Genomic DNA, 72089 nt, shown 5'->3' with positions numbered 1-72089 from the left:
CTGTTCATTCCCCATATGGCACACCTGTTTTTGACAGGATAAATGAAGTGTCGCAGGCTGAGAAAACAAGATAAAAGCCATCGTTTGTGTAGGAGAAACAAACAAAAACACTGCAGACAAGTTTCAACTTCCTCAAGGTAGGCCTACTCAATCTATACGACTTCGTTATATCTACAGTTTGCATCGTCACCTGTGTGAGAAATGTATTTTGGTTATGGTATGGTTATATTGGTTATATTATTTGATGTTATCCCTCTGTCCGTCAGTTATTCATTTTACACATGGCCTGGTATACAGTAGGTGATAAAATTTCACAACCTTTGCAGAGTGCTGAAAAACCCAGTGACTTTAAATTTAGATTAGATGAAACTTTATTAACCCCTCGGGTGGGTTCCTGCGGGAAATTCAGTTTCCAGCAGCACAGCAGCGACACAAGTTGCATGTTATAGATACAATTAAAAGGGGATGAGAGTAAGGCTAAGCATAAATATACCATATATGCACATATAAAAATACAGAATATATAATATGGATAAACATGAACACATAGATTGCACATTTGAGTGAGTATATTGTGCAGTGATTATTGCATAGTCAAATATAAGAAAAAAAGCACTACAGCTCAGTTGTTCCCACCCTCCTTTGTCCCCCTCGCTCTCCCCTCCAACGAGGAGTTAAGTAATTTAAACCCAAAGGAAGTCCAGAGCTCTTCAGAATGGTGGCCTTAAATTATTATTGGTTTGACTGGAGCAATGATTTCATTTTGGCTTTTTTTTCTCAGCACTGCAGTTAGCGTTAGCAAAAAGCAAACAAACAAAAAAACAAAGAACCCTCCCAAAAATCTTTTAGGTGCAATCTTCCACAGTTGACTAGACATTTACAGGAACGTCAGGAAATAAAACACTAATGCAACAAAACACTCAATGTAAGGAATTTACTCTTGGTAACACTGACATCTGGGCTCAAATTTTAAATAAATCTTTTAAAAACATATCATAAATTATAAACATTATATTTGTGTAACAGAAATGATCCCAAATATAACATTAGGCTTAATCCTACAAGTGTTCAGTAAGTTTGAGGTCAGGGCTGCAGGCAGGCATCCCATCCTGTCCACTACTAAATTCTGCAGGTAATCATTTATAAACGCCTCGGTCTTTATTTATACATCAGTGGGTGTTTGTTCCTTACATTGGAATGTGGATGTGTATATGTGTGCGTGTGTGTGTGTGTGCGTGTGTGTCAGAGTGTGACCCCATAAACGACTTCCCTTAACGTGCTGGTCTGGAAAATCCAACAGTTCATCTATATGTAAAAAAGGCACTTAGACTAAAACTGACATAGCTGACTGACATTGTTTATCCTACCGCAATACAATAAAAGAAGGTACAACCTTTCCCATGCTCCTATACGTGGGGGTGAATGCCAGAACACCCTGGAATGTACACAACGTTGTTACAGACCTCCTAGGATGAGACATTCTTTCAATATGCCACCAACTATATACTTCTAAACACAAATGATTACATGCAGTATTCTACCATATGCAAACTTATATCATTAAAAGATTACAGGGAGTGCAGAATTATTAGGCAAGTTGTATTTTTGAGGAATAATTTTATTATTGAACAACAACCATGTTCTCAATGAACCCAAAAAACTCATTAATATCAAAGCTGAATGTTTTTGGAAGTAGTTTTTAGTTTGTTTTTAGTTTTAGCTATTTTAGGGGGATGTCTGTGTGTGCAGGTGACTATTACTGTGCATAATTATTAGGCAACTTAACAAAAAACAAATATATACCCATTTCAATTATTTATTTTTACCAGTGAAACCAATATAACATCTCCACATTCACAAATATACATTTCTGACATTCAAAAACAAAACAAAAACAAATCAGCGACCAATATAGCCACCTTTCTTTGCAAGGACACTCAAAAGCCTGCCATCCATGGATTCTGTCAGTGTTTTGATCTGTTCACCATCAACATTGCGTGCAGCAGCAACCACAGCCTCCCAGACACTGTTCAGGTGTACTGTTTTCCCTCCTTGTAAATCTCACATTTGATGATGGACCACAGGTTCTCAATGGGGTTCAGATCAGGTGAACAAGGAGGCCATGTCATTAGTTTTTCTTCTTTTATACCCTTTCTTGCCAGCCACGCTGTGGAGTACTTGGATGCGTGTGATGGAGCATTGTCCTGCATGAAAATCATGTTTTTCTTGAAGGATGCAGACTTCTTCCTGTACCACTGCTTGAAGAAGGTGTCTTCCAGAAACTGGCAGTAGGACTGGGAGTTGAGCTTGACTCCATCCTCAACCCGAAAAGGCCCCACAAGCTCATCTTTGCTGATACCAGCCCAAACCAGTACTCCACCTCCACCTTGCTGGCGTCTGAGTCGGACTGGAGCTCTCTGCCCTTTACCAATCCAGCCACGGGCCCATCCATCTGGCCCATCAAGACTCACTCTCATTTCATCAGTCCATAAAACCTTAGAAAAATCAGTCTTGAGATATTTCTTGGCCCAGTCTTGACGTTTCAGCTTGTGTGTCTTGTTCAGTGGTGGTCGTCTTTCAGCCTTTCTTACCTTGGCCATGTCTCTGAGTATTGCACACCTTGTGCTTTTGGGCACTCCAGTGATGTTGCAGCTCTGAAATATGGGCAAACTGGTGGCAAGTGGCATCTTGGCAGCTGCACGCTTGACTTTTCTCAGTTCATGGGCAGTTATTTTGCGCCTTGGTTTTTCCACACGCTTCTTGCGACCCTGTTGACTATTTTGAATGAAACGCTTGATTGTTCGATGATCACGCTTCAGAAGCTTTGCAATTTTGAGACTGCTGCATCCCTCTGCAAGATATCTCACTATTTTTGACTTTTCTGAGCCTGTCAAGTCCTTCTTTTGACCCATTTTGCCAAAGGAAAGGACGTTGCCTAATAATTATGCACACCTGATATAGGGTGTTGATGTCATTAGACCACACCCCTTCTCATTACAGAGATGCACATCACCTAATATGCTTAATTGGTAGTAGGCTTTCGAGCCTATACAGCTTGGAGTAAGACAACATGCATGAAGAGGATGATGTGGACAAAATACTCATTTGCCTAATAATTCTGCACTCCCTGTATACTGACTACTAAGAACAATTTTCCATTGACAGTTGCAAATCTAGCAAACACAAATTTCCTTACTTTTTGTGCGAAACCAACAGATGTAAATAGTATGTAGTTTAATTATTACTACAATTTTAATCAAATTAAATCCAACCAATGACATCATAATTATTATTATTATTATTATTATTATTATTATTATCCTATCCTCTGTTTTTCTTACTTTCTTCCACAGGTCATGCTCTTCAACTCTTCCTCCTGCGCCACAGTTTTCCCCACCCCAACATCCCACGACTCTTTCAATTCCTCCAACTCCACCGTGTCTTTCTACGCATTATGCAGGGAATCAGTACCAAGCATTGTCATCTACACCATGTACACCTTTACAAACATCCTTGTCCTCTGTCCACTCTACATCTGCATCCTCTACATAGGTTTCCAACATTGGAGGTGTCAGCACTCTGCATCTGCAGGAAGGTCGATGAGCCTCTCTGACTTTTTCACCTACAACATGATGATCTTGGAGATGTTTGGTGTGTTTGGATCAGTCCTCTATTGTTTGAGCAAACCTACAAGTAATGACTTACTAATGATGTTGGGCATATATTTATTTTGCATAGTTTTTCCTGGACAGACATTTTTCCATGTCCTGACCTGTGTGGAGCACTATCTGGCCGTTGTTCACCCCATTGCCTACATGCATGTGCGAGAAGTATCGAGGGTCAGGATTAAAAACATCTGCACCTTGTGTGTTTGGCTGATATGTGGCGGTTGGGTGGGAATAGTAAAGCTGTACTACCCCAGTTTTCCCATGGTCCCGTTTCTTTCATTGGGCATCTGTCTGTTAGTTATTATTGTGTGCTGTGCGTTTGTTCTCCATGCTCTGACTCGTTCAGGGCCAGGACATATGGGTAAGAACAAGGATCGAGTTGACCAATCAAAGCAGAGGGCTTTCTATATGATTACAGCCATAACAGGAGTGATGCTGTTGAGGACTGCTGGCCTCGTGCTTTGTTTTGTAATAGAAACAAGGAAGTTAGTTGATCTCCAAGTGCTGTGCTTGTTGCTGGATTTAGTCATCTGGCTGTCCTTACCCAGCAGTCTGGTTCTTCCTCTGCTGTTTCTGCACAGAACAGGAAAACTACCAGGCTGTAGGAAGAAAACAGAATCAGGATAAAGAGTCCATTAAGAAAGTTTGACTGATGTGTACAAAACAAAGTTATAATGGTAAAAATGGCCTGTATTTGTATAGTGCTTTACTAGTCCCTAAGGACCCCAACGCGCTTTACATATTCAGTCATCCACCCATTCACACACTGCATTTTAATGTATAAAATGCTTTGAAACTTATATGCAATGTATACTAAGCAATAATAGGTTGTAGTTTATATAAAATATTTTGATATGTACAGTGCATCAGTGTCTGCTCAGGACATTTGTTTACCTATTTACATGTACATTCTTATTCTTATGTATATCGATATGCCTCAGTTTTAAATGGATTTGTATTATACTAATGGGCAGTAAAAATTAACCAAAGACATCTATAAATAGTAAACAAAGAGGGAATTCTGATTAAGATATACTCTTAATCTAATTCAAATGTTTTTTTTTGTTTGCTATAGTAGTTTATGACTTGCTATGGTACTATCTTAATTTAATTTTTTTCATTAACCTCAGTTCAAGTAAATTATTTGATATATTAATATAGGGACAAAGTCATATGATCCTGTATAAATGTGCTATAAACTGCTAAAAAAACCACTTTAATAAAATGACAACAATTAAAAACACTGTATGTCACACATACTTTTCTTCAGTCTTTTTTAATCCATTCACACAACACTGTGAGCGACCATCTTTGAACAGAGGCGGGGGTTTACGACACCAACTCTCTGCCATCTATAATCCAGTTTTGAGATCCCTTCCCAGGCGCCTTAACGCCCACTCACATCCTGGGCCATCTGACCTCAGGAATTCGCATGATAAGGTGGGGCCAGGTTTCACAATGAACACACCCGAAACTCCGGCTGATTGGGACCCACGCCCAGTTTCCCACCTTGGCTCAGGCGATTAGAGGATCATCAGGGGGTCCTTTTGTCCCTCTGTGGGGGGTCACTCCCACTAGGTTTATATCTGGGACTCTCCACCATTTGACCTTAGAACTGAAGAAGCTTCTCGGATGAGAGGTGAAACGTCTTCAAGCAACTTAAAGAAGTCCAGACGCTTTTCTTTGCAAGCTCCTTTGACTGTTTTGAACAGCATTACAAGTAAACATGCTTTTCTGGAGTTCAGTTTAGACTGCGTTTTCTGTTGTTTTGTGTTTAATTTCCCGATCTCCAGCAATAAAGTTGTGTAAGTTCTGAATCAGTTTCTATAGTACAGTCGTTCAACAACGCAAATGTCTAATTAGTCATTCAGTTAGTCAAGTTAGTCCATTAGTAATGGCAGAAACTATGTTCAACATGTTCAAGGTGATCTGGTGAAAGTCAAACTGAAAATGGCCAACTATGTTGGCCCAGTAATAATAATAATTGCAATTATAATAATAATAATAATTATTATTATTATTTTTGTTATTATTTCACTTTAGAATAAGAACAACACAGGAGCCAAACATTTAATCTTATTAAGATTAGAAGTATACGTGTATAACTAAAGAAATTAAAGCAAGAATCACACATTTAACTTAATGCAATAAATCTAAAAATAACAATGAAGACGCTTGAATAAATAAACTGGCTGCAAATTTCACAAGGTGAGACACATACAGGTAATTAAGGCTACGTTCACACTGCATGTCTTAATGCTCAATTCCAATTTTTTTGTTCAGCTTGTTCACACTACAAATAAAATGTGACAGCAAACGTGCTCCTGTGTGAACCCTCAAAGCGGCCCGCATGCACAAAAGACCCAGTTTAGACCCAGACCAAACAGTATTGTTTGACTGATGGCCCTTAATGTAAAGACTTTTTTCGGACTTACGTTTCCTAATTTTGCTTTAAGTTATAAAGTTATTTTGTCATTTACATATGGCCTAATAATTATCCTTATTGCTGTTCTAGAGGAGCGGTGCTTCAAAGGATAGTATAATATAGTATAATCTGCAGATTTCTGTCAGAATCTGCAGATTATACAGTACAAATAAAATGTTTACGTTTCTCCAACGTTGTCTTTCAAACAGTTTCACTAACATCTACACTGGATGGCTAGGAAGCGTTCACGATGCCTTGTCCGGTGCTGATAATTGGTGTCTGTCTCGTGTCAGTGGCGTAAAAGACGGATTTCATGTGACATGACCATCAAACAGCAGTCACTTTCAAAAACATCAGATATGTATCGGATTCAGTACCACATACGAAAGTGCCCCAGATCGGATTTGAAAATATCGGATTTGACGCGCTTTCACCTGCAGTGTGACTGTAGCGTGCGCCGTCTCTGAAAAGTGCTTAGAAAGGGGAGTGCTGGGCTTTTTAACAATTTTGTTTTTGTTTTATTTCAACTATCCAATATTCAGAATCTGCAACTGGGACATCAAACCATTTTTTGTAGGATTTTATCTTAAATTGAGATATTTTAAAAATTGTGTAAGATTTAAGTGTGAAAAGAACCTTAAAGTGAGTCAACAGACCCACTTTTCAAAAATATTTATCTTGAAAAAAATGTTAATATATGAAACTAAATTTCACAGCGCTCATTACAGATGTTTAAACTGTGGATCATGAAATGTTTATGCTAATTGGAGACAGTGAAGTAGAAAATGTTCTAAAAGATTAGTTGATTTGAGATGTTGCGATCCCATAGACAGGATATTTGGAAGGTTTTAAAGTAAACAGTCAAAGATACAATGTTTAAGGCAGGGATTATATTTGCTTGTGGATATGTGGAAACAAGTGGTCCTTCTTATTATAACAAGAGAAAGGATTTATGGACCTGCCACATGGTGAAAAGTGTGGCACACCCTAACTGCATATCTGTGCAAATATAAGAATATTTGCATGATACTATATATCACTATTTTTCTTGGAGGTAGTGTTAAATTCTGCTTTATCTTTCTGTGAAGGTCACCTCACATATCAAAATATCATCTATTTTTGTGTGCAGATGTGACTAAATCCCATAGTACCCTGAAACATAAACTGCAACTAGAAAAATTTGCTTTTCCTGCGAAAATGCTGTGTGGATGCTGTAAAGCTGAAGCTGTCTGCTGAAAATAGTTGAAGAAGCTGAATTCTGTATTTGAAAAGTTGTCAAACTTGTAATAATTTTATAGAAGCATAACAACTTTGAAAAAAGTTAATAACTTAGCAGAAATGCAATAACTTAGAAGAAACATAACTAGCCAGAAATAGTACAACATAGCAGAAGTGTTGTAATTCAGCAGAAATATTAATATTAACCCTCTGGGGTTGACGTACGCGGCGCATCAAAATCACATGACCAATTTAAGACGGCACAGCTACATGATGCAGCTACTCAGAGTCTCAATTTCATTTTCAACTTGGGTTGAAAGTGCGGACTTCAAACTATATACCAGTTTTTAAATTGTGCCGAAAGGCCACATAAAACCAGAGTTATGATAAAAATACACGCAATGTTTTTTTCTGAACAAAACAGTGGTGTTTACAGCGGGAAGAATGGTAAAAGCGGTGTTTTCTATGGACAGCGCTAGCAAACACTCCCCGCTTGTGATGAAAAAACCCCTTCCCTATTGGTGTTAGAGTCAGCCAATCAAAAAAATGATATGGCAACATGTGAGACTTGGTTGTTTAGGGAGAAGGAGGAAGTTTTAGGAGTGACACCCGCGACGGAACGCGGGCGACCGAAAGAAAGACAGAGATATTTCATATGTGAGACATTAGTGACGTTTAGCGTGTTTGGAGGCTATAGTTAGTGTGTTGTGTAGTTATTGTCCTGTATTGTGTGTCAGTTATACTGCTGAATGTCACATTTGCTCCAAAAAAGCTGTCAAAGGCAGATTCCAGTGTAAACGCTGTCTCCACATGGAAAAACTGGACTGATGCACCTCCTGCTGTCAGACCTGTGGTGTTCTCTTCTGTCTTATACTGAACACAAACTATTTTTTTTGGACTGGCACAAATAATTTGTGTGCCTTCTTATTTGGTGCAGAACACCTGATTGTTCTGTAAATAGATTTAAATGGTTATATAAAAAACGCCTGAGGCTGCATTTTAGGTAAATAGTACCTGATAACTTTGTTGTTTGCAAAACTTGTGCATAATCTTTAGAAATGTGCAATTTATATTTGCATTTCAAGTTATGAAAATGATTCGTTAAACATGTTTATGGGTTTTACAGTAAAAAATATAACTTTTTTCTACTCGGATTTTGAATTTTTTGTCTGAATTTAGATCAAATGTGCTAGTATGTTAAAATGAAAAAAATAACTCAAATTTCAGATGTTTGAGGTTGTGCTGAAAATAATGATACCAAACAACGAGCGAGACAGATAAATATGAAGGCATGCCGGCTCGGACGTCGCCCGGATCAACAAGGTCCGCGTCAGGTGTTGAGGAACCAGGGCACCCTGACGAAAAGTGGGCTACTGGAACAAGAAGGCATCGGTGGGCAAGAGACGAAAACAGGGCATGCCGGCTCGGACGTCGAGCCGGCATGCCCTGTTCCTATATATATCTTATCTTATCTTAACACGAGAAGCTGGAGAAATACCAAGGGCTCAGAGAAGAGCTCGAGAGGATGTGGAGGGTGAAGGTAACCGGTAATCGGAGCACTAGGTGCGGTGACTCCCAAGCTAGGCGAGTGGCTCCAGCAGATCCCGGGAATAACATCAGAGATCTCTGTCCAGAAGAGCGCAGTCCTGGGAACAGCTAAGATACTGCGCAGGACCCTCAAGCTCCCAGGCCTCTGGTAGAGGACCCGAGCTTGAAGGATAAACCGCCCGCAGGGGCGTGCTGGGTGTTTTTTTTTTTTTTATGTATACGTTTAGATTGTTTATTTATAGTTGGTTTTTCACAGCTTTGTGTATGTATGTGTATGCATGTATAATGTATATAGATACGTGTGTGTGTGTGTGATTTACATTGCTGTGATTGAGAGTCACCATCTACCGGAACCAAATTCCTTGTATGTGTCTGCATATATATATGGCCAACAAACACGATTCTGATTCTGATTAAAGGTGAAATATAGAGGTAAAATCAAAAGTAGTCAAAAACAGCCAATTATACCCTGGACCCCAGAGGGTTGTCTTTTACCCTACAGCAAGTTATCATTATTAGGCACTTGTATTTAACACAACTAAAACAAATACTTTTTTCTAACATGTTTTGACAGATTACATCACAAGTTGTAACCGGGAACCTTATTTGATCTTTCTAAGATCTTTCTCTTACTGCTCTTAAGAACTTCATAAAACACAAATATTGAATTTTGAGTTTTTTACTGCCTTTATAATATGTACAATACAATTTTTTGAGTCATTTGAGTCACCGAGTCAGTTGACCAGAGTGCAAAAAATGTACATTTTCACTCAAACTTAATTTGTTTCTCTTGTCATGTATATCCTACTAAGACGAGTGATTGAAAAAGAAAAACAACTATTTTTATGGTGCAAAAAAGAGCAAAAAAAAATTCTAAAGGGAACATTTATTTTTATTTTATTAGTATTTTCCTCAAATGTGTCAAATATATATTTTCTCATCTAAATGTCCACTGAGCTGTGAGCCAGGGGGCGGTAATGCGCCTTAACATTGGTTGCCAACCAAGAAGAAGAAGCTGTGAGCCAGGAGGGAGGGGGTGAGTGAGTACTGAGTGATTCGCTTACGCTACGATTCAGCACAGGAAAGGAGGGGGTGAGTAGCTCAAATGTGCTGTTAGCATGTTAGGAGAGCAATGCTACTGTGAACCGAGGAGCTATCCGGTCGTTAAGTCTGACGTCACTAGCCGTGTCTGGGCCTAAACTCCGCTGCAGGCCCATATATCAAATGATCACTATGGCATTACTGAGAGTTGAAAAACTGTCTAAAGTCTTTCATCTTTAATAAAATGATCAGCGTTCTGCTCTACCAGGTGTAACAATTGAGTTTAACATCCAGGCATCCATGAAAACGGAATTTATGACATTTAACGGAGTTAGAAGGAAGTTAGCTCGTTAGCTTCTATCTAAATATAATATAGCATGTCCTGACTGCGGGGTTTTGGAAACAAATTAAAACGTACAGCTCTGTTATCACTTCCAACATAAATGAAGACAGAAAACTAAACAGCAGTGACGTTTGTAGGGTTACTGAAGTTGGGCTAGCTGTTATATAATGATGTGCTACGTGACCGCTAGCGACACAGCTATGTTAGCATAATATAAACAAGCTAACTTTTTTTTCCACTCAATAAAAGTTAACGTGAGTGTTCTCGGTGGTCAGGAACAAACGTAATCGCATGGCAGGATGCTGTAAAAGGACCAAGCTTCAGCCAGGAGAACAATTGAGATAATCCATCCACAATACGAGGTTAGTCATTCATATACTGCTGCATGGGCTGGGCTGCAGTTACATCCTAAGGTTTTAAAAACTGAGCTTAAATAAATGATTAGCGGTAATAAAAGCCGAGGGAGGTCAACAGTGATCACTGACTGTTTTAGGAGCTTTTTGAGATTAAATAGAAGAAAATACATAACATTAAACATGTAACAACACAAAAACCATATTAAACGCAGACTACTTTAGGCCCAGAAGTAGGATTCGTCACGTCATCACTTAACAACGGGATTGTCTTGGTGTGAGCTTCTACTCAGGGCCTTTTCTTCCAGTTCAGAGCAGAAATGTTTTTTTAAGAAACTGGCTGTTGTTTTTTCCCCCACACTTTTAATTATAAGCTAGATATATTTCTACTAATGAAATTAGTTTGCTAAGTCAACAGGGATGAGCCAGTGAGTCAGTTGGGCTTGTGAATCATGATTCAGTGATTCTCGAGTACTGAACAATTCGTTCATGATTCGCGCATCACTAATGGATAGCGTGCTGGAAGAGAGAGGTTGGTGAAAGATTATCCATGCAGTGCTGCAAGGCAAGTATATCAAACTCAGCTTAGTAGAATCAACTTGGCATTGCTTGACCACTATGGCTTGTAGTTTACTGAGACGGTAAAAGGCATGGAATCCCTAGCTATGAAGGCAAAGGACGTCGTCTGTCAGTATAAGGTGCAGTTAGTATACAGCTAGACCAGCCGCTATCTTGCTGGCTAGCAGAGTTCCCATCACTAGTGCAGGTGTGTTGGAACAGGTCACCTATTAGCTCTTAAGTTGCATACTTACTTTCACATTAAGACAAATGCATCAGTGGCAGCTGTCATCCTGGGCCCCAAACGGGTATTAGCGGTGTAGAAACTATCCGCGTAGCAGCTGCTGTGTTTACACGGTCACAGAAAGCTGGCAGCTAACAAATTAGCGAACAAGTCTGCTAGCCAGCAAGTTAGTATACAGCTAGACCAGCCGCTAACTGCACCTTGAACTGACAGACGTGCTTTTCCTTCATAGCTAGGGATTCCATGCCTTTTACCGTCTCAGTAAACTACGAGCCATAGTGGTCAAGCAATGCCAAGTTGATTCTACTGAGCTGAGTTTGATATACTTGCCTTGCAGCACTGCGTGGATGATCTTTCAATCTCTCTCTTCCACTGCGCTTTCCACAGCCATACCCGCGACCTTGTGGTTGTCAGTTCTAATTCATTGGCCGATGCTTATGGTCATGTTGTTATGTGTCGGAACATCCAATGGCATGTCACACTGTTTTCATGACCGCGCCCTCACCCCAGGTGCAATGTATTTTCACAATCTAACTATGCATATGTACAGAGAAATATATTTGGGTAACAAAGAGATTATGTTTTATTACATTTACAGTGATTTTATGTTATTTTACATTTCACATGTGAAATCACAGTCGATTTATGTAAATTTGATGATATTGTGGAAAAACAATACACAACTGTAAAATACACAGTAAAATAATTTGACATTACTATTTTTTGGAACAGTGTAGTTTCAGTCCTAATTTTTTATATGAAATATTAATATTTTACAGAATCTGACAAATCTTCAAGAGCTATAAGAGTTTTATAAACTTTAAGATCTTACATTTGAACTGTGAATATCTAAATTTGCTTAACCTCCATGCATTTTTAATTTCTCATCGATATTTGGGCATATTGGGGCCCGATGAATGTAAAAACAAAGAATGACCATATATGTGTATTTTTTTTTACCTTATTTTTGTTTTTAAGAAAAATAAGAGCCACATATGAGGATATTTGTTTAAAATTTTGATAGAACAGTAGCAGTATAATGTCCTCGTAAGTGGATATCAGGCCCATGTAGAGCAAAATTGAGTATTTTGGTCTAAATAACCCAAAATGTGATGTCCACATATGTGGACGCCAGGTCCTAGGAGGTTAAGGCTGACACTTTCTAGCACTTTCTCAATTAATCTATATAAAAATTGAATAAAAAATAGGAGTTAAGCTAAAAGAGTTCAACAAAAACCTAATGTTTCCTGGAGTGTATTGTCAGCATATTTTCAAAGGAGATTATATGCTAGAAAATACAAAAAATAAATGAATAACAACTTGGTGAGAAAAAAACAATTCATTGGTTCTGTGAGTATGAGTTCAGTCTTCAGTTACTTTGACCAACTTGTCTATGCTGTAATATTAGCATTAATTCTATGAAGTCTTAGAACAGTTAGCTTTATTTTAAAACCAACATTGTATTTAATATCAGAAAAATACTTTTAGACAGGCCTGTTTTTTGGGCCTGTCATTTTTAAGTGGGAACCTCAGGAAGGTATTTATGAGTTTTGATTGACATCAGAAAGCAGAGACGGCACAAAAGCTACAGGTGTTACCATATTATATGACCCTTGGCTATAACAGAAATGTATTAAGCTCTTAATATTTTTGTGTTGCTTTTTTTCAGAATGGCTTTGATGAAATTTCTTAATAACCGCCCTGACACGCCATATTTCCAGCCACCCCCACTGCACTTCAGAATGTTAAAATCCTGCGACCAGCTGAGGGTCACTAGCTGGGACTTTAAAGATGGGACAGCTAAACCCCTAATAACAAAAGGAACACAGTGGCAGCCATCACCGATGGGCAGACTGTGAACAAGGTCACGATGTTCGAGGAGTTTGCCTCTAAAGTACAGCAGGGGGGGTCTTACATAATGAGAGGCCATGAACTCAGGGGCACAGCCTCACCTTACAATATCAATATAACAGCAAGGACACAGTTTTTTAGGGCACTCATGCGAAGTGTTAGGAAGATCTTTTCACAGAAGCACAGGATCTTCTGCATCCTCCTGTTCCTCTCACTCCTCTGAAGATGGGCTCCACAAATGGGGGGCTCATCACAACCACATGTGGTGGAGGTAAGTATTTGTGGTTCCATCATAATTTACATGGCTTTAGGTTTCCAAATAACCCATTATTGCGGGTATTTTTTACAGTTAAAAATAATTTAGATTTTTGCTGCCAAGCAGAGACTAGAAGATAGTACAAAGATTTCCTTGTTTCATAATCACTGTATATGAACAACATCCTAATAAACTGCTTCTGATAAGTTCAGTGCAGAATACTTAACAACAGCAATAACATAATCTAAACACATTACTGTAGAAATAAAAACCTATTACGTATAAATACACTAACTATTACTGACATTTCAATTTACTTTTCAGTTTTCTGCAGTAAAAGGACGTACTGTCAGTAAAACAGCACATTCTCTTAAGATATCTCCAGCTGAAGGAGAGGTAATGTAAGGAGGTAATGATGCAATTTCAGTTTTATATTGAAACTGGTTAAACTAATGCAACAAATTTGACATTGATGGTACTGTAGATATATGTACGGTAGTGCTGATTGTACGAGGCTGTGAGCTTTCGTTTTCTAGTTAGTAGATTTTTCATTATTTAATTAATACATCTTTAATTCTGTCATGTTTGTGATTTCAGGAGGATGGTCATACCATATCAGTCTTCCTCTTGAGGGAGGCAGCAATTCACAGCTTTAATGTGGGCCACAGCTGCACAGCACAACATATACAAAGATTGAGGTATGAAGAAGCTAAACCTTTGTACCAACATTTCACAGCAGTGTCTTATCAACAAATGTTTGGAACTAGGTTTTGAAATGTAAATACATATTCTTTCAGTCTGGGTCAAAATATGAAATAATATTATATATATATCATATTATGTTACACACACACACACACACACACACACGAAAAATATATAGATACATAGAGGTCCAGATGATCATAATCCCAAGAGGTCTTTGGGATTTACTTACCTGGATGGATCATGCATCATATAATGCATAATGTAACACATACATATACACACATTATGTGTACAAATACAAACAATGTATGCGTCTTGGTGATTTACTGAAACCACATGATGGCCATAGATTTTCTTTTTGGATAAAAAATCGAATGTTTGCAGGGCTAAATATGTGCTTATGCTCTGTCAACAGACAAAAGTAGAGGACAGAGCGGAGGTCCTCATCATTGGTGTAGCTACAAGTGAAAAGCTGAACCAGCTTGAGGTGCTGTTGGACGATGGACAGAGCCTATTCATTGATAGTGAGCTGTGGAATCCATTTGACAAGGAACTTGGAGGCAGCGGCCACGGTTACTGTTCAATAAGCGGAAGCATATTGTGCAGATTTAAAAAAAAAAAAAATCAGTGTGAATAATTTAAAAAATGTACAGTTCCTTTGTTAGTTTTTATTCAAAAATAAAAAAATATTATATTTTATGAATTAAAAACAATGAAGTTTGTTATTTTTTATGTGTATTTAGAATTTTTAATCACACATTGTTAAATTCTGTACCATAGTTAACTGTTATACTTTTGAAAAATCTATGAAATCCAAAAAAGAGCTGGAAATACATAAAAGAGTCTAATGTTTATTAAATGAAACTGGAAGTATGGTTACTAAAACATGCTTTGTGTGACAACAACAAGCTACATCTGAATACAGGCAAGGTGATAGCAATTGACTTCAGTAGGACAAAGCGATCTGAGCACTCATTGATATAAGATACTTATGTTATTGTGCAGAAACTTAAGTCTATTTTAACGTCTTATCCTAAAAGAATCTGAATGTAAATCTACATGCTGCCAACAGAGAGATGCCAAATTGCATTTCATTATTCTTGTACCAGTGACAGTATAGATCTATTGTTTGACCAACAGTTACACTTCAAGCTCTGTGCGTGTTGACAAATGTCATCCTTAACCCTCCTGCCTTCTTGGGACCTTTTTGTGCCACTGCTACACTGTAAGACCGAATAGTAATAGTTTGATAAATGAAATGAGTTCCAACTACTTAAAAACCTGTTATAAGTTCATACACCTTTATTTTTTTGAGTAGTTTGAACAATTTTGTTTTTTCAAGTTATCAGTACTTGAATATATTGATTAGTTTCTAGCATTGCGCTCAAATAATTTGAGTTTTAACACTGACGTCACTTACGTGCCTACGTACGTACCTACGTGCGCCACCTGTTTCTTTATGAAGTGCTGGCAACCATCTTGGATTCCTCGCTTCGAGTGCGAATGCCCGCTCATTACCCCGAAAGAAACTTGTGGAACGTTAATATCCGAACAGAAATAAAAACATTTGTCAACGGGTTTTTGCGGCATTGCCTTTGACGCTGGATAAAGGAGGGCATGCTATGGTATGTTACGGACTTTTGAACTGGAACAGCTAACCCTCTGCACTTGGCTAGCTGCATTTACCGCCTTCGCGGCATCTTCAGGAGCGCTTTGTGGTAAGTTTTATTTTTTCTGAAACTATAGTTCTCCGTTGTAATATGGGTTTTTATCGTCATAAATGTACAACTCTAGCAGGCATTTAAGAATTACATGCATGCGTCGTTTTATCCATGTCGGCTTGGCCCCAAAGTGTTTGCATGAATTATGCTAATACGCTCATATTTAGTATAACACATTATTAGTCCCTGGGACTAATAATGTGTTAATAACTTTTCTAATCTCTTACTATTTTAAAAGAAGTCTTTAGAAGGCATTTCTGGATTTGCAGATTATAAACTGCCTTGTGGTTAAATTGTTGAATCAATATGCACTGCTGCGCTGCTTCACACTTAGCGCATACGTGGATATTGATATTGGCTAGCCCATTTGCTAACTAGTGGAACTTAAAACTTACGTTTAGTTCTCTGGAGTTGTGCATATTAAAACTGGGGCAGCAAAATTGTAGGCACAGGACATACTTACAAAAGCAGTGAATAATCATTACATAATTACGCGGTAGAACTTGGTTTACATTGCAAATAGTTATGTATACCAAGTTGAAATGTAGAATCTTCTGAACTGTAAAATTGTTGTGCCTGGTCTATTTTAGGTTAGCTTAAGGGTGAATCCATCAATAATATATTTACCAAACAGTTATTTTTTCGTTTTATTTTATTCTGATGCCCAGTGTTCATTAGTGAAAGACTTAGTTTTTTATCTGTCAGGGGCTGGGTCTGTGAACCAGCATTTTGAGTTTATTTTGTAGTTTTGCTTTCTTATGTTATATTGAAATGAGGTGAAGTTCTTGTATTGTTGTTATTATTAGTTAAGGTTTAGTTGAGTTCTGGGCTGGTTATGTTTCATCTGTGTCTCCTTGGTTGTGTGTCTTTTCTGTTCTCTGTGTAGTCTGTCTTGTCTTCTGTGTTTTACTGTTATGTCCATGCCAGGGCAGAAGTAAATTTTCAGGGGTGAAGATGCTGTTTACCTTGACCAGCTAAGACTACAGATTGTAGATGAAGTCGAGAAAAGTGAAAAGAATCCTGATTACAAAGCTGATGCTCACAACTTTGGCCTTGCAATGCAAAGAGATCATCAATGATGACCTACCAGTAGGTCAGATCCTGGATTGCTGGCCTACTCTGAAATCCCAGTCCCAGGTAAGAATGTATATAGATGTATCTAACAAGATGTATTTTATATCAACCCCTGTTATCTGGCCTGTCTGAACAAATTATGCCTTTGGAGTGTAAGGATTTTGATGTATTTTGCAAAGATTTATAGACTAATTGAAACTTGTAAACACAAATGTATCCTGTGTGTTCAGATCTGTGCAGAATTCCACAGGATTACAAACCTCCACCTGAAGAACCACTTTTATGCTGTGCTGGACCAACATGCTCCCCGGCTCCAGAGCTTATTCAGAAAGAAAGCTGTTTGCACAGGGAACGTGTCTGATGTCCTGTCTCAGCTCTTCAGAAGCTATAATCTCCAGGTTAGTGAGTTTTTGTCTTGTTTTTTGAGCTTCATTTGATTTGATCAATTTTTCAATTTTAATTACCATTCTTGACTAGGTTAGCCAATAATTTAAAATAAAAATTTTCTTGTGATGTAGGAACAAGCTGATATCCATGCCCAAAGTGCTGGTGTGCTTCATGCCCTCTCTGCCTATTTGTACGAAGACACCTCTACCTTCATCAAAACATGGGATGTAAGTTTTGGACAAAGTTGTGAACAATATCTTAGTAGCATCCTTGTTTAGATTTCTCAAAACATTATGACACTTTGAGAGTTTGAGAAGCATCTCCATGCTTGGATCTGTCTACAACAGTGTCCATGTCACATAATGGAAACACTACATGTTTTTAATGTGCGTAGACCTTCTATAATGTTCCTAGCCCAACCATACATCACTGTACAAATGAAAAAAATATATAACTCTTATTGACTTTCTGTTGTTATTGCTACGAAGAGGTATGACTTTGCTTTACTAAAAGTACTATTTTTGTCAGTTTGTTTTCTCAAATCTTGGTGTGTTGTGGCTTTTTTGTTGTTCAAACAATTGATTTCTGAGCTAGTAATAATCCAGAAATGTGACTTGTATAGATGAAACTAAGAGAAATAGGAATGCACTAACATGTAGTAATTTTGTTTTCTGTAGATGATGCATTCTGATAGACCAGATATTAGTGAAGTGCCACTTGGACTCCTCCTGATCAGAGCCAATTCCAGCGATGCAACATTCTTCTGCCCTGAGAAGACTGCAGTTTTGGTCGAGGGTAACATGATCATTGTTTTCACCACCCTGGCTGATGCATTTCTAGTAATATTTGGACTGACTGACGTCCTGCACCTAAGCTACCCAAAATGTTTGGCCAACATTTTTGACTTTATTCAGAAAGTTTTGATGGGTCTGAAGGGTGGGAAGTTGAAGCCCAAAGTGCTGAGTCTTAAAAATGATCTTTTGGCAGCAGAATAATGTCCAGGATTCCTACACAGCCCTCAAGTGCCTGTTAAAGCAAGTAATTCAGTTTATCATGTTTCCAAGTCTGGATAAGTTTTTTATAAAAGGAGAGAATAGAATAAAGAAATCTTTGCAGACTCCGTTTCATACTTCATTATCTAAAAGCCACATCCAAAGTAAAAGGGGTGATTTTATTATTGTTATTTATTTTTTTCCCCCCATCATCACTTGTGTTTTAGTTGATTTTGATTGTGTTTTTAGTCAGATAACTGTAAATCTATAGAGAAAATGAAGGACAATCTCATTTCTGGCTTCTAGGTGGGATCTTGAATGTCACTTAAGGAACGTTCCTCCTGAACTACTCATAACTGACATAAGGCGCTAAGGAGGTTTATAACACTTTGTTTATGTCTCTAAAGAAGTATTTTTCTATTTAAAATTTTATTGCTTTGTTGTTGAGACTGTGATTGCACTCTACAAATGTGCATTTTGCATAACCACAGTACTGGCATATTAAAAAGGTTACCAATTATATTTCAGTGTATTAGCTGCACTATACTATTACTTTCATTCGGTTTTCCCACCTAATAATGCAGGATTTTCTTTTCCTTTTGTTTGTTTTTTAATAAAAAGGCCATACTCATGTGTTAATCAAATTTGAATACTCTTAAAACATGTTGTGAAATTCTTTATTTCTAATATTGTAACCTTGTGCCAAAATTTCTGACATTCCCTATAAAATGTGGTGGATTTATGTCTTTGGGCTTTTTGTGTCAAAGTAACTCAATAAATCTGTAACTTGAATTTATATTTTCTGTCTTATGTTTTTACAAGTGTAATTATTTTGGGCACTTTTTTTTTTAATCAAATTCAAAACACAGTAGATTTGGATATTACAAGCATTTGTATTTAAAATTTTTGAGTTGTATTAGCTTAAAATGGTTAACATTTTGAAACTAAAAATTAATTCCTTAAAGTTACTTGAGCTAGATTTGTACTTGAAACTCAAAATATCAAGTAGAGAGTACTAAACCAAAAATGTGGATATAACATAAAAACATTTATCAATGGTACTTAAGAATATTTATCTAAAGCTAATAAATAAAGTGTGTTTATTTAACTTTTATTTTTAAGTTTTAGTTACTTAAAATATTTTATGTAATCAGTTTCACCAAAAGTTTTGAGTAAAATTAACTTATTGGGTTTTACAGTGTATGTGTTAAATGGCTGCCATTTCCACTGTGTTCAGTGGAATATAACCAAACTTGCCACAGGATAGTTTTTACCTGTCAATGTTAATATTCCAGTGTGAATTCCTTAAATCAGCCTAAAATGGCTGAGCAGCAGAAATCCCCACACCCATCACCCTGGGGACCATTTTCTGCCCATTGACTTCCATTATAAACGCTATTTTTCAACCCCAAATTATCATCATATGATTTTATTTTTTCTTCTTTTCTTGGATGTCAATGAAGACTCAGGGCCTTGAAGTTTTAATTTTTAAATTGCAAAAAAAATGCAAAAAAAATAATGGCAGGTCAAAATGTATGTTGGTGCCAATCTTTGGTCCATCTAAAGGCCTACTTATAATGACAATCACATATTACTTCAACTGGTTTTTTGTGGAAATATTTAGTTTCGTTTTTTGGTTTTTGGGGCTTATAACACAGGGCGCTCATGTAATAACACTGGGATTTGAAGGGTTAAAACAACGAAAATATAATTAAAACTTTACATGAATATTTCAGGGAGAAGTAGTTTTACAAGGTTGGCTAATTTAAAGTGGAATAAAATATGGATATATGGTCTTTTTATGGCGTGGCTGAGAATGGTCCCTAGGGTGATGGGTGTGAGTTTTTTAAAGGATGGCAGGAGGGTTAAGGGCTACTAACACCCTTATCAGGCACTTTAGCACTAAAAATGATCTTAAGCATAAAGAACATTCCACTAAGCCAACAAATGCCGATCTGTATTATTAGAACTGCCTCTTTGAAGTGAACGACACGAGCCGGCTCCCAGGATTTCTTTTTTTCTATCTCTCACCCTCTCTTTCGCACTTTTTTCCCCGCTTCACTCTGCACGAGAGCCTTGTGCTTTGCGCTGGGAAGAGGGGAGCACAGGAACAGAGCCGGAGAGCCTGGGGCAACAACTTCACATTAGAAAGATTGTGTTGTGTTTTGCAGTGTTTTGTGTTGTTTCACTTTAAATTAATTTAAAAGGAAAAAGCTGAAAATTTAAATAGTTAAAAGTTGAAATGTAAATAGTTGGTTTATGTATTATATGACTTATTTATTACATTTTATGTGGAGTGAATAAATAAAAGTATATTTATGGTGGCCCCTAGAGACAAAGCATGTACAAATTCCAAAACACATACAAACTCCAAAACATGTAAAAACTCCGAAGCACGTACAAGCTCCGAAGCACATACAAACTCCATGGCACGTACAAATTCCGAAGCACGTAAAAACTCAGAAGCACGTATAAACCCCGAAACACGTAAAAACTCCAAAGTGGCTACACAAGCCAGGAAGTACCAACAACTGTATTTGGTGTGTGATAGTAACAGGTAAATGAACATTTCTTAAAAATTATTTGAAATATATATATATATATATATATATATATATATATATATATATATATATATATATATATATATATCAAATAATTTTTAAGAAACGTTCATTTACCTGTTCATTTACATATATATGAGTGCTCGTGTATAAATACACAAGCAACAAAAAAACAACAGAACATCCTGAAGAGCTGGTTGGGAGCTGAAAGAGCCGGCTCTCTTTAGTGATCCGAGCCAAAAGAGCCTGTTCTCTACAAAGAGATGGAATTCCCATCACTAGTATGAGATTTATTTATTCCATTTTATGTGGAGTGAATAAATAAAAGCATATTCACGGTGGCCCCTAGAGACAAAGCATGTACAAACTCCAAAACGCATACAAACTCTAAAACACGTACAAAATCCAAAGCACGTACGTAAATACAATATAGCATGTCCTGACTGCGGAGTTTTGGAAACAAATTAAAACGTACAGCTCTGCTATCACTTCCAGCATAAATGAAGACAGAAAACTAAACAGCAGTGACGTTTGTAGGGTTACTGAAGTTGGGCTAGCTGGTATATAATGATGTGCTACGTGACCGCTAGCGACACAGCTATGTTAACATAATATAAACAAGCTAACTTTTTTTCCACTCGATAAAAGTTAACGTGAGCGTTCTCGGTGGTCAGAAACAAATGTAATCGCATGGCAGAATGCTGTAAAAGGACCAAACTTCAGCCAGGAGAACAACTGAGATAATCCATCCACAATACGAGGTTAGTCATTCATATACTGCTGCATGGGCTGGGCTGCAGTTACATCCTAAGGTTTTAAAAACTGAGCTTAAATAAATGATTAGCGGTAATAAAAGCCGAGGGAGATCATTGACTGTTTTAGGAGCTTTTTGAGATCAAATAGAAGAAAATACATAACATTAAACATGTTAACAACACAAAAGCCATATTAAACGCAGACTACTTTAGGCCTGGAAGTAGGATTCGTCACGTCATCACTTAACGACCGGATACCTTTCTAATGTGACGTTGTTGTCCCTGGATGTCTTTCTCTCTCTTTCCCTCCTGCTCTGTTCCTGTGCTACTGCAAGTGTAACTACCGCCCCTCTTCCCAGTGCAAAGCACAAGGCCTGCATGTGGAGTGAAGCGGAAAAAACGTGAGAGAGAGAAGGCAAAAAAAAAAAAAAAAACCCACACTCCGTGGTATGTAACGCCAGGACTGCCATTATGAATTAATTAAAAACACCAATAAATAATTAATTATATGTGGCAATAATTTATTAAAATTGGGAATACATAATTAAAAATGGAAAATAATTAATTACATAAATATTGTTGACACATTTAATTAATTAATTATTGACACATTTAATTAATTAATTATTGACACATTTAATTAATTATTTGTGTATTTCACATTTTAATTATTGCCACATTTAAATAATTGTTTAATGGTGTATTTAATTCATTCATTCATTCATTTTGGCACAGTTGACTCCTTCAGGTCTCATCATGAATTTGCTTTATCTGTCAACCTCACCCACCAAACTCAGGGGGCGGGGTTAACGCTGATCGAGTCAAAACCATTGCTTTTGTCTGGTGGCCATTGTTTTTAGCACACAACAACCAGCATGTTGAAACTAACAGAACTGAACTTTGAAAAACCCTGTTTGTGTGTCACCAAGTACCGTTTTAATATTTTTTAGTCGAGAATGTAGTGGTTTAATCTTCAGATGTCTGGTCGGTTTGTCACGAAACAGCTTCTTTGCAAAAGTGCTTTGATGATTTCGGAGATGACCCAGTCTCAGGTAAAGCGTGGGACAGACCCACTTGCCTTGCAAGCAATTGAGCTGTTATTACCGCTGACAAAATGCAGGTCCTGGTACACAGCTGCCATAACCCCCGCTGTACACTTCAGTCATTTATTGAGGTTATATTTATTGGATTTTTATTTCCTGATGTTCGTATTTGTCATATCTGTTTCAGTCGCCAATTCAAAATTATAACTAATATTAAAAACATGTTTAAGGAGGGGAGAGAGAGCAAATAAATCCGATTAACATCTGACCTTTGGGTTTTTGTTCAATAATCAGTGTGACTTGTGTATAAACGTATAAAAGAAATAACGTTCATGTAGTAACTGCTAGGTTTAACTGTACAAGAGGTTGTTTGACACTATGAAACTTCATTGTGACTTTATGATGTTCGGTTATATTTTTCTTGTTACTATTAATCATGAGGGTAAACAACCCCATACACCACGGAGCGAGGTCAGCATATCCACGATATCTTTAGCTCTATGTTAACCCAGAGTTTCACAGCTGAAAATGTCAGCATCATCAAATAATCTAACTGTCATCTACGAATAATTCACGGGCCATATCAATATGATTTTACAAAAACAAAAAAAAACAAAAAAAAAAAAACACCCTTATTACTGCCAACTATTCCAGAGACATGAAAACTACAGTATGAAGAACACAAAAATATAGCAGTCTAACACAACACTGTAACAGAGATGAACCGTCTTCTGCATTTTCATCAGCATAAGAGACATAGCAGCAGATTAGAATAACATTTATACATTTAATAAATCATCAAATTAATACACAAAGCGATCAAACCTGTTCCGACAATTTGGGTTTGTATCCCCTCACTCCCTGCTGTTTAAATGTTTGAGAGGAAGATTAGATATAAAACAAACGTCAAACATACTCAATCTACGTTCACATTTGATATGAGGCCAGCACGTATAGTGGCTATGTCCTGTTTTAAAATGATGTAAAATTGGTGTCTGACCTGCATAGATCCAGCCACTCAGAATCTGTGGTTACCATGGTTACTGCATAAGCAGCTGTAATTGAACCAGCTGGCACAGCGGAAACCCACCAGCGACATGAGTGTTTATGTTTGTCATTGCAAAAGAACTGTCTGAATGGTTAACTGAAGTTAACTTGGATAAATTATAGTTGAGGAGTATCACAGATAACGCCCACGTGAGCTGTGTGACTGTTCACCACTACACTGAAATACGTAGGCTATTACTTATGGAGGACCACAAGAGCCACGCGCATCGAAATAAAAAATTCTGTGCTTAATTAATGAATTGTAGAATGAAATCTGCATTTGTAAATTCATTTTTGAATTCCAATTTAATAAACTGATTTTTAAGTTTGCATTTCAAAAAACATTTTCAAATTCCACTTTAATAAACTCCATTTCCAATTTTTTTTTCGAAGTGCACTTTAATAAACTGCATTTCAAAATCCATTTCCCTTTCCTGTTCGCTCAGGGATTAACATGTGGATTAGCAGTTGGATTAACAACTTCATTTTAAAAATCCTGCTGCTATTCAAATTAGCCATGCCGTGGGATGTAAGGAGCTCTCTGATTGGTCAGACAGCTGCCCGCTTTATTCACTGTTACGCGTACACTTTAGGCGCCACAGTGGAGAAGAAGACAGGTAGTGTGTAATCAGATATGATGGAAGAAACCACTTTAAATGATCGATGGAGAGGTACAATAGAGGCTCTAATTTCATTAGCTGACTATGTAGAAGGGACCGTTTCTGTTGATTTTAACTATGCTCTGACCACACTACTCCAACTAAGGGCAAATGCTGAAGTTTTGAGCCACCGTTTTGAGAATAGTGTTTGGGCTAAGTTTGATGAGGTGGAGCGTTTAATACAGGAAAATGTTTATACTCTGCCGCGTTTTGACATAGAAAGAGAACAACTACAGAGGCAACTCTCCCTCGGAATCCCGCACAAGGATATATCGAAACATTTGGGTGTGTCTTTAAAAACTGTTCAGCGCAGGATTGCCTGCTGGGGACTGAGGTAAGAAACTTTGAGTTAGCTAACGTGGTGTAATGTTGGAAGCTACATTTTGCATTTATAAACTACGTTTTCTACTGATGAGAAGGGGATGGTTTGGATGCATTAGTATGTTGTGCATTTGGTTGATGTGGTACGTTTCTGTCACGGATTAGTAGGCAGAGGACTCACTCACAGGACTCTGAAGTTTAGAGAGAAGGTGAGGGTTTATTTGCAATGTGACACCAAGTGAGAATATATACATATATACAGTGGAACAGATAACACGGGGCTCCAGGGAGTAGGGCGGGGTCCGAAGGGAAGGTCCAAGACGGGGATACACACACGCTCTTCTTCCACTTGATCCGTAACTCACTCAAAGTGTCCACACCAAAAAGCTCACGCTCACTCACACACACACACACACACACATCCACAGAAATCCAGACGGCAGGGAAGACGGGCAGGGAGTCTAGAAGGCGGTTGGTAGTGTGACGATCCAGCGAGGAAGCAGCCTCTCTTGCCATCTTAAGTAGTCTGCCAGGATCAGTGTGAATGAGCCACAGGTGTGTGCTCAGGGTGGGTTCAGAGGCGGGGAATCAAGGTCCAGTTCCGCCCTGGTGGGAGAGGTTAAGACAAAAAATACACACACCACGGCCTCTCCAGATCTTGAGAACCATGGGCCCGTTCTTCATACCTCGCTAAGTAAGTTAGCTGGATTTGATTGTTGACGATTTCGCGTGATCCTGGATCGTTCTGTTCCCCGAAGCTCATCCGGGACTTGCTGTCATAGCAACAGAGCCGTAAGCGTAAACCTGCTCGGGAGCAGGTTTACTTTATGTAAACAGGATTAGATCGCGGCCACTCAGGTATGTCCGCTTCATTTATACGAAAGCAACAGCGATATTCCACCACTGTTTCACCATAAATAAATAACATCAATGTAACTAAAGATAATGCAGCACTTGATCCTTTTATTGATGTCACACAGATACATACAGGTCATTTCCTAAAAAAGGGAAATGTACTATTAACATTCTATTACATGTATGTGATTATTACAGATGTAATTCATATTTCAGAGCAGTAATTGTAAATTACTTCGTGTAATCAAGATGAGAGACCACAGCTATAAAAGCGAAGGTGGATTTGGGAAGTCTGTCGCAGCCATATCCAGTCCGTTTACGCGAGCCACCCATTGCGGAAGGTGCAAGATTGATAAGGAGAGTCCTCAGAATCCAGCGTATATTGTGGGACAGACAGGATCCTTTAGCTCAGCGCGACAGTGTGCTCATTGAGAGATATCGATTTTCCCGTGAGGGTATTATTTACTTAACCAACTTGTTGACGAGGGGGTGCAGGACCACCACCTGTCTTTTTTTTTGCTCTGCCCTTTTCTTGGTTGCTGTTATGAACAAACAAACAGATTATTTCAGGGTCTCTTTCCAAGAGACGAAAAGCAATATAAGTGATAAATATTACCATTCTGTAGAATATTCTTATATTTCACTTTTACTTGTTCCCATGTTCTAGTGGGTCCTGTTGTGGCTCTAATGTGAAAGGGGATATAATATAACATAATATAATATAATATTGGATAATATAGTGTGATATGATAAATCTACCCTACCGCCTACCGGTGTTGGCCAGAGGGGCCAATGGCGCGATATGGCAGCCTGGCTTCTGTCAGTCTGCCCCAGGGCAGCTGTGGCTACAACCGTAGCTGCCTCCACCAGTGTGTGAATGTGAGAGTGACTGAATAGTGGCATTGTAAAGCGCTTTGGGTGCCTTGAAAAGCGCTATATAAATCCACTCCATTATTATTGTTATTATTAAATTACTTACGAGTTTGATTTGTCAGCAACTTTCTGCCAGCCCTCTCTCCTTGCTTTTGCAGCCTTTGCAGTGTTCCCTTGCGTTCTGATTAAACTCTGAAACTCCTGAAATCCCTCACTCAAGAGTTCTTGCTCTGCTGCCGAAAAATACCGAGCGCGCTCCTTCGACATTTTCGCCGACCAATCAGAGGGTTGCCGATCAATGTTTCTACTATCGATGCGTAGCCCCCTTTACGACACCCAGTGATCTCACATTACTTCATCCAGCTGTACTAATCGTCAACAGCAGGTGTGTTCGGAGAACCAGATTAGCGAGCTCACGGTTAGCGCGATGATTTGGTCTTGGATGTGTCATTTGATCTTGGATGTAGTAAGCGGCGTACGAAGTTTCACTTGTAAACAATATTACTGTTACTGATTAAGTGTAACAAAGTGCAGTTTCAGTAGTTTATACCTAAATGTTTGTCCCACGGCCTTAAGGAGCTACACTGCAAGGTGTCCAGATGTCTTTGATGTATTGCTATGCATTGGTTTTTTACAATCACATTAACCTTTTTTTTTTTATTTCGACCTTCTATTGCTAAGTGTTCTAAAACAAATTCTTAATTACATTTTCACATAAACTGACATGCTTTCTAAATGTACTTGTTGTCCTTCACAAGAACATAAACTGAAATAATTTGTAGTTTAATGTCTTTCTTTTTCTCTTTATATTGTTGTATCATTGCTGGTATATGGCTCATATGATCAGTTGGCATGTAGCTAGTGAACTAAATTGATTTTGGCAACCATGGTTTCTAACAGGTGTTTTAAACTCACAGCCCAGGGGCCATTTGTGGTCCACATCACCCAATTTGCAGTCTGTATATTAACATGCACCAATATAATTCAATATTAAAAGAAGTTATTTCCAAAGCAAGTTATGATTTCATATGAATATGTTCACAATATTGTTATTTGTAGATCAAAAACTAGTGTACACTTATGTCTGCATTTTTATTTGTTAAATACTAACAACACGATAGCAGTGTCTGGCCAGAAAGAGAGTAAAAATTTGCTTATCTGGCAGTTAAATGAAAGGCTTCAGTTAATTAAAAGTGACAAAACATAATCTGCGTTCACATGATTACTATAGGAAGATTGCAGAGAAAAACACGAGTAAACTGAGCTGGGGTTTACACTGACGAGTCGGCAACGGTCCAGCAATGAGAAACACAAAGCTGCCATCTTATAAAGGAACTGGAACACTCTTAGGTGATGAGCCACAGGTGTGTGATTGCGACCAGGTGCGTGGGCCAAGGGCAGGAGCCCACAGGTGAGCTCTGCCCAGGCAGAGGGAGGAGGGAAAGAGAGGGAGGGAGAGAGCAGGAACAAAATGAAAACAAAAACACATGTAGCCATACTGAGCCGACCAGGTAGGCACAGGGACCCTGACAAGTTTGCCATCTTTAAATGCCATTTAGTTTTCTGAGTGTAACCTGCTCCTTTTAGTCTGAGCAGTCTTTATTATATATATATATATATTTGAAATAAATCATGATGCCATTTTCTCTGGAAGTTTTGCTCTGACTCCAGGTGAAGACAGTAAAAACAGTTGTAATTATCCCAAAAAATGTTTTATTTCCTTTGATTTAAAATAGTTTTGAACAATAAATAACTATACAAATAGCAACACTGAGATTTCTTTGAGAACACTGTGATGTACAACCTTGTGAGAAATATGTGAAGAAGCATAACAGACATTTTCAAATTGTTTCCATAACATCAGATGAATTTAGCAATTCAAAAACAGCAATTGGATGTTTCCAATGAGGGAATACACCTTTAACATCAACCAAGCTTGTTGGATTTAAGAAAACATTTTGAAAGTGTTAAATATTTTACATGGTAAATAACTACCATACAAAGACACGGTGCATTTAAGCACAAACAGCATGGGATGCAATGACAGTTTAAATACACCAAGTTATGTTAGGACTTTCACAAACTAAAACAGAAAAGGTCACTTCAATACTAACTGGACAATCTTGACTGACTACAAAAAGGCTGGTTATGTAGGTCTTGCTTTTTACCTCTACTTTCTGTTGATACCCGTCTATAAAACTTCAAACCTTCAACAACACTAAAGTATTTAATTTCAGTTTCGAACTATTACTTTAAATCTTAGAATCATAGCTTCCGTAATAGTGCTATATGAAACATAAAATAGAAGCAATAACTGAAAATCTGCACTGTAAAGTATTCAAAATGGACAATGTAAATGGTGTCCATCTATGCCATGCCAAATGTTGGTGCCCAAAGTATAGCATTGCACATTTGTGCTTTAAATGATTCATAGTCTTTGTGCACTGGCAATTTCAAAACAATGTTACATGTATTTGCCTCAGGAAAAATCTTGCCAGAATCCTCTGGAAGAATCTCTATTGTGGGCTGCGCATAAGAAAGCCATTTGGGGGTATTGAAACAAATTCCAGGACATTCTCATTGTGACATTCAAGGTCACGGGTGCACATTCTCCATCTAAAATAAACAAACAGTTGAGTGTTAGTGTGGCGGGGCGTGGTCTGCGGTGTAGCTGCAGGGAATGCAGAGACACCTGAGTGGCATCCACAATCAGAATAAAATCGGACCTGGGTCCTGTCATTTGTTTGTTGCTGTTGGCAAAGTGTTCAGCTGCAAACTAGAAAGTGTTTGTGTGTGTGTGTGTGTGTGTGTATGTGTGTGTGTGTGTGTGAAGTGATAGCAACCAAGAGTGAATAAAGAAAGATTCTGAAAACCACGGGAACATGGTCGGGTCTGCCATGGTTCTGTCACAGTTTGAAATGTTTTTTCAGACTACAACAAAGCAATGTATTCGCTTTTCCCTAGTCTTTCTCTAGTCTTCCTAAAAATCACTATCAATGACAAAATCATAGTCATGATAATTTGTATCCTACAATTGTGGGTGCACAAATTCATGTATAGTACCTTACAAAACAGACCTTGTAATAATAATTTCTTGTACCTTCTACATCAATGAGCCAGTCTCTCCAGAAGCATATCGTCTGGCTTTCGATCTCTTTTATGTGTTCCTGGTGTAGAAAAGTTGACTTGAAATACTGCTGAGAGGTCAGCAGCTTTCAAAGGTTCGACATCCTCCACAAACAGATTACGGAATAAATCAGAGTGTGCACTAATATCCTGGAGGAGGCCTAGGGTGTTGAAGCCCTCTGTGAACCTGAACACATCAATTTTACATGATAAAATTACACTAGTAAAAATGTCTAAAAATATATATTTTGTTTTTCTCAATCACTTTGACATAATTCCCACATCAAAACTTACCTTTCACTACACTTAATGCAGTTATCAAATAAATAATGGACTATCCCACAAACCTTTTCAACTGCTGTTATAACAAATGCAGTGTGCCAAATTGTATTTAGTGTAGTGATGGGATTTCCGGCTCTTTTTAGAGAACCAGCTCTTTCGGCTCCGAACCGGCTCTTTAGGTTGTTTTGTTGCTTTAATTAATTTATTATTAACAATAATATAAAATTATGCACAAAAGGAATATATAAATATATGCGGTGGACCCTAGGGACAAAACACGTACAAACTCCAAAACACATTTCTAGCATGAATTGAACTTCCAAAACAGAGCTACCTAGATCACTTAAATTACACAATTGAAAGCATATGTGTATTGTTTGTGTATTTATACACAAGCATTCATATATATAGTCAAATAATAAAAATAAATAAATGTTCATTTACCTGTTATTACCACACACCAAATCCGGTCGTTGGTACTTGCTGGCTTGTGTAGCCACTAGGTAACAAAAGTTCAACACTGCCCCTAGCATCCTGGAGCACTTCTGTTGTCTTTTTTACGTGTTTTGAGTTTTTATGTGCTTCTGAGTTTGTACGTGCTTCGGAGTTTGTATGTGTTTTTGAGTTTTTACGTGTTTTTAATGTGTTTTGGAGTTTGTACGTGCTTCAGGGTTCGTACGTGATTTGAAGTTTGTACGTGCTTTGTCTGTAGGGGCCACCGTAAATATACTTTTATTTATTCACTCCACATAAAATGTAAAAAATAAATCATACAATACAAAAATCAACTATTCACATTTCAACTTTTAAATATTTAAATTTTCAGCTTTTTCCTTTTACAAATTTAAAGTGAAACAACACAAAACACTGCAAACCACAACACAATTAAATATAAATTAAAATATACAGTGTGGTGCAAAAGTTTGGGCAACCTTATTAATAGCCATTATTTTCCTGTATGAATCGCTGTTACAGTAAAAAATGTCACTTACATATATCATATAGGAGACACACACATTGATATACACTACATATTTTTGTGTTGCCAATTTATGCACCTGCTTTATTTAGTTTAAACAGTTATTGCACACTTTCTGTAAATCCAGTGAACTTTATTTCACTTCTCGAATATCACTGTGTGTGTCTCCCATATGATGTATTTAACTGACAATTTTTATTGTGACAACCAACAATTTGTACAGGAAAATAATTACTTTTCACAATGTTGCCCAAACTTATGCATCCCACTGTATTAGTATGTTTTGTTATTAGTGTAATATGAAATAAATTCTACTTGTGTCAAGTCGGGTGCCAATATTTGCTGTGTAGTAGAACAGAGACATTTGTCATTATAAATGTTTATTTGATAAAAGATATAAATTCAGTAACAAAAAGATTCAACATAAATATATGAAATTTAACTATTTACAGAGAGACAGGAATAAAAAGGACCCAGCTTGGAGTGGAAGAGCCTCAGGGAGAAGGAGGAGAAAAATAAGAACATTGTTTCTGCCCTGGAGAGCTGCTGCCTCACCAGAAAACTACTGATCATTAGGGTCCAATGTTTCCAAATTTAGCACAGCTGTGCTGTTTTCAAAAACTAATTTATAAATTTGAAATTTAACGAATTTTCGTGTCTGAGGCGGCATGCTCTCCAGAGCAGGAACAAGGCTGAGGAGGAAATGTTCTGTTGCAGACGGGCGTGGCCTCTTTAGGGACTCCAGGATGGCCAGCTCCACCGCCGATGGACCGTCCTGGGACCCGTCCCTCGCCCGCCTTCGAGCTGTCCTCCTCTGTGGGCCTGTAAAACACAGAACAAAACACCACAAAGAAATGAGAAGGCTGCTACTAGATTTTCATTTTCAAAATTGAAAAAAACCAGGATATGAACAGATTGGTTGTAGATATTTAGTAAAAGTGATCACAAGGGGATTCAACCAAGTAAAAAGCTATCAGTGCTTGATGTCCATACAGTGTACCTGTGGGTGCAGCAGCAGGAGCTCAGGGACTGGGGAGCCAGGAGAAGCAACAGGGTATGACTCTGCTGCATGATTACTTGACTCTATCAAGACAATATTAAATGTTAACAGGTTGAAGACAATAGTCATAGAGAATATTATATTATTATATACTTATTATTATATACAGTGGTCTCTCATTTATTGCAGCACATGAACAGTAGTCACAGTTCTCACAAGCTGATTCTCAAAGTGCAAACCTTTGTCGATTTTAAAACGTAAAAGTATTATGCCGCACTTTTTCTCTGTCTGCAGCGCCACTTTTGTGCGCCCTTTTTGCTCCCGGTGCAGGTGTCTATTTCCGAATAAGGGTCATAGTTATGAGTGTTTTTGTGCTGTTTTTTTCTATTTGAAGTGATGATTATCAAAACCAAACATGATAAGTTTGGCAAGCGCAGGAGACACGACACGGAGGAGATTTGTCATTTGGGCTGCAGAATGCAACACGCATTGTTGAAAGCTGTACGGTGCATTAAAAAAAAATCTGCGAAAAGGCGAGGCAGTGACGGATGAACAGCAGGACTACTGTATACTGTTTATTAATAAACAGAATATATTCCTGTATGACAACACGCATAAATTAACTGCCTACATTAATTCATTGTAAACATACCTTCTGACTGACACTCCCCTGCTGCCTCTTCGGGCTGTCGCTGGTCCTCGGGGGAGAAGTTCTCCACGGTCTGCACCATATTGCCGCTTGTCTCCCGCGGGGTGAGGAAGGGGTCCAGAAACCCCATGACCGCGAAGAACTTCCATCTCCTCCCCGATCCTGCTGCCGACCCACTCCTCTTCTCCTTCTCTGTCCTCTTCTCCTTATTATAGGTGTCCCTGAGGCTCTTCCACTTTCTCCTGCAGATGTCCGCTGAATAAACGCATTATCTGGTTAGCGGAAAGGTATTTGTACAACAGTGGGAAAATCGCGGGACAGTAGGCAGGCTTGCTAGCTTTTGCGCGGCTTCATCGGGTCAGTCTGAAAATTAAAAAGAAGAAGGAATGAACTTACCAGGTTGCCCGATCTCCTCACTTATGTGTCTCCAAGCTAGGTCCTTTTTATTCCTGTCTCGGTAGAAGTAGTAGGTAGCATCGTAGAGTTCGGGATGATTTGCCACAGCACTGATTAGTTTTTCCTCCATACTGAATGAAGAATGAAGGGCTTTGGCTGGATCTGCCCCTTTGACCTAGGTCAGAGCCACGTCACCAGGCTCCTGATTGGTTGTCGCGGCGCGATTTGACGCTTGAGTTCAGATTTTTCCAACTCGAGCGGTAGACGTGTAACGCGCGGTATGCACAAAATGCAACACAAAAACTCACGCGCGTGGTTTTGTTCGCGAGTCACACGCTCCAAACGCGCTAGACTGACGCACTTTTCAGGCGTTTTCGCGACGCAAATCTGCTTCCGAATTTTCGCGGGAGCCGCAATCGCAGGTCATCGCGCTTTTCCATTGACTTTACATGTAAACCTGACGCTCTATTCGCCTCCATCGTGTTCGGTGTGAACACACCGTAAGAGCCATTTCGTTCACGACCGACCCATCACTAATTTAGTGTGACTGGCCTGTTGGCCTCTTAATTATCTGCACAGATTGCATAAATAATATATTTTCATTCCTGCTGTGGGGAACAGTGCCAAAGCGATTGAGAAAAACGTCATACTTACTGTTGCAAAGCCACATTTAATCTGCCCTCAAGGAAGAAGTCAACAGCGGATTGCACCAGAGCATCTCTCTGTCTCAGTGTTGTGATGTTTCTTCAGGCCCCAACAATGGCAAGACTGTCCGCTGCCTTCTCTATTGCCTTTTTCGCATCTTCAACAGTTGTTGCGTTCTTGATCTTTAACAGAAATCAAAAAATGGTTAGTAATTATGAAAATGCTTTTAATATTTTGTAAGTTGCAAATGATACATTTTTATAGATTTCAGCAGCTCCAGAGAGCCAGTTATACTTTAATTACAACATCTACTCCTGAACACATAATTTAGGACTCACCTCCAAAAGCTTTTCCTGAAAGGTGAAATCACCTACTTCTTCCAAGGTTGCAGGAAGGCTAGGTTTCCCACAGATTTGATTAAACAATCTGTCTGAAAAGAAATTAGGTGCCACGCCTCCATAGATTACACACACAGATATCATTTGTGCTATCTGTGTGTACAGTTTCCCCTCCAAGGCTGTAAAAGGAATAACATTGATAAAAAATCAAAGTTTAAATGTGTCATCACATTAGGGCTGCTCAATTAATCGAATTTTAATCACGATTACGATCTGGGCTTTCAACGATCATTAAAAATGACTGAGCCGATTATTAGCCCCTCCCTCAAGCTAAGCATAAGTTATTTGGAGAGGAGAGTGACTGCCGTTGGTTGAAAAGAGAGGTAAAAAAAACTTCAGTGGTGTTGCACACTATTTTATATTATTTTTTAAAGTCATTGTTAACCCTTTAAAGCCGGTCAGAGCAGCACGCTCCGTTTTGTGAAACTATTTTTAAATCCCTGTAGAACCTGAACCGCATAAGCTAGCGCAATAATTTGTTTTGCACATGAAACCGGAGGAGTTGTACTTACATCTTATGCCATCAGTTTGTCCTCGGTCACGGTTTCCTTCCACATAAAGCTTTGCAAAAATTGCATAAAAAGCTCTTTCAGGAACAAAAACATAATATTCCAGAAACACGCTTTGCCGATCCGATCAGCTGTTCGTAACACTTCCCACAGTGAAACAGACGTCAGCGCGAACTATCGCATGTCCGCCATTTCCTGGCCGAAACCGGAAGTGACATCATTTTCGCGGAAAATGTAGTTTTTTACTTGTAGGCCTTAAAAGCCTGTACTGGTCATGTTTGACTTTTCTGAATAGTTTCTGGGATGCTTAGAACTCAAATTGCACTGCTGGAAATAGTTTATTTTGATGCACCTGCTGTTTTCTTTGCAAATTTGCATCATAGAATTGTTTTTTCGTTTTTCCTGCAGTATATAAAAATTGGTGTATCTCCAAAATAAAACTATGAAGACACTCAAAATAAATTTCCTGTTGTTGTAAACTATTTTTTGCAACTTTTTTGTATTTAAAGTTTTGAAGGATAAACCTCTTAAATTTCTCCAAGTAGAAACATATGTAAAAAAAACAAAAACGATTTTCAATGTTTTTGTAGTTTATTTATGGTTCTATAGTAGTCCCCAAATTCCAAGTAATTCCCCAAATGTGTCACAGAGCAAAATGTATTACAGAGAGAACAGACAGTTGAAATCAAATACAGTTCAAATATCATTGTAGCTCTTCGTTGAGGTGTCACTATCAAACATTTTCATAGCATAAATAATTAATTTTTATATTAAAATGTTACTTATAAAATAAATAAATTAATTGGTGTACCATGAGTGTCGAGGGTCAATCTCTTGTCTTTCTCCGGTCCTTCAAAAATGTTAGACTGATGAATGGCCTTCATCAGCAACCTCAAATACTCTCTTGTGGGACCACCACCATCTACTGCACCTTCAGATGTTTTTTCATTGTTAACAAAAACAACATCGAATCTGGCTGCAGGATTAAAACGTCGCCATCGGAAGGCCTGCAGGGTACTTTTCATTATGTTGTGGACATTGGCAGTGTAGTCTCTGCATATGTTGATCTGATTACTCGTAGGGCATGAAGTGTTATCAATTTTCGCCCGAAGTCCATTCAGAATGGTTTTAAGGTCAGCCCTGTGTAGAGATACAAAATGTGACATAATACATACAAATTCCCTGGCACATGCACTGTTAATAATTTTCTAATCGAGTGACATGAACTAAACTCAAGTCAATTACCACTACAGAGATTTTTTTTAATTGACTCTAAACTAGCAAAGATTATTTTTTTTAAAGTTTGTATCACCACACGTTAGGTAAAGAAATGTGACTAACAACTAACAAATGCAAACATACCTCTTGGGAGAGAAAGATCGCCCATGAGCAGGAGGAGAAACAATCAATGGGGAACAAGACTGGTTGTTAAAGCTTGCAGCTTCTTGATGATCGTTGTAATCAAGTGCAGGAACAAACTGCAAAGAGTTAGAAAGAGAAAAGTGTCTGCATAGTTTCATCCTTTTAATCAAGTACGCATCTAGTAATCAGAGGGTTGTTGGTTTGATTCCTGGCTGCTCCAGTCTACATGCCAAATGTTCTTGGGCAAAGTAATAACCCCAAATTGCTCTCGGATCATAGATACATATAGATAAGTTAGATGAATCATTTTCGAAATACTGCTGATGTGAATGGATGAATGACGCATCTTGTATAAATAGCTTTGAAAGGTATGGAACAGTATAAAATCAGTATATAGTAATCAATCAACTTGCCCATTGACAAAATACACCGAAAGCATTGTTATTTGTTAAAGTGCTACAAAGGGTCATTAAAAGTATAAAACCCATATGTAGATATTAACCTATTGTTATTGTGAATAACATCACTGTAAATGTTGCATAAGGAGCTTTGAAAGAAAAGCAGCGTGATTTCTTGAACTTTCTTGAAGACGTTTCACATCCCACTTCAAAAAATCAAAATCTTTCTAAGTATATTTGTCTTATTTCTTTTCAAAATAATATCGTTACAATTAAAATGCGAGATATTCAGCTACACAGTAACATTTCAGTGAGAATATAAATACTTGTTTTTAAAAAGTGCATCTGGAGAATTTTCAGTTGTTCTATTGGGAGACTATTTTCACTAAATACAAGATATTTTTGCTTAAAACAATTGAGGAAATGGTGAAGAGTGACACCCCAAAAATGCAGACGCAGACGGACAGCCGAGTCTTGTCCCGTGGAGGTGTCTCTTGTATGTTGTGCAAAGCGTTTATGAAGTGGCTGCACAGCACAGCAAAAACTATGTTGTTAAGTTTTTATTTTTGGAAGTTTTGTCTGAATGAAACAGTTTGTGTCTCAGTTTGTGGCTATGAAGTACACTGTGATGTCGTGCATGGAGAAGACTCCAAAGTTTCTCTGATAAACCTACTACATAGAGGATGACAGAATCTCCCCAGTTGGAGAGTGAACTTATTTTGAGGATTGGATGAAGGCCCTGTCATGGTTAAATATTCATATTGTATTTTCTGTTTTCCCCCCTTTGCGCCTTAAATAAATAAACATACTGTGTAGTCTAACCGCAAATGTTAAGCAATAACAAATCTCAGCTCTCACCTCTGGAGAATCAGGTTGAATCCAGTGGACATACAGCGTTTGTGACCTTATGATGTTATTATCCAGAAACGTACCAGACATGTTGCTGTTGAGTCTAGTTACTGAGAGCATCTTGAATATGAAACTATTCTGTGGCATTTTCATATTCTCCAACAAAGTCAAACAATATCTGCACAAACAGAAAATAAAAATCAAACAACTTTCCTAACCTAAACATCTTCAAATTAGTTGGAGTGTGTATGATGAAGTGAACAAATTACTAACCTGAATGGATTCAGTTAGGACAAATCGTCTTGTTCTGGTAATGCCGCTAGGGTATTAAGTCTGAGTGGTATGCCATGAGTTTGCTCTGGAACACCAGTCAGTCTCAACTGCCTCTCAGATATGGCCTGAAAGTAGAAAGAAAACAGCTCTGAGCATATCAGTGAAGTAATAATGGATGCGCCAACCTCTAATGATGGAACTTCTCATGCCCTTGGTTTATTCGTCATCTCTAAAACGTTATTTCTAAACATTTACCTTTATCCGTCTCTCTTCCATTTCAACGGACTTCTTCTGTAAGTCAGACTGTGATGAAAATAAGAAACAAGAGAAGTCAAACTTTCCAACTCTTCAGATGCAGAACAAACATATTGGCTCAAATCATGATCATAAATATGTTGTACTTGTAAATCAAATGTGTAGTTGTGAACTGACTTTTGTAACCTTGTAAACCAAAAAGGTCAGTAAATCACCGTCAGCCAAACCCATCTGTTCTCTGATTGGATTCTTAAATTTGTAATTTACAAGTAAAATAATTTATGACCACAATTTTAGCCCATACAAACAAAGCTGGATATGTGTTGCTGGAAAACTACATCTCCCTATTGTAGAATAAACATTAAAATTTACAGACTTTTTGAGGTGTACCTTGAACCTTGTACCTTCTTGGTCTGCAAGCAAGCAGTCTTGATCCTGCTGAGAACGTATGGTTCTCCATTCATCCAAAGACTCCTTTTGGAGAAAGAAGACAAAGAAAAAGATTTTTTTCTGCGCACGTTAAACATCAATGTAATGTTTTTTAGAGTTTTAAACACAATCAAGTATACTATGATGAGATTTTACTTATCAGCAATCTCTTTTACACATACACACACAAACAGGTAAGTAAAATTAAATATAACATATAATAAAATATGTGTTTACCAGAACTTGGTCATCTGTTAGGTCAATGATTCCTATTTCAGAGGAGGAGTTATCTCTATCTGGACTAGTCTGGACTGGAAATTCAGGGCTCACTGGATGGCAAACGTCAGGTAATGATGTGTCGATCTCAGTTGGAGACCTTTAGAAAACAGATCGTACATAGATAGCATTTACATTTTACAAAATATTTCCAAAAAGCTACTGAAGTAAAAAAAAAGAAATTAAATTACAGAGGACCACATTAAAATTGGACATTCAATCTACAAAAATATGTATAATACAGATAAGGCATAGTGCATACTTGCAGTGTTTGACATGATCCTTCACTGAAAAAGAATTCTTCTGAACACGTCAGACATTTTTCCTTGGGACCAGAACCGCCAGTCTGATGTTCAACCTATTGTTAGAAGTTTTTGTGAGTTATTGCTTGTCTTTATTATACACACAGAACACAAAGAACATTATCTGTATAACAGTATCTCCACAGAATAACTTAGTGCAAGTTATGACTTACAGGAGTTGTGTCGATGTTCTTTTGCATCGGACGGATGTAGATGAGGGACTGTTTGATATGTATCCTGACAGATTTTATGGTATACCCTGTCCTTGGGCAAGGTATCAAAGAGAGCTTTTTGCTCCTTGTTAACCCAGAAACTTTTAAAAGCTCAAACCCTCCACAGCCATTTATTTTTGGGTAGGCAACCAGAATATGACTTCAAAATTCCTCTGGCTTCATCATCTGTAAAACAATTTGGAGGGAATTAGAAATATTTTTGAGGGGATATAACAGTGACTCATCAACCAACAACTATTATATAACAAATTGCCAAAAAAGGTAATTCTTTGCTCCCCAATGCCAGCAGCACTAAGAAATTCTTTTTCTTCTCTTGTCGGTGCTGTAGTCTGATCAATCTTGGACAAGCAGAAATAAGATCTTGTGTATGTAGATCGACGTCGTGCAGCAATGGAAGGGTTGCCAGGGACCCTGTTACCATATGAGGCAAATATTCTGCACACTTCAGCTGGAAAAAAGAACCAAAAGATATGTTATTGTATTTCAAATGCACTGCGTAAAGTTCTGTGGTAATTTATTGAGTATTTAAATTCCTATGAAAGTTTCAGTTACTGAAAATTGCTTTTGTTTGCTGTGATCAAAAAAAATGTTTGATATGACAAAATACAGACAAAATGGTATTGTGTACTTTAATTGTTTACATTGAAACTGGAGACAGGCAAGTTTAATAATTGGTTAAAAATAGTAGGCCCCAATAATACTAGTCTAGGTAGCTTAAGAAACTACTTGTCAAGGTCGGCAGACCGTGTAGAGTGCAAAGTAGTGGACCTAAGTGCACACACATATAGGCAAACATTCTAAACAAAAAGCCAGCAGTCTGTTTGGCTGATAAAGAATAAAAAACTAAGGGCTAGGGAAAACAATTCGACACAACACTAAACATAAACTGAGGAACTAGGAAAATAAATGTGACAACCTTAAACATGAAAAGCTGGCATGGATGCTTGGAAACATGGAGACATGGTGTGAACATAACAGACAACCTGACAATGAATGAATGACAGCAGACCTAAAAACACATGAGGGTGACGAGGGAAAACGAAACACAAAGGGTACATAGCTGGGACAAGGAAAAAAGTTGACAAGACAGGAGGAAGCGCACTAAACATGGGATGCTAGACTGTCACAATAAAAAAATGAAGCACCGAGACGCAGACCTAAGACACATGACGAATGCGAGATGGAGCATGGACATAACTAAGAAACAAGCACAGACATTTGTTGCAAAACATGTCATAATCTTTTTTTTATTGGCTAAAAATATGCAATTATGTGCTTATTTACACCAATTTCGTCTACATTTGTCACCTTTAAGAAAATGACAAGAGCTATAATATATACAGAAATAGCATGACATCGGCCTGATTACAGTTTATTTTGAAATTGTGCCGCGAGTAGTTATGACCTGGTATATTTGCTGGATCGATAGCTAGCTAACGCTTCTACTATAGATTTTAATGAGTCAGCACAAGCCAAAGGTTAAAAACTTCAGTCAAGTACTGAACATTTTAACAATGGATTAGCATTTTAGCATTAGCCTAAATGTACTTGAATATATGGAACACATTTGTTTATTAAAGTGGAATTCGAAAATGTTTTTTGAAATGAAGACTTAAAAAGCATTTTAAAAATCAGTTTATTAAATTGGAATTCAAAAATGAATTTACAAATGCAGATTTTATTCTACAATTCATTAATTAAGCACAGAATTTTTTATTTCGATGTGCGTGGCTCTTGTGGTCCTCCATAATTACTGAAATACACATGCTATATCATAAACTATGATATAAATAGCGAGGTCCTATTAACATGTTTAGTTTTAAAGGACACCTTCCTGCCTTCAGTCTCATTCATGAGCAGTATTAGTTTTCTTCTAACATCCAGAAGTCTTTGACAGTTAAACATAACATGACCGAAACAAAAATAACAAAAAAATCACGCAAATTATATGTTAACCTCGTTTATTTTTAGTTAAGTAAACTCTAAAAATTCTAACAGATACCTGGTGCTTAGAATAAAGTTGCACCTCTGTCTCAGTGTTGCCCGGCGTGCCCGCCGCCCCCCTCTAGCTTCTGCTCGGTGGCTACTGGGTGACGCCTTGTCTGGGGATCCTCAGCCCTTCCCATGAGGGTGGCACGGATGCCCCTCCGGTGGTCCTCCTTGGGCTCTCGCACTCTGAGGCCTCTGGATGTCCTCCAAGCCTGCTTCATGCCCTGGGGGACGGGGCTATGGCTCGCTACATCCTCTTGCAGACCATTACATGTGGAAACCATTTGAATACAAGTGCGCTGATCCACACAGGTATGCACACGGGTGTTCACTGCTCGTAGACTTAAATTACACCTTTCTTGGCTGCTACTTCAAAGCACATTGTGCGCTGTCTGTCCTGCGTGCTGCACAACAACATTGAATATTTAGTATTTACTGCTGTTTACACTCAGCTAGATTAATGCGATGGTGTTGTGTTTAGTATGTTGCTTTGGGGTTTTTTTTTGCCTGTTTTCTATTCTTCTTCTCTCAACAGGTGATCCAGGAGATTTTTTTTCTCCCCCCTTTCTCACTGTCCCTCTCCCCTTCTGTTTTTCTTTTCCTTCCTCTTTCTTTCTCCCTTTCCTATCCCTCACTCATATCTGTCCCATCTGTAACATCTGAAAATAAAATATAATAAATAATAAAAACAAAGATCGATCAAATGGACCAATACGGCAATGCCACGATGATCCATTTGGCAAAGTAAATCCATTGGGTATCCTTGTTGGTCTTCAGACAACAATTCTGATGGCTAAAGAACCAAATGGGACAGACAAAAAAAAAAAGAAAAAAGAATAAAGTTGAATAACTATTTAACAACTGATGATGTAATATTTCTGTCCAGGTTGCAGACTTCATGATGAACATGCTGTTGCAAACCCTGCTCCTCTCGGTGGAAATGCGCCTTCTCTTTCCTCTTTGTATAAAAACATTTTAAAAGTCAGTTTAATCCCAAAACTCACCAGCCAAAGAAAAGCGAATGGGCTCAGTCTAACACATGTGCCAGTGAACCTTAAACTTCAGTTCTAAAATGTAACTTTCACCTCAGCCAAACCGATTTGCTCAGTTGTAAATAAAACAGCGAAGTAAACGTGATCCGACAGACAGAACCTGAGTGAATCAAGTCCAGTGTTTAACCACTGAGAGCTAAAACTCAGCTGAGGTTTCAAACATCAGCCGCTGATAAAGTGGGTTTGTCTATAAAGTGCTCTGTTCAATTCAACCTGCCAACACGGACAATGATGCAATTCTACACTGCAGTCATCGAGTCCATCCTCACCTCCTCCATCACCGTGTGGTACGCTGGAGCCACTATCAGGGACAAACAGAGGCTGCAGCGTGTTGTGCGCTCTGCTGAGAAGGTGATTGGCTGCAGACTCCCATCTCTGCAGGACCTGTACACCTCCAGGACACTGGGGCGTGCAGCTCAGATCTCAGCTGATGTGACTAAATGCCATAGTACCCTGAAACATAAACTGCAATTGCAATGAAGAAATGATGGTCCTCTGAAAATACAAAAAACATCCCTGCACCTGTGTTGAGAAGTGTACATGATGTTAATGTATACTTTTGCATTTCTATGTAAAAGCATAACACATTTATTTAATTTTTTTTAAAACTGCTCCAACTGTCAGTTATTGTTTCTTTTTTAAAAATTACATATTTAAAATGTAGCACAAGTTTTGTTGAAATTGCTAGAAAATTTAGCTGAACATTTCCACAACAACATAACATCAATATGAAGCAACCAGAGAAACTTTGATAATGGAAAGGTGATGTGTAGCAGCATGCTGTCAATCTGCGAGACCAGCACCCCAACACAAGATGTCTGGATCGTCCTCCGCTTAAAAAGTCCTAGGCCCTTTCTCAATTCTTAAGTACGCAAGTCCGTACTCGCGTTCTCGGCGAGTACGATTTGTACAACTGGAACACCAGCATACTTGATGATCTCACAGGTACGTCCCCTCTTAACTTAACATCATATGTTATGAAGCTTAACTTTAATCTCAGCCAAACTGATTTACTCAGGAACAAATAAAACACTGAAATAAACCAAACATTAATATTTAGAAGTGATCTATGTGACTTATATATCATGTTTAACCTCAGTAGCGAAATCTCTAATAATAAAAGTAGTGTAGACATATGTCTTAATAAAAACAAGCAGGTGAGATGGTAGAACGCTTTTATTTTTATTGTAGTGGACATTCAAAATTAAAATAAACAGCTGCTGGGGTTTGGAAGAGAACTGAACAAATATTTAAATTATAAGATGATCACTGTTGGAGCAGCCTTTAGAATCTCCACGTATTAACATGCTGGTTTTGTTACCGGTGAAAATGTTTCCTCCCGAATTTAAATATATCTCAGGAACAAATAAAAAACTGAAATAAACCAAACATTAACATTTTGAAGTTACCTAAGAGACTTAGAAAACTTACAAAAAGTTGTAATAAAATGCAAACAATATGATTAAATAATTATTCAAAGACAGAGTTTATAGTCTACTCAATGATAAGAAAAGCTGCTTTAGTGCTCCCACCAATGAAATAGCAACTTCAAATTAATAATACACACCAGCAGTCATTTCTAAGTAGCAAACTGTGATCTGGCATTCCTTGGTGGAGCATAAACTGAATGGCATGGTGGTTTGGACAAATTATGTCAAATGAAAACGATTTATACAGGAGAAAAACAGTTTGTGGATGCTTCTCACTTGACCTTTGGATCACTAATATTAAACTTGGTTCTTTTTCTATTGTTAATAACTAATAAAAATCTAGTTTTGGTCTTGCCTTTGTTATGCAGGGGTGCATGCCAAAAAAAAGTCTAAACGCCAAACAGCTATGAAATTCTGATATAACAAAAGGTCTTCAAGTCAATTTTCCAGTGAATGGTGCTTTCAAAATAAAATCCAGCTATCTTTACCCACTGTTTTACTGACATGGCAGATTTCCTGTCCTCCGCAGGTACAGCAGAGGTAACACCAAACAACTGGGAATATTCAACCAGTACCCAGCAACAACTGCTACACATTTGAAACTAATGCTTAACAGTGTTGACTGGGTCAGAGAGTTGGTAATAATGGACCCTAGAAACAACAAGCACAGTGCTCCCAATATGGCCATAATAGTAAAGAACGCCCTTTGCTTTGACTGGTCAACCTGTTCCCGGTCTCTGCTGCCTTCCCAGAGAGCATAGAGAACACAAAGGCAGCAGTAAGAGGTGACAGCTAAAGACGAGACCAAAATGCAGAACAATGGGATTATAGGTGTAGCAGGATATTGGGCAAGTGCTAAAGAGCTCCACAGAAAGCAGAACATCCAAACGAAAGCAATGCAGATGTTTCTGATTTTGATACCTCTGGTGTTTTTTAGCACTCTGTATGTGATGGGGTGAACAACAGCCAAGTAGCACTCCACACAGGTCAGGATATGAAAATTGCTCTCACCACAGAAAATCATAGTAGAAAGAAAATACCCCACTGCCACAATATTTGGGAACTTTAAGTAGGAGCCACAATAGAATAAAGCTGTCCCCAAAATCCAGATAAGCTCCATGGCAGCCAGGTGGTATGCGAAGATGTCACTGTGGCTTACTGCTTGGAAGGAGCGATGTTGTTGCCATTGTTGGTAGCCCTGGTAGAGGATGAAGATGGAAAGGGGAAGGAGTAAGAAGAGTCTGCTGACAGTGAAGAAGGCGATATTTAATGAAATAACTGAGGAGTCCTTGCATATATAGTCTTCTGAATGATGGGAATAGTTGGAGTGGGAAGAAGTCATGACTAATATGGTTGTTGTATGTAGTGCAGCTCGATGTCATGTCTGAAAATGAAAAAGAAGTAAGATGCCAAACAAGTGCAAAAAGGTATTTAAATTTGTGAAGGTTAGTTTTCACTTTGGGACCTTTTTAAATGTTATTCAACTAAACTGAAGGCAGTTGCCACAATAGGGAGATCCACCTGCAAAATCAAAATCTTCACAAATCCAAACTAAACTGAAATCAGAAGAAAATGAGGAGACATTGCCTGTTGTCAAGAAAGTACCTGAAATCATAATTATAATTATATATATATATCATTATTATTATTATCATATGTATCATATATATATATATATCACTAATTACACAGATGTCAGCAGGGTTGATCCTCTGAGGACTAAAACATGAATATCACAAAGTCCATTGAGTCCACCCACCTTGTTTAAACTCTTAGTATGCAATCTACTTTTTTCTGCGTTGCCGATCTCTCTGACTGATCTTCATCAGTGTCGGATCCACGTTTACGTGAATCTGTAATGGTAGTAAAACCATCTGTATGTCAGGATGAGAGATGAAAGACGTTTTGCATGTTACGAAACACATTTAGGAGAATTCTGTGCTATTAATCACTGCAAGCAGACCTAATGCACTTTTAACATCATCCACCCACATCTAGGCCTTAAATTAAATGTTTGCAAAGGTTCACTCATGGTGTTAAAGCAACACTGGAAATAGTTATCATATAATACATGAAATTTCTATGTCTCTGTTTGTCTGGCTGTCTGTGAACTACTCCTTTATTATAAGCAGTTGAGCACCCTAACATGGCACACAGGAGCGGGCAGCATTTATTTTTAAAACATTGTAATAAAGCTTTGTGTCATTTTAGTATCACAGTAGCATCTAAATAAGAAAATATTAATATATCCATACTAATATCCAGGTTATGATGTTTACAGTGTCCGTGTTACATCATTTGACACATTAAAGACATGTTCATTTAGGGATACATGATTGTATTTAAGGCAGTGTGATTTTTAATAATGTTGTTGAAATGCAAGGGTAAACCATAAAGAATATAAATGTTTAACTGTAATGAAAGTTAACCGATGAAGTCCTATCATAAGGGTATATATGTAAATACATTTTGCACTATATAAATATACAGTGAGTTTGATATTTATCCTCTGTTTACTGAAACACTGTCTGTTGTTTTGGATGGTTGATCTCAAGTATTTCAACTCATCTGCCTTCACTACCTGTCCTCCTTGGATGTTCACCTTTCCGCCTGTTACCTTCTTATTCACATTAATATTTCCTGCTTTGCTCCTACTGACTCGCATTCGTCTTCTCTCCAATGCATACCTTCATCTCGCCAGAGTCTCTCTCACATGCTTCCTTATCTCACTAGCGATCACAATATTGTTTGTGGGACTCAGTCAGGACTGATGGGTTTAAGGTGGAGGCTACATTTGGGGGTCTAAGTTTCCTCCATCCGTCTCCCTTCCTCTCATGTTCATTAATCATCATAGGGATGTACCAGTTTAATTTAACATGTAACAGTTTAATTTAACTCCTTTATTGAGTCAACACATCAATAAACATGTTTTAAAAAATCCACATTACATATCTAAATTAAGGATTTATACAATAGCCACAGCCAAAGTCTAGAGTGTGACTAGTGTAGTTTGAAGCAGCTGACGTTTATTCAGTCCACTAAAATTGATGGTTTATAGGCTCTAAATGACCTGTCAACTATTCAAATCAGATGGTATCGTGTGACATGACTTCCCTCAGTCTGCTGATGAAAAAAAGAATATCCAGTCAAGGCAGCAACTTCAGAGTTTTATAAGGTTTATATGAAACACAGTACAGGTATTCAGTGAACCACACATTAATTTATTATTTCCGTCTGTGAAAGATTAGAGATATATTTCTGAGAGCAGTGTCTTCTATAGATGAGAATTGAAAATATAAAGTTGAAAAAGTAATGGGTGATGTTAAAGTGCAGTCTACCAATCAACTCAAACTACAAAATATAACATATGAACTGCCCCAAAACAAGCACACAACAGCCTGAGATCAGAAAACCCCCACTAGTGACCAGCAAACAAAAGTAAAAAAGCAAAAGAAAAACATGAAATCTAACAAAAAAATATATGGTTCATATATAATAACCTAATTATCTTGGTCATATTACAATATAACTATTGGTTATGCTTCCCCCATAACCCTGAACTGGATTAGATCAACTTAAAAAATAAATAAAATAAAAGGCACCTAATGTGGAGGACAAAAAGTCATGGCAGGTATCTTATGGAATGATATATGTTATGACGTGATGTGTTGTATTATTGTAGGATTTATCTTACAGTTTAATGCGCCTTGAGGTGACTGTTGATGTGATTTGGTGCTTTATTGATTGCCTGAATGGCAACTTTATCAAGGAATTATTAATCAGAACATTACTCCTGGAGACCGTCCAGAAATGATAAGAAAGTGTGTCTAATAAATTCGGGCTTCATAAAATAATTTACTTTGTAAATATTCAGTTATTATCTTTGCCCATTATCACTATGCCAGCATGAGAGTTTTCCTATCTTGCGTAGATACAACAGAGGTAACACCAAAGTGTTTGGAAAGCCAAAGCAGAACACCAAAGCCCACAATGTACACTCGACACTTCTGCTGAGCTGTTTTAATTGGAATATAGCACATGTCACAAGATTCCCGAGAAACCATAAAGACAATGTTGCCAAAATAGCCATAATAGTAAAGAATGCAGTTTGCTTTGATTTATCAGTCAGTTCCCTGTCTCTGCCTTCTTCCCTCAGTCCTGGATAAGTGAGAGAGTAGAGCACACAGAGGCTGCAGTAGGAGACAATAGCTAAGGAAAAGGCCAAAAGACAAAAAAATGGGATATTGAGTATGCTAAAATTATACAGATTTGTTACTGAGGTCCACATGAAGCATAACAGCCAAACACAACCAATGCAGATGTTCCTAATTTTGATGCCTCCTGTGTGTCTTAGAGCCCGGTATATGAGGGGGTGAACAACAGCCAAGTAGCGATCCACACAGGCTAGAAGGTGAAAACACATCTGTCCACTGAAATTGATACCTGTAAACCAATACCCCACTGTCATTACATGCGGTATCTTTAAGAAGTAGCCACAGTAGTACACGACTGTTCCCAAACACCAAAACAGCTCCACCATTGTGATGTGGTAGGTGAAGATGTCGGAGTGACTCATCATTCGGAAGGAGCGCTGAATTCGCCATTGTTGGTAGCCCAGGTAGAGGATGAAGATGGAGAGAGGGACGTGAATACAGACTCTGGTGATACTGATGGTTGCAGAAGAAACTGGGGAGCAGTCAGAGTTTACTGCATTGAGTGCGGAGTTGGAGGGTGAAGATGAATTTACTGACATACCTGCTGTGTGGAGCACTGAGAGAAGCCTGAGGAGGAGAAGATAAAAGGTGTGCTGTTGAAATACATCTAAAATATTACTGTGTACCAAAGTAAGACTAATAAAAGGTTCAAACCCTGCAACATCCACGTGGTTCCACGTAACTGTGTGTAACTGTAAGTAGCTTCTAACAAACATGTCAACTCTGTTAGTTTAATAAATCACTGCATTTTGCCAGGTTAATAAAGTTGCTTTTGTTGTGTAATTTCAAAACTTTAGAGTAAACAACTGTCAGTTTCTTTGGTATTACTAAACCCAGTGGGTGCAAATATTTTTCTTTAATTGGATTTACAGATTTTTTTTTAAGTTAGAGGAATCTTTGTTTTTTCAGCAAAACACTGTGAACTCAGAAAAGTGTTTTTAGATTTACTTACTAAAGTTGCTCCCAACTCCGTTCTCTATGACATTTGTGCAACATTAATTCCATCATTTTACAAAGAAATTAAAAAGAGACTGAAAACTATGAAAGTATAAAGCTGTCTGAGAACCCACCTCATCCCTTGTGTTTGTGATTGTGCGCCCTCTGCATCACTGAACTCACTTAATAGAACTATATATGAATTATTCATTTTTGCAACAGTAGTTATTTGATATAATTAGCATTTGTTGTGACAAGAGATGGAAGCAGGAGTTGCTTTAAATGTTATATAAACACATGATTGTTCTTAACCACAGTGATCAAATGTTTAAAAATCACGAGACAGATTCAATTGTCTGATCAGGGAACACCGTGCATTTTGAAAAATCAAATTGCGTGATTTGTTTATTGCTTAAAAACAACACAATCTTTTCAAAAATAGAAATATTAAAGACTGTTTGTGGCAATACAAAATAGTGCACGAGCCTGTGTAGCAGCCAATCCAGTTCATCAGTCCACGGGATTTAAAGGACCTGCCAACTACTCAAATCAGATGGTTTCATGTGACCCAGAACACCTGTGACTTCCTTTGGTCTGATGTTTTGAGCATGCTCATGTTGTTTTAGCTTCTGTTTTGTCATCTTGTCTTTTAGTTAGTCAAATGTATGACTAACATTACCAGAAGATTACAAAGACAATCCCTTTTTCCAACATCCATTTTTTAAGTAAGTTTTTTTTTAGAATAGGGAGCAGATGGGAACATTTCCCATACTATACACTCAAAAATATGAACTGCCAATAAAGTTGGTACATTTTTTTTGTTGGATTTACTGAACAGCTTTTGTTTTTCTTAAATGTCCTTGAGTAATTTGTAATATTTAATCAAGAACAACAAAATAACTTAAGCAAACTGTAGTAAACCTTTTCTTTGCAGTTACTTCACACAGCTGGAATCATTCGATACTCATTTTTTAAGTAAGTTAAAAACACCTTTTTTGTCGACTATTAATCCAAGGCTTTTCTCTCATTGTCCTAAAACATTCAAAGAAAAAGAAGAAAAAACTCAAAAACAAGTGCATGCTGTACAGTAAAAGCCTCTAGAAGCTCTGAAACATTTTCCAAGCTGGTTATCATTTTTTAAATAGTGTGGCTCCAATAGCGTAGTGGTGAACATATTAACTCGATATGTGAAAGGCCACTGGTTTAATTCTAGCCAGAGACACAGATCTTTGGTAGGGTTGCATCAGAAAGCGTATCTGATGTGAAACTCTGCCCAAACAATGATATTATGTTATTCACTGTGGAAAATCTTTGTTACAGAGGAGCTCATAAAAGTAGCTTTTAATTATTACCTAAAAGTTTCTCCAACTACACCCAATTTATTCTTCTCCAGCAAAGCAATAATAAAAATGGAGAATGCTGACGATACTAAATTTAAAGGGTTCCGGCACTGAAAAGAAAATCAACCAAACACAGTGGAAACGGGTGGCTTGTTTACAGACCCAGGTACTTAATACAGTGGACCACACCCAGGTAACACAAGATGTACACAAGATGTACACCCCCACATTCTTTAAATGTTGTTGAGTAGTATGACTGCCAAAACAATAAAAGCAAGTACCCATGATTCTAATCAATAGGTGAACATGTCTGTGCGGCTCATCATCAGCCATCATCACACAGGAGAACCTCCAGCACTGATAACCCACACAAAGGACAAGGATGAAGAAGGAAAGCAGAAAAGTGTAGGCGACAAAAAGGCCTGTTACGGTGAATCTTCTTTTGTGGATGAAGCATTCCTGAAAGTAATGCTTGGATGGAGCATGGAAAGGAAATTCATCAGTTGATGGCAGTCAGCTGCTCACACACACAATAAAAGAAAAACACTCACTTTGAAAAAAAAGAGAATAAATGAAAAAATGAGTTAATATAATATAAAGACACCTAAGCTCAGTTTGAGTGTCTTGACAAAAGGTTCAAGGTTCAAGGTTCTTTATTTGTCACATGCATAGTTATACAAGTATAACACACAGTGAAATGTAGCCTGACACGCTCCTCGACATGTGCAAAAAAATGGGGGGGGGGGGGGGTGTAGAGGAAGAACATTATATATATATAGTATATACATTGGGTGAATGTGCAGTAGTAGCAGCAAGCAGGTGAATTCTGTACATTAATATGAATAGACATCTGACTATTTTACAGGATAGACAATATAAACATATTTAAAATTAAAGGAATTTGAAATGTACATTGTGCCTTGGTTTAGAGTGTCTGGAAGAGTCCTGTCTCAGTCAATTATAGATGATGTGAGAGGGCGGGTGTGTGTGTTTAGGGCACGGATGGCTTGGGGATAGAAGCTCCTCTTGAGTCTCTCTGGGACGGGTCCTTCAGTATCTGCGCTGCTCTAGTCCGGCATCTCCTGGTGTAGGTGTCCTGAAGCGGGGGGAGAGCAATCCTGCAGCAGCGTTCTGCTGTACGGATCACTCTCTGGAGAGCTTTTTGGTCCTTCACACAGCTGTTCCCAAACCACGATGTCATGTTCTGTGTGAGGATGCTCTCCACAGCACCTGTATAGAAAAGGTGTGTATAATTATGCCCATGTAATATCTATTTATCATGTACACATGATGTTAGTAGACTATCACATGTCATGTTCTTTAAGATATCAGGTATAGAGCCTATCATGTAAACTAGTCTGAAGAATGTTTTAGTTTGGAGATCGCACCAAACAAACAAACAAACAAAAAAAACACCTGTTCAACTGTGTGATCTCAAAACTCTGTAGAGTGTTTTACCAAGAATTTGAGACCAGGCAGAAAGAGTCCAGTATTATGAATTGAAGATTTTTAAATTTTATTTCACTTTTTGTTTAAGGGTTAAAGCAATAAAACTATATAATAAAAAAGTATTAAATATATTTTATATCTGGTCAATCTAACTCAAACATGAATAAAAAGGTTGATGACTGATCATGTCTACACACACAAAATTTAGACAGAATAGACATTTTCACTACTTAGATGTATATTAACATATTGATCAGACTTTTATCTTTGATTTATCTTTACTTAAGAATTAACATGATATACTTAACTAGCAGACAGGGGAAAGCCCTGTTTTAGCACTCTGGTAATTTTCTACACATTTTTAACACATAAGCTGTAGTACTATTCACCATATGAATAGTACTTGATTGAGCTGCCTTCTGGCTTTAAAGTTAAAATATCAGTAGTGACCAAGGGTGGGCAAAATTCTATTAAGTCCAGAAATAAGCACCTGAATGTTACGGCCAGGCGGTCGGTGTGTTTTTGCAAAGCAGAGCCAAAAGCAGAATAAGGAAAGCTAAGTGTAACACTAAGGGAGCTGTTTATTAGGCTGAATACAAGAACACAAATCAAGGCAAGGCAAACGGGGGCATAACAAAAACTAAACTATACTGGGGACAGCTAAACCAAACATGAAAGCTAGAAACTGAAAACGAAAACATGAAACTGAGCAGGTACCTGCAAAACTTTAGCGTGAAGGAATCTAAACATGAACCTGAACAGAAGCTTTGAAAATCCTGAGACCTGGAATGAAGTGAGTTGGACAGATGAACCGACACTCAACAGAGGGCGACAGAGGACTTAAATACACAGGAGGGTAATGAGGGAAGTGGAAACGCCTGGAGAAACACAGCTGACACAAACGAACCTGAACGCCACAGGGAAAGTAAAACTAAACATGGGCACACCAGACTGTTCAAAATAAAACAGGAACATAATGGGACGTAGACAAGACAACACAAGCTTGACGACATGGATCACACAGACATGAAACACATGACAGACTGGGGAGACACATGAGAACAGATATGGGAGACGCAAGCAAGAGTAAAACTAAAAGTTAAACACAGACATCAGGAAAAGACTCATGAACAAGAAGACAGATAAAACACAAACTAGACTAAAACTCAACTAAACTCCAACTAATAATAATAACACACAGACCGCACCCCCTGACACTGTGAAGAAGAGAAAGGGGGAGAGGGGACAAAATTCAACACAAATCTCTTGTGCATAAATAAGAATAAGAATACAAATTCTAAACTATTCTAAATAAAAACTAGAACGCAAGTAGAGTATGTTTATAAGTGTGAAATCACTGTAGACTCAATAAGCCATCCATCGCTTTTGGCCAAATGGCTGGTGTATAATTGTATTATTTACTTTTGTGCTCAAAAGACCTGAGTGTGTAATTGTCTTTTCAATGGGCTGTAACATCCTGTGTTAGATACTGTTTTTGTACAGCACTAGGTAGGCAAATAAATAAGCATGAATTCAGCCTCATGACAAAGTATGTGTCACACTGCTTTGTGAGATATGATGGAAAAAACAAAGCTATGCAAACGCAGGCTGCAGCAGCCTTTCATTTGAATGAACAGCAGCCTGCGGTCAGCAGTCTTTTGAATCCTGTCAAATGTAATGGACAAAGCTTGGCTCCTGGTTTGGACCTCTACTGGATGCATACACTTTGTTTTTTTTTCTTAATCCTGTCCTGTTGGCAGCATTTGCATTTCAGAATTATGATCTGAACGCACTGTTGTGGCAAGCACATTTTGCTTTTCAAAGATGAACTTTATTAATTCTCTACAGGCTCCTCTTGTTCATGTGTTTCTTTTTTCTGTTTATTTATTAATTTCTATGTGTGGTATGACAGTGACTATGCTGACAGGTAGGGAAAGAAAGGGGAAATAAAGTAAATACAAGAAGCTATAATGAAAAGATAGAGCATAAATTGAAAAGCATGATATATCACCATCTGTTGCACCTATAAAAACAAAGGAAAAAACAAACATACCCACATACTTGCAGCACCTGGAACACAAAATTATGACCAGATACACAAATCACAAATCAATCTTCTTGTGATGTGTGTGTGTGTGTGTGTGTGTGCGCGTGTGTGTGTGTGTGTGTGTGTGTGTGTGTGTGTGAGAGAGAGAGAGAAAGAGAGAGAGAGAGAGTCTGTGTATGTGCCTCTGTCATGAAATATACTTGATAATGAGGGTGGGAAACCACAGATATAATTTTGAACAGAATATTCATTGTAATAAACTAAACTTTGTAACTGCTTTAAAAAATTTTTCAATTCCACTTGAGATTTCTGTTATTTCATTTGCTGAAATAACAGAAATCTGCTGAATTTCCATTACAAACCATATTGGGTAATTTAATAGTTTCATATCTTATTAAGACATTTTTAAATATTTTATAAATAATTATAATCATATCTTAATAATTATTTTACTATTGTTTTTAGGTTCTCTGTTATTATTATTATTAATAATGTCGTTGATATTCTTGTTATTAGTGGTGCTTTTGAGCATGTGACTCTGCACTCAGTGAAAGAAGAAGCAGAAGAAGCTGAGAAGAGAATTTGCATGCTGCAGCTTACAGTATAGTCATACAATTATTTGTTTATTTTGCAAATTGGAAAAAGAAAACCTCCACACTCCTCCGTCACTGATACATGAGCAACATAACCTATATATTTAGCTCAGTGAACACCGATCAGCAACATCTCACAAGAGACAGAAGAAAGAATCTAACATAAATATTCAGGTGGGTATCTCTTAACCCTTTAAAGCCGGTCGGAGTGGTCACGCTCTGTTTTGCTTAATTATGTTTAAATCCCCGTAGAACCAGAACCACGTAACCTATCATTTTTATAAGATTTCTTTTTGCATACGAAACTGGAGGAGTTGTACTTACATCTTATGCCATCAGCTTGTCCTAGGTCACAGCTTCCTTCCACATATAGCTTTGCAAAAATTGCTTAAAAAGCGCTTGCAGGAACAAAAACAAAATATTCCAGAAACACACTTTGCTGATCCGATCAGCTGTTTGTAACACTTCCCACATTGAAACAGACATCAGCACGAACGATCGCATGTCCGCCATGTCCGTCACCGGAAGTGACGTCATTTTCGCGGAAAAATGTAGTTACTTGTAGGCCTTGAAAGCCTAGACTGGTGTTTTTATAAGTCATGTTTGACTTTATGCTTTGACTTTATGCTTTTCTGAATAGTTTCTGGGATGCTTAGAACTCAAATTGCACTGCTTTAAATAGTTTATTTTGATGCACATGCTCTTTTCTCTGCAAATTTGCATTATAGGATTGTTTTTTGTTTGTTTGTTTTGCAACTTTTTTGTATTTAAAGTTTTGAGGGATAAACCTATTTCTCTAATTAGAAATATATGTATTGCAAAAAGCAATAAAAATTTTGTAAAAAAAAAAAAAAAAAAGAAATATATGTAAAAAACAAACAAATGATTTTCAATTTTTCTGTAGTTTATTGCACTTTTTTGCAATTTATGTGGTTACTATGGATTTAATGCATAAATATTATTAAAATTTGGGCTATAACAGTTGTATTGATGTATAGCAACTTGAAATGCTCCAAAAAATGGCTCCACAGCATGTAAAAATATAAAGTAAGCTCTGGCGGACTTGGTTCTATGGTAGGTCTTAAAGGGTTAATACTTGGGTCAGCATTTTAATATGAAATCATGTTGCGTGTAATGTTCTAGTAATAGTTCTATAAAACATTTTAGAAAAATCAAGATTCTGAAAGAATTTTCATAAAAAATTTGATTTTGAGCTTAAATTAAGTTTGTTCCAATAAATTTAATAAATTTAATATTTCCATTAACATTGTGGTGATTTTCTTGTATTAAAATCCATAATTACAAAACTTCAAAATGACTTCATAATCTGGCTGCCTGCCATTTTGCTCATATCATATATTTGTTTTGGTGGAGATTATGTTCCCACATGTATAACTTATTAATCATTGCATTGAATTAAAAAAAAAATTCTCTAAATATTTTTCTGTCTCTGCTGTATACAGAAATGGAAAAGCTTACAACAGAAAACCAAGAAAAGAGTAATTACATCACAGCTCATCTTTTAAATGTGGGACTTTTCACAGATTTCTTTGAAAATGTTTGCAGGTGAAAAATATACATCCTAGTGTCAGTACCTGACTGTCATTTGTTTAAATGAAAGTATTTTTTTTCCTAATGTGCTTTTTACAGAGGCCTTTTGTTGATACATATCCAAAGTTGATCATACCAGAAATTGTGATACCTGGAATGAGTGTAAAATTGATTTGGTTGCAGCTTTTAAGAGTGCTTAAATGTATTTTCCGCCCAGAAAATGTCACGTACTTATCTCTTGCTTATTAAGTTATGAAGGCTTAGGAGAAGGTTATGAGAAAAAATAATCTACAATCTACTTCAGGGGCTTTTAAGTTGGAGATTTTTATAGTGTTAAATCTTTCAGTCCTTCATTAACCTTACTAAATTAAAATTAATTATACCTAAAGGTAATTATCTAAAAATTTAACATTATTTCCAAAGGGGTTTCCACAATTCATGTGGTGGTTGGATGCATCAGCAGGGATGATGAGACAGAGTACCGGGCTGTGGTCGACTCCTTTGTCACGTGGTGTGAGCAGAATCATCTGCAGCTCAACGTGGCAAAGACCAAGGAACTGATCGTGGACTTCAGGAAGACCAGGAAACACTTGACCCCTGTTCCAATCCAGGGGGTCAGTGTTGACATTGTGGAGGACTATAAATACCTTGGAGTACACATTGACAATAAACTGGACTGGGTTAAAAACACTACTGCACTTTACAGGAAGGGCCAGAGCCATGTCAATTTCTGAGGCAGCTGAAGTCTTTCAACATCTGTCGGACAATGCTCAGGATTTTCTATGAGCCTGTTGTGGTCAGTGCGATCCTCTATGCTGATGCATGCTCGGCAGCAGGTTGAGGGTCACAGATGCCAACAGACTTAATAAACTGATCGGTAAGGCCAGTAATGTTGTGGGGATGGAGCTGGACTCAGCTGGTGTCTGAGAGGCAGATGTTCTCCAAGATAAAGACAATGTTGGATAACACCTCCCACCCACTCCATGACATGCTGGTCAGTCACAGGAGCTCGTTCAGTGAGAGACTGAGATTACCAAAAAGCACCACTGAACGACACAGGAAATCATTCCTGCCCGTGGCCATCTCCATGTTTTCGTAATTTTCTTGATATTTATTTATAATCACCACTGTTGATTCTTGATATTTATACTCGAGTGATCTCTGTATATTAGTGTTATTTCTTAAATCTGTAAAATCTGTAACATCGTGTATTGATTAAATAGTTTAGTCTGTTGCTGTAACTGTCTTGGAGCAACTGTAAACCACATAATTTCCTTAGGGATTGATGAAGTATTTTGATTCTGATTTACCAAGCTTAGGACTGGCATTAGCAGTACACAAACTTGTGGTACCTTGGGGCTGAGTTTGTATTTCCTCTGGGAGTAGAACTCTTTTAATTTAAGCTGAAAATGTTAATAACTACACCACAGAACCACCTATAAATGGATTGTTACTGATTAGTAGTTTTGCTATTGATTTTGAAATGTCATGTTTGTACCAATCAGGGGCGATTTTAGAATCAGAGCTTTAGGGGTGCTGAGCACCCGGAGAGCTGCCCAGCCAGGCAAGATAAACCTGTCCCTCTCAGTCCCTGCATCCTTAAATGTTGTCCCGAGTTCTCTCTGACTGTCACTTTGGTGCATTTAAACCCCTGTTCCTCCTTCCTGTCCTCATTGTCTGTTGTCCTCGTCTCCGTTATCAGTCATCATAATTTTACCATCTCTGTGCAAGTCTGCAAATTTCTTTATTAAATCATAAGATTCTTAAATTCATCAAGTCTCTCTCTGCCTGGGTCCTCGTCACAAAACACGACATCACTGTTTTGTGCATTTTAACACAATTTAACCCCCACATTTGTGAAACAAAAGAAAAACATTTTTTTGAAAAGTCTGTAACAAAACCATCAAATCTGATAAAGGTTATTTAAATGCTGCTAAAGAAGAATGGATTGGAATAAAGAAAGATACATATCCTAACCTTAATTACTGGGGGAGAATAATGAATGATGCTCATAGTGAGTAAAAAGTAAACTGAGTGCATTTTTTGGACAGAGATTCACTTTTAATGTGTTTGTATAATATAACACAGATGCATTAAAAAACACTCCCAAAACAGAATTATTACAAATAAATTATTACAAAATATTAATAAAAACTATAGAAATGGAGGCAACTTTGCCTGTGGTAGAATGTATACAATGCATGAAAACATCTTTACTGCAGATACTAATTTTACTAATTTAATAATAATAATTTTGTGTTGTAAGATTTATGAGTTTCATGCTTTCATAGTGGTCCTTAGGAGAGCTTGACATTTTTCTCAGGTGGTACACACTGTAAAAAGTTTGAGAAACACTGATAAGCATATGTGTGCTTTTGGAAAACATTAAAAGCTGCTGTACAGAATCTTTGAAACAAGCTTAAAACATTTTTAGAATATAAATGGAGCACTCTGCTTCTCTTTACAGCTGCTCACTCCACCAGGGCTGTTTGGCTCTTTCTGATAGTGTGAAAATGTGATGTACGTACTGCGGCAGTCATACAGACAACTGGGCGGTCCAAAAGTTGGCCTACCTATTACTGGCTGTTTTAGTAGAGTTCTGGCTGAACCGCATAAAAATATATTATTAATTTTAATCTCCCCAATCAATGATAATGTTATGTTGGAATGTTGTTAAAGAGGGTCAACAATGTTAACCCAGTTTGTTTTGCAGATTCTGTTTAGCAGCTTTAATATAGGGAGAACACAACCTCCAGATTGTGTGAGTAAAATCAGGTTTTTTTTCTTTGTCAGTTTAACAGTTTCTGTTTTGCCTGTCACTGTTCCCTGTCTGTTTTCTTACCTGGTTCTTCCTGACCTTGTACTTTCTCCTCACGTTCCCCTCTTTCCTCTGGTGGTAACAACAGCAGGCTGCGGACAATTCTAAGTTTTAGATTTTAAATAGGCTGTATACATTTCAATGGGAGCAACAGGACGGTCAAATGTCGCTGATTTTACTACAGAGCAGGACGGATTGTAGGGTAGCAAACATCGTCGGAAAACACGTTTTGAACACTGCAGGTTACCTGGGTGTAATGTTTTTCACCTAAAAAGAAACATGGTCTGACTCCTACCTAACTATATAAAGAGTAACTGAAGGTTAAATGCAGCTAATATGTCCTGTTTTAAGCCAGGCACTTACACCTCCACTCCGATGCGTCTCAGCCACCATCGCTCTGGCAGCAACGGCGCTAGAGCCAGAGTAGGGGAGAGCTGGAACAAACCATTTTGGGAGGGGGGGTTATCTATACTTTTGTTGTTAAAATGTTACGTCTCAAACAAGTACAGTACTGTATGCTTTTTATATTTTTAGTAGTGTGTCACACATTTTTGACACACTACTAAAAAATGGGCTAAAATCACCCCTGGTACCAATCCATACCTGCATTTCTATCAAGTACATTAAGGATGTCTTACAACACCTCATTACAGAAGTTTAGCACAGTGAGCGGTGTGCCATAACTAACCTAACCTCCAAACAAAATTATTGAACAAAATAATCTAATAGTCAGTTTATGAAATTTAAGGAACAATTAATTTTATGACAATTAAAGCTAGCCTATATAAGCACTCCAAGGTCAAAACAACAAATGAAAACTTTGTCTTTTGCAAAAGAGATTAAATACTAAGCTATGTGTTAAAAAAACAATCCAAAAAACAAAAAAGAAAGGAAACAATACTGAAACTCTCTGGCTGGCCATGAAACAGGAGAAATATATTTTTAAAAAGAACAGTGAACCCATATACACATCAACTTGTGGGATCATAGAAAATCATAAAATGTTTGTGAAGAGTTTTTTTCTCATTTTACAAAAGTGCTGTCTGAATCCTTTAGATACTAACTCACAACCTCTGACACTCACACTTTTAACACAGCCTCATATATGATTCTATGTTTGGCTCCTAGCTACATAGGCCTCTTGTGCCTTGCCAACCAGCTTGCCCCCCAGAAAATGGGAGGTCACATCCATGGGCCAGTGCAAGGCAACTGCATTGTACATGCTTTGCAAAAGCATTAAAAGCATCATATCTCCATTTTAGTAAGCCAAAATAAAGGAACCTGGCTTTATTGAGATGGCACAGAAAAGGGCTCAGTGGATTTTAACTCCAGCTGGTGGAACCTATAAGCAGTCAAGCTCATCCTTAACAGCTCTCTCTTTTCCTTAATTTCAAACTTGGCTAGGTGCATCTTTAAATGTGCATCAACATCATTCAAATAGGAAAAATGATGAGAAAATGGCTCAACCCATGGCAGAGAAAAGTGTTTTGTCTTTACTCGGTTCAATGCAGGGTACTCAACATATCCCCTTAAGAGGGTTCAGGATGAGGAGCGGTGACCTCCCTCAGCTCACCCAAGGGAGGAAAAAATGAACTTAAAACTCTAGTCTCCGGCGATGGAGACTAGAGGAACATTACTTGTTTTTCCTAGATGTCTGTGAAGGTTCTCAGTCATCCAGGTCATCGTAGTCTAAGGAGCTTGGAAAGAAAAGCGTCTGGACTTCTTTAAGTTACTTGAAGATATTTCACCTCTCATCTGAGAAGCTTCTTCAGTTCTAGGGTCCAATGGTGGAGAGTCCCAGATTTAAACCCTGTGGGAGTTTCCCACCAAGGAGGGACAAAAGAACCCCCCGATGATCCTCTACCTAATCACATGGGCCAAGGTGTGAAAATAGGTGTAGGTCACAATCAGCCAAGGTTTCGGGTGAGCTCATTGTGAAACTTAGCCCCACCCTGTCATGTCATTTCCTGAGGTCAGATGGCCCAGGACGTGAGTGGGCGTTAAGGCGTCTGGGAAGGGATCTCAAAACTGGATTACAAATGGCAGACAGTTGGTGTCGTAAACCACCGCCTCTGTTCAAAGATGGTCGCTCACAGTGGACATAAAAGAGACATACCCTAAAAGACTGGCAGCTGTAATTGCAGCAGAAGGTGGTTCTACAAAGTATTGACTCAGGGGGCTGAATAATTACGCACACCCCACTTTGCAGTTATTTATTTGTAAAAAATGTTTGGAATCATGTATGATTTTCGTTCCACTTCTCACGTGTACACCACTTTGTGTTGGTCTTTCATATGGAATTCCAATAAAATAGATTCATGTTTGTGGCTGTAATGTGACAAAATGTGGAAAAGTTCAAGGGGGCCGAATACTTTTGCAAGCCACTGTAACGTTTTCAGTGGGAGAAACATTTTGTTACTTATCCAAGTGACTCCTTCAGTCTCAGCTGACTGCAGGTTTCCCCAACCTTATAAACAGTACATTTGCTCAATAACTGAAACCAGCCCACCGAATGAACAATGAGCTGCGAGGTCAGTTCCGTGATCATTAATATGAAAATTGTCATGACCATTGGTCAACAACCTCTGTTCATAGCCCACTGTGAATGGTACTCAGGGCCCTTGATCAGAGAGTTTTGGAATGGCTGCAATCACAGCATTGTAATTATGTTTTATCCTTTACTGCACACAGGACTCAACCTGTCCTCTAATTTGTGCCTTTCTATTGTGTGTCTTCCTTGTTTTTCTATATATTCCTCCTTGTTTGTAAACATATTATGTATGTTATTTACAGAGATGGGCAGTAACGCGTAATCTGATTACTTTTTTCAAGTAACGAGTAAAGTAAGGGATTACTATTGCAAAAATGGTAATTAGATTACTGTTACTTTCCCGTAAGCACGCTGCGTTACTGCGTTACTGCGTTACTGCGTTACTAAAACCGTGATTTTTTTGCTAGAGTCTCTCATGACAATGACGTAAGCGAGTGTGACGTTCGTGGCAACAGCTGTGTGCAGATCAACAATGGATCATATATGGAGTGCGGGAGAAAGTATGACCGTGCAGCGTTTAAAGTGTGGAAGTACTGACCTTACTTTGAGTTTGATTCCATAAAAAGTGACAAAAATATTAGCGTCAGCTGCTCACTGCGTCGGAAGAAAACTTATTTTTTCAGCGAAAAAAACCCTTAGCTTCGACAGTATGCTACCAGGGAATGGGAAATTCACAGACAAACTCGCGGATTCTTCCACTGACCACTGTGGCACACCTGCACCAGGGCAAACATCCGCCGGTAATACAGGTGAAAATAGAGCAACAGGACCGCTGAGTCTTTGATTTTATTTATTTTCTGCTGTGTTTCACTTGCATTTATTTGAAAGACTGAGTGTAAACACAAAAAATATTTTATTTTATGTGCTGGAATGTGCAGAAAATAGGTTTAAATGTTAAATTTCTTCCAGTCAGAGAATGTTGCATATAATTTAATTTTTGCTTGATGCATAAAGTTAAAAGATTAAAACTAATAAAACAAGTTTTAAAAAGAGACTTTTCCATTTGATTACATTTTGTATGATGGATTATGTAGAAAAAGTAGATTTGGGCTGAAAGATCTATTGCTTTATTAGCTATTCAGGTTGTAAATTGTGTTTGTAAAAAGAAACTAAGTAACTAAGTAATCAGTAAAGTAATGGGATTACTTTTTGGGGAAGTAATCAGTAATTAGTTACTGATTACTTTTTTCAAGTAACTTGACCAACACTGGTTATTTATTCCTGTACAGTCGATGTGAAGAACCACAATTTCAATGTACATGTACAATGGCAATAAAGGGCTACTCTATTCTATTGTATTCTGCTCTCATAATTCATGTGCATTTGGCATTTTAAGAGACATCCTTCCTCAAAATTCTAACAAACTGATTTATCACACAAACACTCTGACACCAGAAAACTGTGCACATTATTAAGTAAGTGAAACTAGTTCCAACTTGACTAAATGTAACATAAAATGACTTCTTAAAGACAGATTCCTTAATATTCATGCTAATGCATTAGTAGTGCATTACCTATTACATTTTATAGTACAAGTACTGCTATTTTTCCCCTTTGAATACATTATTAAAGATACTTGTGGACTTTTTCCAAGTAGCATTTTGAATACTCATAGTGGGGGATTAAAAAGTGTGGTATTATAGAGTATTTCTTGAAAAGATCTGAATACCTTCTCCCCTCTGGCTCTTGTGTTCCATTTGTCTGGATACCTCTCAGTTAAGAAGACAGTACCTATTGTTTTATCGTTATTATTATTATTATTATTATTATTTTTTATCTCAGGGACCTGCCTGATAGGCAAATGTCCAATTATAAAAGGAGAGCTAAGGTAATTTGCCTGATGAAATTTATCTCATAATGTACAATAAAGTCTGCATTGTTTTTATTAGAAACGTGCAAAACATCACGGCCCTGCCCTGAAAGCTGCCAAAAGCAAACATGATAAGTTACATGTAGTTTATTTGGCCACCATATCTGTGAACTGCAGTCAGTCAGGGTTCAGACGCTTCAGAATAAGGATCAAAAACAACCTTCTCAGGTAAGTATTTAATAAGATGCAGGATTTCAGTAAAGACTCTTTTGTGTCACCTTGAAAACTGAATGATTTACTTATTTATTTACTTCTTTTTTATGTGGTTTATGTTTATACCAGAAAGAGGAAAATTTGGGAAAAGGAACGCACACTGAATGTATTAAGATAGACTGGAGAAGTCTACATTTAAACAATTTACATAATAAGACGGGGCTATTAAATGTTGTGGCTCACCATTTAATGAAAATAGATACAGCTTACCTTTTATTATGTAGTGTAAATCATTTTCTTCAGTGAGGCTGAAAGTTTTCCATTTTTTATGTTATTTTATTTTTTTAATGTGCGCTTCATTTTAACAGGTTAATTGTGTTATTTATATTTTATAGTGAGAAATTAATATCAGGTTTCAACATTTTTATATATAGTTATTAATTTGATATTTAAAGGTCCTATCTGTACCAAGACTAATACATCGAGACAGACAACCATTCACACTCACATTCATGGCAGTTTAGAATCACCGATTATCTCCAGAGTGTTGGGGATGTTTTCCTTATTTGGTAAACATAATTTTGTCTGCCTCTGTGGTCAAAAAGGGTTGCCACAGCTGCCACTGATGGGTTTTTATGCCAGATGGCCTTCCTGATATAACCCCCAAGGAGATTTGTTTCCCCTCAGTTCTGGATGATGAATGAGGTGCATGAAAAAAAAATTGCAACCTCAAATTATCAACAAGGCCGCAATCTTGCAAGTACTAATTTAACATTTTAGTAGACTTCCATTTTCAGTTGTTACCAGGAGAATTAGATGTGAGACCATAGATCTTCCTTATTAAAGCTATGCTTAATTTATATTCACTTACCATGACTTAGTTGCCTGACTCTCAGTCACTGAATTCATTGTGCAGGAACTTTATTGATTATCTTGTTATTTTCAATAATAGCATATATTTTAGCAATTAAATAATTTGTAATAATTAACATATTCTTTGATGCCATTTCTTATCTATGCCAACGATTTTCAGCTTTATGTCTTTTAAGTCTCACCAGCTGGGTAGGTTGTCCACCCTAGTCCACTGTTGAACCCAGTATACTAATTGGCATCCTAGTAATTACTTGTTTTAAATACCAACAAAATTCAGGTCATGATCACAGCGCAGACTTTTGCTTCCTTTTGATCAACTGCTTTGTCCAGTGTTCAAAATCTTGGCATAAATTTCCTTTAATTTCTAAAAAATTGTGATTGATGAAAGTCTTTCATACTTTCGTGTCATTGCACGTTGATTCGTGTACCGCCCTGTGTAAATGCTTGGATAAATAATTTCTTTCACAACTCCAAACTATGAAAAATGCTGCAAACCAGACTGTTAACACATTCTAGCAAGCTCACATCACAGTCATTTACTACCTTTTACACTGTTTTCTAGTATATTTTAGCATATCTTTCAAAACTCTTGTCTTCACATGCAGAGCACAACACAGCCAGATTCCAGATTATTTATCACAGCTTCCTACAAATTACACAGTTGCTTGTAGCCACTGAAGTAATGCAATATCAGGGATTGTAACATCCTTTTATTGAATTATTTAGTTAACTATGGATGTTTTAAAAATCAGTTAACAACATTTTATTAAACATGCTTTCTATTCAAAATTTAGATTTTTTTTAAACCATCAGTCTTATTTTCTTATTTATTTTATTATTTTCTCTTGTACAGAATAAAATTAATATGTGCTGTACTGACCAATAGTACTGTTTGTCTGTGAAAAACACTTAATAAATAAACTTGCTTTACTTTAGCACAGATTTTAAACTGGATGGACGTGCCTGACACAACCCTCCCATTTAAGTAAGCTTGGGAAGGGCACTAGGAGTACATAATCTAGTTTTTGTCTTCTCCACCAATCAAACTGTGATTTTTTGTAAAGTGAATGCGTTAACCACTACACAATGGAACCACTGTTAAATATTCAGTGGGCAAAATAACTATTGAACACATCACTAGTTTTCTAACTAACAGCATCTAGAACAAGAATAGATTCATATATCCAACAAAAGATAACAGTACAGTAACAGCAAAGCAAAGCAACCCTGGGATGCAGAGCCTTGTGCAAATGTACAAGCAGCAGACAAAGACAAATCCCAAACAATAGATTTAAGTAAAACACAGCAGAAAACAAATAAAATCAAAGACTCAGCAGCACTAAGTCCTGTTGCTTTTAAATCTATTTTCCCCTGTTTAGCAGGAGTGGAGCAGTGGGAGATTTGCCCGGTGATGCAGCGGTCATGTCAGTGGGGGGATCGCTCTGTGAATTTCACATTCCCGTGTCAGCGTACTCGGTGCTTGCTCAGATCTGAAGTTCAATTTTTTTGCTGCAGAAAGAGGCTTTCTTCCGATGCGGGGAACAGCAGACGCTAATGTTTTTGTCACTTTTTCGGAGTCAAACTCAAATCAAATGTCACAGGCTCGTACATCATTGTCATGAGACACTCTCACAAAGAGAGACTTTACTTGTTGAATGGAAAAGTAATCAGATTACAAAACAAAATGAAACTTTAAAAAACATGAAATGACTGAATTTCAATCATAGAGACAAGTTTGCTCAAACATGACTGAACAGGAAAGGTCTGCAGAAGGCTTTAAGTTAAACTGAACAGCATTAATACATAAACTCCACATCTTAGAGCCCAGTAGCCAAATGGCAAGGGGCATTCATTATCAACATGTAGTTTCACAAATAAGCAGAATGATCTTGAGGCAATCAGGTGTAACAGACCTGGAGCACACTTTGAAATTGCACGTGTTGCTTTGGTAGAAAATCATGAGATATGTATTCTGTATATCCATTGTCCTGAAAATTGTCATGTATAATATTTGTTGCTACTGCCTAACCATAGAACAATTTACTGTTTAGAAGTATAAGCAAATACAAAAATGATGATAATGACACTAAGCTCCTTCTCAGGTCCTCTTCTTTCTCCTCCCCAGGCTTCATCTTCTTCAGGTTGTCCACCAACATACAACATGTCTCTTAACTCATCTTCCTCCTCCAATTTGTCCTTTGAGCCAGCGTTTTACCATTGCTCCAACACCAATGCTGACAACATTTTATTTGCTTTTATTGTCACAAAAGGTATCCTATTAATCCCTCTTGCTGTCCTGATCATTTACTTGGGATATCAGCAATGGCGTCAACAGCACTCGTTCAAAGCCATGAGCCACTCTGACATCTTCACTTACCACCTGACTGTCATGCAGCTGGTTGGGATTTCTGGTGCTTCCTTCTACATGTTTGGATTTGCTCTCCGTTATATGGTTACAGTGGGAGCGTCTATTTCAGGAGCCTCTTTATTTGGGGAGGTCATGTTTCACCTGCTAACCTGTGTGGAGCGCTACTTGGCTATTCTTCATCCCATTATTTACTTGAAGCTAAAAGAAACAGGTGGTGTGAGAATAAGAAATAAATGCATTGGGTGTGTTTGGCTTTTTTACTTGGGGTGGATTGGTGTAATGTTTTACTATAGCCCTAATATTCCCATTATCGAATATTTCTGCTTTATATCTATCTCCTTTTTTGTTGCCTCTTTCTGCAGCATCTCTGTTCTCCATGCTTTACTTCGTCCAGGGCCAGGGGAGGTTAGTGGGCACAGGGGGCAGGTTGACCAGTCAAAAAAGAGGGCTTTCCACACCATCATGGCTATAACGGGAGTGCTATGGTTAATGTTTGTTGGCGAAGTTATTTGTCTTGCCCTGGGCTCTTCAAACCTGCTGAGCTACAGTAGTGGATGTTTCCTGTTTGTATGTGGAATATGGGTCACTTTGCCCAGCAGTTTTGTGTTACCCCTGCTCTTCCTGCACAGAGGAGGAAGAATAAAATGCAGTAGCTCCAAAAATTTTGCTATACTCTGATTATTTTTATTATTAAAAGCTGCTACACCCTGAATGAATACCACTTAAAGTCAGGCAAAATTAGATTTTCAGCTGGTGTTACATAGGAAGTAATATGAGGTTCGTTTAATATAGCATATATATAAACACATTAAACATTGTAAAATATTTAAAACAGATAAAGGTATCTTGTGGTGTTTGCTTTTATAGCAATAGTAGCTTATGGTGTGGGTGTAATTATTTGTAATTACTTTATGATAAGCTTTTGTGGATGACTATTTATGAGCCTCTGGGATTGCTAAAAAGTTTGCTCACGATTCCATGAAAATTTCTTTCAGTTTCAAGCTCTTGCAGAGACTACTTATTTCAAATTCATAAATAACATTTGCCTCAGTGCTTTATATTAAAAGGTAGACCCTACAATAATACATTCAGAGAAAAAACCCAACAATCATATGACCCCCTATGGGGAAGCACATCGGCGACAGTGGGAAGGAAAAACTCCCTTTTAACAGGAAGAAACCTCCGGCAGAACCAGGCTCAGGGAGGGGCGGGGCCATCTGCTGCGACCGGTTGAGGTGAGAGAAGGAAAACAGGATACAAGACAGAGATTAATAACAAGTATAATTCAATGCAGAAAGGTTTTCCAAAAGGAAAGTTTTAAGCCTAATCTTAAAAGCAGAGATAGTGTCTGTCTCCCGAATCCAAACTGCAAGCTGGTTCCATAGAAGAGGGGCCTGAAGATATTCACAGCACTTCACTTGTTCCAAATGTTACAGCATTATTCCAAAATGACAGTTGCAGCTTCCACAACACCTATTTTTGGGCAGTTTCTCCTTTCTTTGCAGAACCTCTCAAGCTCATAAGGTTAGATGGGAAGTGTTGGTGCACAGACAATTTAGGTCTTTCTAGAGATCGTCAATTCAAGTCTCGGCTCCAGCTGGGCCACTGAAGGACATTCACAGAGTGGTCCTGAAGCCACTGCTTTGTTACTTTGGCTGTCCTGTTGGAAGATAAACCTTCACCCCAGTCCAGTTTCTTAACTCATTTCTGAATAGATTTTTTTTGTGGTATTGAAGGAGGCAACAGATGTTGACAAGTGTTGTTACCACTGGAGGGTTTGCTTGGTGTCCACCAATGTTTAGCATCTCCAGCTTAAAAAAATAAAACAGCAAAATCATAATTTTATCAACTGATTTTTTTCCAAGAATAAACAGTTGCTGTCATATTAAATATGTGTCTGTGTTTTGGGCATTTGTCAAACTTTAACTCAAAAGAATCAAAGAATGCAAAATGATCATAACATTGCTCCCTCAGCTGGTTTGAACTGAATCATGTACTTAGTATTCATGTTAATGCATTAAATTTTATAACAACTATGTGTGCCACTTTAAATACATCAGTCCAAGGATACTTTTGGAGTTTTAAAAGTAGGATTTGAATTGGAGACTTGCTATGGGGAATTTTAAATGTAGTACTATCATTCATATTTCTAAATGAGACAACAATATTTCCTTTCCATGGAGTGAGGTGCATTTTTGTCCAGTATACAATACTTAATAAGGTGTTTGTTTTGTTTTATCTCAAGGACCTTCCTCATACGCAAATGTCTATTTAGGTGATTTACCTGATGAAATCGATCTCATAATGTACGAGGTCTTGTGTGTATGAGGTCTTCATTGTTTTTACAAGAAACATGCAAAACATTACAGCCCTGCCTTTACAACTTTAACACGCAAATGTTAACAATTATGTGTCATGTATTTGGCCACTTTACCTTTGAACTGCAGTTAACAAACAGATGCTGTAGAATAAGGATTGAACCCCAGTTCCACAGGTAGGAGTTTAATGATTAGATTCCAAATTTAATACTGAACAATTTATAGTAAGAGCTTTTTTAGGTGACCTTGTAAGTGAATGGTAATTATTTTTATTACCAATGTTATTTTTTCATGTGGTTGATGTCTATAGACAGGAATAAAGTTAGGAAAAGGAGCGCAGGCTATATATGCAGTACATATGTTTCTTTTGAGATCAGCTGGTTCAATGAGATGGATTCAAGGTTCGAGATGTTTGAAGCCCACCATGAAAACTGCACAAACTGTAGAATAAATTAACACTGAGGCTGCATGCATCTTATATATTATTTGCTATAAGCATATTGAGGAAACATATAGTTATAGAAGTTACATAATATTACATGTGACTGTTTTTCTTTGTTTTTGGGGGTGTTTGTTAACCAAAGTCCCTTCCTTCACCTGGGGAGTTATTTGACACTTGCATCTAGTCCTAATTTGGATGATCAATCTTAGTGTTATTTTTATGTCTTACCAATTGCTTTGTTTCCATAATACTTATATTTTGAGAATATTTCTCTTATTTGGTAAAGGTAGTTTAGGCTCCTTCTCATTTCCCAAGATGGATCAATGTGATTTGCCACAGACTTTACACAACTCTTCTTCACATCTAGGCTCGGGATGAGCACAATAACTCCGTTTTGTTCCTCCCAGTGTTCAATCTTTCATGTGTGAGAATTATTTGTTAATGACACCACATATTTACTATTTTATTATTATAAGCCGCTATATAAAATATCTTATTTTATACAGCCAATTCAAAACCAGAAAACATCTTATTTAAAAAAACATACAACAAAGACAAGAATGAAACAAACTGGTCACTGGAACAGATCTTAACCTGAAACAAAGAGTTCTTAACAAAATTTCAAAATGGTGATATACATCTGATTCACATGTCCCTTATTTTCCCTCTTTTTTATCCTCCTCCTCCTCAGCTGTTATCCTCTACAGGCTTCCACTAGCATACAGAAGACATGTCCATCAACTCATCATCTTCCTCCATCTTATCCACCAATCCTGTATTCCACCATTGCATCACTTTCAAAGCTAACATTACTTTCTCTACCTTCATCATTACTAAATCTGTCACAGTTTTTCTTCTTACTGCATTGGTCCTTCATCTGGGACACCAACAATGGCGGCAGCATCGCTCATTCAAACACACGAGCCACTCTGATATCTTCACCTATCACCTGGCTGTAATGGAGCTCATTGGGACCTTTTCATGTCCTCTGTATCTTTGTGGATTTGCTGTCCCTTATTTGTTTACATTGGGTGCCTGTGTTATACCGTCCTTCCTCTGTGGAGAGATTATGTTTCACCTGCTAACATGTGTGGAGCGCTACCTAGCGGTTGTTCATCCCTTAATCTACCTGGGATTAAAAAAGGAGAGTGGGGTTAGGATCAGAAAAATCTGCATTGGATGTGTTTGGCTAATTACTTCTGGATGGATTGGTTTGATGGTTTGGTACAGTCCTGATTTTCCCTTTATCCATTTTTTCTGTTTTTTGGCATTCTCCTTTGTTGTTGTCTCATCCTGTAGCATCTCTGTTTCATATATTCTGCTTCGTCCAGGGCCAGGGGAAGGGAATGTTGACAGGGTTGACCAGTCAAAAAAGAGGGCTTTCCACACCATCATGGCCATAACACTAGTCTTGTTGTTAATGTTTGTTGGAGAACTGATTATTGTTACCCTGTATGCTTTAAATCTACTGGACTACGAAAGTGTGTGTTTTATGATGCCATTTGGAATGTGGCTCAGTCTTCCCAGTAGTTTGATGTTACCCTTGCTTTTTCTACAGAGAGCAGGAAAGCTACAACTTTGCTAAATTAAAAAAAACAAAAAAAAAACACGCTCACCTCTTATTGTTAAAAAGGTGACCCTCTGACCACACCTATCAATGATGCTAGGGTGCACTGATGACACCCTGAGGACATTTCCATATCACACCAAGAACTTCACTAAACTGAGCTAAAGGCTGGAAAAAACAACAATTATCAGTTGTTGTTGTTGTGGCTCAGTTACACTAAAGCCAATGTAGGATGGCAACGTCCTTGTTACTAGAAAAAAAATAACATAGATGAATGTGCAGCACAGTTAACTCTAGCTGACCACTTGTAATGGTAATGGTTTCCTAGGAGGAAATATTTCCACAAAGAAATTGAGGTTCAACTCCCAGATTAGCAAAAGTATGTTAAACTACTGTTTAATTCCCCAAACAATTATAATCAGTCTATACTTATGAGCATCAATCGTCTGCAACACGTCACTTTGCAAGAGAAGTCAGTTAAGCCTCTGGTACTTATACATGCAGTCACAAAAAGTTTGGTCATGCCATGATCTCCAAATACTATTTTCCCTGGTGTGACTGTAGCATTACAGAAAAATAAATATTTTGAAATACTTTGAAAAAGACCTTAGACATGAATGTAGCATAATGAAACAACACTGCAGTTAATTTAATCAAGTAAATCTATTAATATATAACCTTCAGAAATAACTTTCTGTAGATTTAATGAAAGTAAATCAAAACTAATGAAAAGAGAAAAAATTGATAGAGAAAAATCTTCAGAGCCATCTCAGACCTCAGGGTGGACTGAGCTAAATGCAAGTCAAAATTAAGGTCAAGGGCAAAAGACCATCTTTGAAGACAAACACACAACAAATGACAAAGTACACAGAATCCAGATGCTGAATTTGACCTAGTCATCCTTTACTGTCCTGAAATCTAAAATAATTAATAATAACTATATTTCAAGAGTGGTATGGCCAGAAAAACATCAGGAAGATCAGATGGACGTTAGATTAAAAGGTAATTATGAATGAATAAAACTGAAAGATGTATATGCTACATTGAATCCGTTTATAAACATGGAATGCATGATTTGTCTTCTAGCATCAACATTCTGGAATTACACCAAATGTTCTCTGTATATTTACTGTACAATTTATTTGAAACCAAATAATAAAGATGTCAATGATTTACAGACGTTCTTGCTTTATTTAAATCACAATGGGGACCTCATTGCTTGAACTAACCCAACTGGATGACTGATCTCATGAGCTGTCAAACTGCTTGATGTGATGGGTAAATAAAGTGCAAGATAATACAAGATTTCTATCACAGTGGTATAAATACACTGAAGGTTGAGAAGGTGTGGATTCACTGACTGCATACAGACTCTTCGACCAGTGAACCTAAACAATGGCAAGGCTCTTAGCTTAGTCCAAGAAGACTGACTCGTGAAAAATTGCCATTTAGAGTCTGTGGCCTTGAGAAAACCAAATGAGCTGTTGACTACCGCTAAGAGCCCAGATGGTCTTTGAGTTTAGATTTGGTGCTAACAGTTAATATCTACAATGAGCATCAGTTGTTAATCCCTAAGGAAATTTTGTGGTTACAGTTGCTCCAAGATAATAAGAATAGTAACAGACTAAACTCAATTATATAACATAATATTTCCATCCCCTCA

General features: G+C 37.6%; 3 protein-coding genes and 1 pseudogene across 4 annotated transcripts; 2 read left to right on the top strand and 2 right to left on the bottom strand.

Moving 5' to 3' along the window:
- The first annotated feature begins 3356 nt into the window (after positions 1–3356).
- LOC146578999 (uncharacterized) lies at positions 3357–4295 on the top strand. The gene has a single exon (XM_085267871.1). It carries the CDS (start codon positions 3357–3359, stop codon positions 4293–4295), a length of 939 nt encoding a protein of 312 aa, XP_085123997.1.
- An 11491-nt stretch (positions 4296–15786) lies between these two features.
- On the top strand, positions 15787–18506 carry LOC146578998 (uncharacterized). Of its 2 annotated transcripts, XM_085269460.1 has the most exons (5): positions 15787–15931; positions 16821–17071; positions 17239–17406; positions 17527–17622; positions 18073–18506. In XM_085269460.1, the coding sequence occupies exons 2-5, from the start codon at positions 16928–16930 to the stop codon at positions 18388–18390; spliced, it is 726 nt and encodes a 241-aa protein (XP_085125586.1). In that variant the 5' UTR covers positions 15787–15931; positions 16821–16927; the 3' UTR covers positions 18391–18506. The 2 variants fall into 2 exon arrangements, with proteins under 2 accessions (XP_085125586.1, XP_085125585.1); XM_085269459.1 differs by lacking the exon at positions 15787–15931 and having other exon boundaries at positions 16375–17071.
- A 10477-nt stretch (positions 18507–28983) lies between these two features.
- Positions 28984–48089, bottom strand: LOC146578996 (uncharacterized; annotated as a pseudogene).
- On the bottom strand, positions 31612–33066 carry LOC146578997 (uncharacterized). The gene is made up of 4 exons (XM_085250334.1): positions 32937–33066; positions 32544–32795; positions 31892–31974; positions 31612–31713 (listed from the first exon to the last, which is right to left on the bottom strand). Exons 1-4 carry the CDS (start codon positions 33064–33066, stop codon positions 31624–31626), a joined length of 555 nt encoding a protein of 184 aa, XP_085106460.1. The 3' UTR covers positions 31612–31623.
- Positions 48090–72089: the final 24000 nt, after the last annotated feature.

This window comes from Mchenga conophoros, linkage group LG3 (genome assembly GCF_057382185.1).
Source record: "Mchenga conophoros isolate Kocher_MC1m ecotype Shallow Benthic linkage group LG3, M_conophoros_male_GT1.1, whole genome shotgun sequence".
NCBI lineage: Eukaryota > Metazoa > Chordata > Actinopteri > Cichliformes > Cichlidae > Mchenga > Mchenga conophoros.
This window is presented reverse-complemented; position numbering and strand designations above follow the sequence as displayed.

Excerpts from the sequence above, each read along its gene's own strand:
- LOC146578998 (XM_085269460.1), top strand. The coding sequence starts at position 16,928 with ATGAAGTCGAGAAAAGTGAAAAGAATCCTGATTACAAAGCTGATGCTC. Across the intron at positions 17,072-17,238 it reads CTCTGAAATCCCAGTCCCAG|ATCTGTGCAGAATTCCACAG; the intron begins GTAAGAATGTAT and ends CTGTGTGTTCAG. Across the intron at positions 17,623-18,072 it reads CCTTCATCAAAACATGGGAT|ATGATGCATTCTGATAGACC; the intron begins GTAAGTTTTGGA and ends TGTTTTCTGTAG.
- LOC146578999 (XM_085267871.1), top strand. The coding sequence starts at position 3,357 with ATGCTCTTCAACTCTTCCTCCTGCGCCACAGTTTTCCCCACCCCAACA.
- LOC146578997 (XM_085250334.1), bottom strand. The coding sequence starts at position 33,066 with ATGGAGGAAAAACTAATCAGTGCTGTGGCAAATCATCCCGAACTCTAC. Across the intron at positions 32,796-32,936 it reads TGAGGAGATCGGGCAACCTG|CGGACATCTGCAGGAGAAAG; the intron begins GTAAGTTCATTC and ends GCGTTTATTCAG. Across the intron at positions 31,975-32,543 it reads AGGGGAGTGTCAGTCAGAAG|AGTCAAGTAATCATGCAGCA; the intron begins GTATGTTTACAA and ends TTGTCTTGATAG.